General features: G+C 35.9%; 5 protein-coding genes and 1 pseudogene across 8 annotated transcripts; 3 read left to right on the top strand and 3 right to left on the bottom strand.

The window, feature by feature from the left end:
* Positions 1 to 7,124: 7,124 nt before the first annotated feature.
* Positions 7,125 to 8,111, top strand: LOC129884172 (uncharacterized). The gene is made up of 2 exons (XM_055958515.1): positions 7,125 to 7,419; positions 7,570 to 8,111. The coding sequence occupies exons 1-2, from the start codon at positions 7,125 to 7,127 to the stop codon at positions 8,109 to 8,111; spliced, it is 837 nt and encodes a 278-aa protein (XP_055814490.1).
* A 4,256-nt stretch (positions 8,112 to 12,367) lies between these two features.
* On the top strand, positions 12,368 to 16,132 carry LOC129887253 (uncharacterized). Of its 4 annotated transcripts, none has more exons than XM_055962277.1 (9): positions 12,368 to 12,606; positions 13,572 to 13,720; positions 13,993 to 14,165; positions 14,764 to 14,857; positions 15,092 to 15,202; positions 15,288 to 15,377; positions 15,488 to 15,573; positions 15,667 to 15,734; positions 15,814 to 16,132. In XM_055962277.1, the coding sequence occupies exons 1-9, from the start codon at positions 12,408 to 12,410 to the stop codon at positions 15,948 to 15,950; spliced, it is 1,107 nt and encodes a 368-aa protein (XP_055818252.1). In that variant the 5' UTR covers positions 12,368 to 12,407; the 3' UTR covers positions 15,951 to 16,132. The 4 variants fall into 4 exon arrangements, with proteins under 4 accessions (XP_055818252.1, XP_055818253.1, XP_055818254.1 ...); XM_055962278.1 differs by having other exon boundaries at positions 15,670 to 15,734; XM_055962279.1 differs by having other exon boundaries at positions 13,608 to 13,720.
* Positions 16,133 to 38,123: 21,991 nt separating this feature from the next.
* LOC129887254 (protein SRG1) lies at positions 38,124 to 40,561 on the bottom strand. Its single transcript, XM_055962282.1, has 4 exons — positions 39,947 to 40,561; positions 39,616 to 39,863; positions 38,728 to 39,055; positions 38,124 to 38,544 (listed from the first exon to the last, which is right to left on the bottom strand). The coding sequence occupies exons 1-4, from the start codon at positions 40,205 to 40,207 to the stop codon at positions 38,293 to 38,295; spliced, it is 1,089 nt and encodes a 362-aa protein (XP_055818257.1). The 5' UTR covers positions 40,208 to 40,561; the 3' UTR covers positions 38,124 to 38,292.
* Positions 40,562 to 40,947: 386 nt separating this feature from the next.
* LOC129887255 (putative cytochrome c biosynthesis ccmC-like mitochondrial protein) lies at positions 40,948 to 41,685 on the bottom strand (annotated as a pseudogene).
* A 4,148-nt stretch (positions 41,686 to 45,833) lies between these two features.
* LOC129887256 (cysteine-tryptophan domain-containing zinc finger protein 7-like) lies at positions 45,834 to 55,252 on the bottom strand. Its single transcript, XM_055962283.1, has 11 exons — positions 54,683 to 55,252; positions 54,053 to 54,125; positions 53,830 to 53,963; positions 53,314 to 53,712; positions 51,924 to 53,203; positions 51,318 to 51,751; positions 49,377 to 51,226; positions 49,025 to 49,182; positions 48,405 to 48,565; positions 46,921 to 47,075; positions 45,834 to 46,704 (listed from the first exon to the last, which is right to left on the bottom strand). The coding sequence occupies exons 1-11, from the start codon at positions 54,809 to 54,811 to the stop codon at positions 46,489 to 46,491; spliced, it is 4,989 nt and encodes a 1,662-aa protein (XP_055818258.1). The 5' UTR covers positions 54,812 to 55,252; the 3' UTR covers positions 45,834 to 46,488.
* A 9,490-nt stretch (positions 55,253 to 64,742) lies between these two features.
* LOC129884174 (uncharacterized) lies at positions 64,743 to 66,826 on the top strand. Its single transcript, XM_055958516.1, has 3 exons — positions 64,743 to 65,219; positions 65,568 to 65,952; positions 66,426 to 66,826. The coding sequence occupies exons 1-3, from the start codon at positions 64,743 to 64,745 to the stop codon at positions 66,824 to 66,826; spliced, it is 1,263 nt and encodes a 420-aa protein (XP_055814491.1).
* The last annotated feature ends 5,263 nt before the right edge of the window (positions 66,827 to 72,089 follow it).

Raw genomic sequence — 72,089 nt, forward strand, 5'->3', positions numbered from 1 at the left:
ATATATAGTTATGGACTGAAAGGTGTGGTACGACGACATGGTGATAATGTAAGATCATTACTGAGGCGAACTTGGTATGTTGTTGAGTAAGTTAGAAGCCTGTGTTGGGTACACAATAAGGGTAGAAAGGCATAAGGCAGAAGGAGGTATAATTATCATCTGGTATGTGTGCATAACCTAGAAGCAGAGGTACCAACTCTTCAGTCAGTGCCAGGAGTCAATGAATATCCAGATGTATTCCCAGATGAACTCCCAGGTCTTCCTCCAGAATGGGGGATAAAGTTCACTATAGATGTGTTACTAGATACTTAGCCTATATCTATTCCTCCCTACGGAATGGCACCCGTAGAGCTGAAAGAGTTGAAAGAATAAATGCAGGATTTACTAGAAAAGGGCTTCATTAGGCCTAATATATCACCTTGGGGAGCACCAGTACTATTTGTGAAAGAGAAAAATGGGTTGCTGCGGATGTGTATTAATTATAGGCAGCTAAATAAGGTAATAATAAAGAATAGATATCCTCTCCCCAAGATTGATGGTTTATTTGACCAGTTATAGGGTCTAAGTGTTTCTCGAAGATAGACCTGCGGCCAGGCTATCATGAGGTACGGGTAAAGGAAGCAGATATTCTAAAAAAATTGCGTTCAGAACCCGATACGGACATTATGAGTTTAGAGTAATGTCTTTTGGGCTGACTAATGCTCCCGTAGTGTTTATGGACCTAATGAACCGGGTGTTCAAGCTATTCCTAGATCTGTTCGTGATTGTATTTAGGATGATATTCTGGTATATTCCCAATTGGAGAAGGAGCATGTAAATCATTATAGGACGATACTCGGGGTGCTCCAACCCCAGAGGTTGTACGCTAAGTTCTCTGATTATGAATTCTGGTTGACTTTAGTAGCACTCTTGGGCATATCGTTAGAACTGATGATATTCGAGTAGATACACAAAAAATTAAGGCCGTAAAGACTTGGCCTAGACCTACGACACCTACTGAGTTATAGTTTCCTGGGGCTAGCAAGATACTACAAAAAATTCGTAGAGAAGTTTGTTTCTATTTCGGCGCCTTTAACAAAGTTAACTCAAAAGGCGGCTAAGTCCCAATGGACCGATGTTTGTGAACGAAGCTTTCAGTGGCTGAAAGACAAGTTAACTACGACCCCTGTTCTAGCTCTTCCTAAAGGACCAAATGGCTACGTTATTTATCGTGATACTTCCAGCATTGGCCTAGGTTGTGTACTGTTGCAACATGGTAGAGTCATAGCATATACCTCCCGGCAGCTCAAGAAGCACGAAAGGAATTACTCTACTCATGATTCGGAGTTAGAAGCAGTAATTCATGCTTTGAAAATATGGAGACATTATCTGTATGGCGTACATGTTGATATCTATACAGACCACAAAGGTCTCCAATACATCTTCAAGGAAAAGGAATTGAATTTACGGCAAAGAAAGTGGTTAGAGTTGTTGAAAAATTATGATGTTGAAATCCTATACCACCCAAGGAAAGCAAATGTGATAGCAGATGCACTCATTAGTAAGTCTATGGGTAGCTTGGCAGAGGTACAACCAGAACAGAAAAAAAAGGGAAGATAGTCTATGAGATTTGCCAGTAGCTAACCTTGTAGTCGTTTGGCTGACTCAGATAATGGTGAAGTTTCTGTTCGAGAAACTGCTGAATCCTCTATCATAGGAGAAGTAAAGCAACGCCAATACGAGGAACTTGTTCTAGCACAGTACAGGGATGTAACCTTCAAAAGGAAAAGACCCTATTCGAGGTCACACCTGACGGAGTGCTGAGGTATAGAAGCAGGTTATGGGTACCAAAGATTGCAGGGCTATGACAATAGGTTATGGTAGAGGCACACTATGCCGGTTATTCTATTTATCCAGGGTCAACAAAGATGTATCATGACCTCAGATATTTATATTGGTGGGATGGCATAAAAAAGGGTATAGTAGAGTTCGTAGCCCAGTGCCTGAATTGCCAACAGGTCAAGATGGAGCATTAGAAGCCTAGTGAACTATTACAGGAGATGGAAATCCCAACTTGAAAATGGAAAGCAATTAATATGGACTTCATTATAAGCTTACCTCACACCCTACGGAAGTATGATTTTATATGGGTTAGTGTAGATAGGCTGACAAAATCAGCCCATTTCCTTCTAGTTAGGACTACATATTCAACCGAGGACTATGCGAGGTTATATATATTTCACGGGATTCCCATATCTATTATCTCAGACAGAGAAGCTTAATTTACAACTAACTTCTGGAGATCATTCCAAAAGGGATTGGGAACACAAGTGAATCTTAGTACAATATTTCACCCTAAGGATGATGGACAGGCCGAGCGCACTATTCAGACACTAGAAGACATGTTGTGGGCCTGCATTATTGACTTCAGAAGTAGCTGGGGTGATTATTTGTCATTTATCGAGTTTGCCTATAATAATAGCTATCATTCTATCATCCAGATGGCACCGTATGAGGCTTTATATGGCAGGAAGTGTAGGTCACCTATTGGTTGGTTTGACATTGGGGAAAAAAAGCCTAATAGGCCCAGACATGGTTCAGCAAGCTGTGGATAAAGTGAAGTTCATTCAGGAGAAACTATTAGATACCAGAGTCTACAGAAGTCATACGCACATAACTGATGTCGACACTTAGAGTTTGAAGTTGGGGATTGGGTATTCATGAAAGCGTCACCGATGAAAGATGTAATGAGATTCGGCAAGAAAGGAAAACTTGGCCTGAGGTACATGGGCCCTTATCAGGTTGTATGTAGGGTAGGCAAGACTACCTATGAATTGGACCTACCATCTGATTTGGAAGTAGTACATCCAATTTTTCATGTGTCAATGCTCTGCAAATATATAGGCGATCCTCCTAGAATATTTTTCATGGATGAGGTCCACGTGATGGAGGAGTTATCCTATGAGGAGAAACCTATCGCCATCTTGGATCGGCGGATTAGAAGGCTGCGAACTAAGGACATGGCTTCCGTCAAGGTATTGTGGCAAAATAAAAATAGAGAAGAAATGACCTGGGAAGCCAAAAAAGAGATGAAACATAAATATCCGTACTTGTTCCCTATGTCTACGGGTAGTCTAAACTCCTAAATTGATTGTATTGGCTAATAAGAGGCCTATTGATGACAACCATTACAGAGAAGTTGTCATGTGATCCATGTTATCTATGAAGTACTATGTGAGTAGTGATGGTTGGAAATAGGTTTGGAAGGATTTGAAAGGAGTTGAAGGCCAAATAATAAGTCATGGTTGGATCTGTCGGATCTGTCCTTTCTTTCAGATCTGTCCTATCCTGACTTTCTCGCTCTCATTATTCATATTTTTATATTATTTTCGGTATGCGTGGTTCTATCTGACTTTTATCTTATCTCCTTATTTTTCCTCTCTTGTTCTTCTCTCTTAAGCCAAGGGTCTTTCGGAAATAACTGCCCTACCTTTCAAGGTGGGGGTTAGGTCTGCGTACACTCTATCCTCCCTAGACCCTACATGGTGGGATTATACTGGGCATATTTTTATTGTGGTTGGATGTCTTACATCATTAAGCTACTTGAGTACATGTCAAGCTTGAGTAGCAAAGATCACGTAGGTTCTCAAGGCGAGACTAGATTACGAACCTACGAAAAAGAGTAAGTACGTGATGCACCTACTTCGCATGAGTAGGTCAAATCTAAAACCATCTTAATCAATGTGTGTGAATATTAATCAACAACACGCATCAACTCAAACATATATCATTTTGAGTATGGACATAAGCGACTGGATGCTCAACTTTTATTTCAACTGACATACAATAATCATTAAATGATTGAGATGTAAATTCACCAGCATTATCAAGATGAATTGTCTTTATTGCATAATCTGGAAATTGTGCTCTTAATCTTATAATTTGAGCTAACAGTCTCGCAAAAGCCATGTTGCAAGTTGATAATAAGCACACATGTGACCATCTTGTAGATGCATCTATCAAGATCATATAATATTTAAATGGTCCACATGAAGGGTGAATTGGCCCACATATATCACCCTGTATACATTCTAAAACGCAGGAGATTCAATCCCAACCTTAGTTGCTGATGGTTTGATAATCAGTTTTCCTTGGGAACAAGCAACACAAGAGAATTCCTTAGATTGAAGAATTTTCTGATTCTTCAAAGTGTGTCCATGTGAATTCTCAATAATTCTGCGCATCATATTATAACCGGGATGGCCCAACCGGTTATGCCAAATGATAAAATCATTAGAATCAGTAAACTTTTTGTTTACAATGGCATGTGATTCAACAGTACCAATATTTGTATGGTACAACCGAGAAGAAAGTGCAGGTAATTTTTCATGCATAATTTTCTTCTTCATATTTATTGTAGTAATATAAAGGTATTCAATCTTTCCTTCATTTGCAGTCTCAATATGATAGCCATTTTGGCGAATAACCTTGAAACTTAACAAGTTTCTTTGAGACTTACTACAATATAATGCATTATCAATTACCAATATCGTTCCTCCAGGTAGTAATAAAGCTGATTTTCCAGAGCCTTCAATCAATTTTGTACTACCAGATATTGTATTGACATAGGCCTTTTTCATAATCAAATGACAGAAATATTTCTTTTTTTTTAATATCGTATGAGTTGTGGCACTATCCAAAAGGCACATATCTCCATTATTCATTTTGAATCCAATTGAAGACTGAGAAATTTATTTATCTTCATAAAATAAAAATGCATTATAAGAAATAAAATAAGTAACAATATTGCTAGAAAAACATAAGTCCCTTATTTTTCTTAAAAGTTAAATTATGGTAATTTAGAATTTAAAAAATTATATGATTCAATTATGATGAATGTTACAATAATTTAGTTTATGAAATTATATTGTAATAAATTTGTAACACATAAAAATGATTGATAATATGAACCTAACGTACCAAATTATTAGAATAAGAATTAACAAACTGAGGTGTGACACGTTAATAATAAATATAATTTTATATAAATTAATAATTTACTAGTGAATTAGTTTAATGAACTTAGAATTCAAAATATTTATGGCAAAATATACTTATTAACCTTAAATAAATATTATACATAAGTATTAAAAATAAATATAAAATAAATAAAATTATAAAACATTAATATAATATTATTCATCATGTATAGATAATTTGTTTATTGGCAAAAATAATATAATCATTATATAATATTAATCAACAAGAATAAACAATTAGTATAATGACATTAAATAAAGCGAATATTATTTTTTAGTAACAATATGATATTAAGATTAAATAATAGCACACCAATAGTAATTAATTACAACATTGTAAAATAGCATAATGTAATATATTATAAACTAACTAACTTGACAATTGTATAAAGAAAGAATAGCAAGAAAATATATAAACAAAGTATTAATATAGAGAGAGTAGTAGAAATTTTCTTCTTCTTTTTTTTTAAAAAAAAAATACATAAACGTAAAAACACGATAATTCAAAGTGCATAAAAATGACAACATATTGAAAAATATGAAATTAAACATCAATTAAGATCCTTAAAAAAATCTTCAACCTCCAAATGAGTAATATCATTGAGGTCAATCAGAATAAACTTTTTTCTCTCTCTCTCTCTAACCACCGGCGATTGTGAGCACTACAAGCGCCGGTGAAGACATGGCTAGAGCTCGAGGAAGAGGATGCGGAAATGGTAGAGGTAGAGGAAGACCTAAAAAAGTACCGAGTGCAAATGTTGGGTGCTCGGTGGGAGTTCGTGTTCAACTAGATGACACTGGAATGGGCATTCAAACCCCAGATCCAGATAAGAATGCAGTAGAGCAAAGAGTTACACAAAACTCTTCAGGTATGGCTTCGAAGAAATTAGACATGAGTAATACCCCTCAAACACATGTAACAGTAATGCCGGCAAGTCCCAGATCTGAGGGCTCAGCTAATGAAGTACCAGTAGATCCAGCTACAAAAATCCCTAAATCTGGTGAAAATGCAGTAGTAGTAGAGGAACGAACATGGACGAGTCTATTTACCAAAAATCGAGCTGCAGCAAATGGATTATCACTAGATTATATCCCTCCTCAAATGCTGAATGGGAAACCAATAGTCCATCTGGACAAAGATGAGGTAAATCAGGAAATCAAAAAATGGAGCACTGCCTTAATAGCCTATTTCATAGGTGATGTACCGGGTTATAATGCTTTAACAAGATACATTACTCAGTTCTGCTCCAATGTGGCAACACCTCAGCTCTATTACCATGAAGAAGGGTACTATGTGATTAGATTTCGATTGACCGAAGATATGAATGAAATCTTCTACTCAGGGCCTTATACCATTAATAATAGACCTATAATTCTTAAACTATGGACTGTGGATTTTGATTTCAGTAAGGAATTCCCTACAACAATTCCTCTCTGGGTGAAATTTTCAAAACTTCCATTGTGTTGCTGGGGGAAAGGCTCATTGAGTAGAATAGCTAGTGTCATTGGAGTCCCAATATATGCTGATGAATGTACTGCTAAACAAACAAGGATCTCTTATGCTCGAATGTTGATTGAAGTGAATGTTACTCAACCACTGCCTGATAAGATTGCTGTTATGGACCCTCAGGAGAAAGTGTTTGAGCAGGAGGTTCTATATGATTGGAAACCTAAGTTCTGCCCTAAATGCTCAATGGTTGGACATGTATGCCAAACAATGCAACAACAAACCTTTCAACTCCAGAAAAAGCAAGGCACTAGAAAAGTTGAACAAAAATGGAAACCTACAAGTGTGATCAGAGAACCTGCTCCAGAAATAAAAGAAGCTTCAGTGCCGAAACAAGTAGAGGATAAGCCCTCCCAAGGTGCAAAAGGAAAAATGGTTCAGGTGGACACAAATTCAGAGAGAAGAATAACTGAAGTTCCTCAAAGCTCCACCAGCAGAATTCAGAATGGAGAAGTAATATATAGCCCTGAACTGAACTTGACTAATTTCCCACTTTTGGAATCTTGGCCAAAGAAGAATGCATGGGGAAATACTTCCAGAAGGCTCAGTGAATATGATCAAGCACCTCCTGATAAAGGAGAACAACCACACAGTACCTAATGAGTTGGCTCATATGGAATGTAAGAGGACTAAATAAGAGGCATAAGCAGAAGGAACTTAAAATCTATTTATGGAAGAAAGGTATTAAACTAGCTGCTTTAGTGGAAACTAGAGTCAAGATTCACAAAGCACCTAAGACTATTGCAAATATCAATCCTGGATGGCAATCTCTCAATAACTATCAATGTGCTGAGAATGGAAGGATATGGCTAATGTGGGATACAAACCATTATCAAGTTACTCACAGTAGAACTACTGCTCAATCAATCCATTGCATGATCAATAATAGCATTGGTACTGTATCTTGTTTTGCTACTATTATATATGCTTTTAACACAAATGAGAAGAGGAAAGAACTCTGGACAGAATTAGCATAAATTGAACAAGGGATTGATAGACCTTGGATTATAGCTGGAGACTTTAATGCTGTATTGTATCCAAAAGATAGATTACATGGTGCACCAGTATCCTCAGCTGCAACTCAAGCCTTCACCAAGTGTCTTCATGATTTACATCTCAATGAACTACCTTGGAAAGGAGATTACTATACTTGGTCAAATAAACAGATGGGTACTGATAGAATCTATAGCAGAATTGAAAGGATATTTGGCAATTCAGACTGGATGATGCATTGGGGCCATGTGGTTACACAATATGAAGTACCATACATCTCTGATCACTCTCCTATGCTAATCAAAATTGAGGACAACCAGTGGACAGTCAAGCCTCCATTCAGATTCTTCAATATTTGGGCAGATCATAGCAAGTTCATGGAAAAAGTAACAGAAGTATGGCACAAGCAACTAGTACCAGGGAAAATGGCAAATATTTGGGCAAAATTGAAAGCCCTACAGAAGATCTTAAAAACTTTAAACAAGGAGGAATTCCAAAACATCTCCACTAGAATAACTAAAGCTAGACTTGAACTAATCCAAATACAGAAGCAGATTAATCAACAATGCACAGATGAACTTCTTAGCAAATAAAGGCAAGCACTGATGAATATTGAGAAATGGAACCTAGTGGAAGAAAGTGCACTCAGACAAAAATCTAGAGCTAAATGGATAAAGCTTGGAGACAACAATAACAAGTATTTTTCAGCAATGATCAAGGAGAGAACGAATAAGAAAATGATGCTAGAACTCACTTCGCTCAATGGAATAAGCCTCAAAACACCAGCAGCTATTAAGGAGGAAGTCACTCAGTTCTATAAAGCTCTCATGGGATCTAGCAGTACAGAATTACAAGCTGTTGATAAGAAGACTATGAGGAGAGGAGCTACACTCACTTATGAACAAGGAGCTGAACTATGTAGAGAAATTACAGATGAAGAAATCTGGAATGCATTAGCTTCTATTGGGGATGATAAATCACCTGGAGTAGATGGATACAATGCCTATTTTTATAAGAAGACTTGGAGCATCACCAAAGATGAGATACTGATAGCCATCAAAGAGTTCTTTATTTCTGGAAAACTCTATCGACCAGTCAATTGCACTATGGTCACTCTAATCCCAAAAATTGCTAGTCCAATAAATATTAAAGAGTATAGGCCTATAGCTTGCTGCACCATTTTATACAAAATCATTGCTAAAGTGCTAGCTACCAGATTGCAGAAGATTATGACATATATTATCAGTGAAGCACAATCAGGTTTTATTCCAGGAAGGAAACTTGCAGATAACATCATCCTAGCAAATGAGCTTGTTAAAGCTTATTCTAGGAAACACATCTCTCCAAGGTGTATGATCAAAATAGACCTGCAAAAAGCTTATGATTCTGTGGAATGGGCATTCTTGGAATAAATGCTAGAAAATCTCTGCTTCCCTAGGAAATTCATTGACTGGATACTTGAGTGTTTGCACACTGTGAACTATACAATTTTGATAAATGGAGAACCCACTCCTCCTTTTAATGCTGCAAGAGGACTTAGACAGGGGGACCCCATCTCCCCTTATCTATTTGCTATATCTATGGAGTACTTGAGCAGATGCCTAGATGAAGTCAAAGACAATGGAAGATTCAAGTTTCATCCTAAATGTGCAAAATTGAGAATAAAGCATCTATGTTTTGCAGATGACTTACTCTTGTTCTGCAGAGGGGATCAGCACTCAATAGGGACCATATATCAATGTTTCCACAAGTTCTCCCTAGTTTCTGGACTGCAAGCAAATATGAATAAGAGTTCCATTTATTTTGGTGGAATCACTGATCAGATGAAGGAGACCATACTGCATCAGTTCCAGTTTAACTATGGGGAGTTCCCTTTCAAGTATCTTGGTATTCCTTTATCCACTAAAAAGTTATCTCTTATGCAATGGACACCTCTAGTGAATAAAATTGTAGCTCGAATTACCTCCTGGACTGCCAAGAAACTTTCGTATGCAGGAAGAATGCAATTAGTTCAATCAGTTCTCTTTGGAATCCAAGCTCACTGGTCCCAATTATTTATTATACCTACAAAAGTCCTTAAACTCATTGAGGCTTATTGTAGGAGCTTCATATGGTCAGGTACCAACACCATCACAAAGAGAGCACTGATAGCATGGGAGAAGATGTGCTTACCTAAGTCTGCTGGAGGAATGTGGCTCATCAATATACACCTATGGAACCAAGCTGCTATTGCTAAGACCTGCTGGGATCTTGCTCATAAAACTGATAAACTATGGATTAGATGGATCCATTCTTATTATATAAAATCTCATACTGTCTTTAATGTTCATATACCTCAACAGGCTTCATGGATGGTTAGGAAGATACTTGCAGCTAGAGTGATACTAGAACAGATACACACTCAAAGAGACTCACCAACTACTGCAAACTTTTATGTGCATTTGCTGGGTAATAGACCAACAGCCCCCTGGAAAAATATGATGTTTAACAACAGTGCAAGACCAAAGGCTATTGTTACAATGTGGATCATGCTGCAGAATAAACTCCCAACTACAGACAGATTAACCTCCTAGGGAATGGATGTCAACCAACAATGCAAACTCTGTCAACAAGATCTGGAAAATAGAGAGCATCTGTTTACTCAATGTGAATTTACTAGAGCTATTTGGAAGAAACTGCTTAATTGGATTAAATGGCCACTCTTTCACGCTGATACATGGGATATGCATTTGGAATGGACTCTGAAACAATCTAAAGGCAAGTCTCACAATGCACAGCTCTTCAAATTAATATATGCTGAGTGCTCTTATGCAATATGGATGGAAAGAAACCAGAGAACTTTTGAAGAAAAAAGAAGAAACTATGAAGAGATAACTAAGGAAATAGCATATATATGCACTTTGAGAGCTCGTTTGGCGATTAGTACTCGACTACAACAATCTCTCCTCTTCTGAAACTAATTGTAGGTTTGAGGTCTTACTTTGAGTTTTATTTCTTGTTGGATAACAAACTGTGATGTAGTTTGTTATGATTATGTAAATATCTCTTGGTGATTAATAAAAACTATTAGTTACCAAAAAAAATGTCATTGAGATCATTAAAATCGTCATCCTTCAAAGCCAGATTTGATTCAATATTATTATTATGCAAAGGTCTTTCTCAACATTATTTTTGAACGCCAAGTGTGACTCTATCCGAGCATTAAAAGAAGAGGCACCACCTCTATTTGCCTTTCTTTTGAAAGAATTTTGATAAAGCCTTACAAAATGCTCAGGCGTTCGACATTCATTTTTCCAGTGGCCTTTCATGCCACAACGATGACAGTTACTTCTTGAAGGACCATTTTGAGAACTGATATTGTTCTCCCTTTTATGTTGACCACCACCACGATGATTATTATATCGTTTTCTGTCATTGCCACGTCCACGCACATTATTGTGGCCATAATTTTTATTTTGTCTTCTTTCAAACTGGCCATGTGCTTTTACCATATTTGCCTCGGATAATGGAGCAGTTCTAGTGGGACGGGCTTCATGATTTTTCATTAAAAGGGCATTATGTTGCTCAGCCACCAGAAGGCATGAGATCAATTCAGAGTATTTTTTAAAACCCTTTCCACGGTATTGCTGCTGTAATATTATATTAGAGGCATGAAAAATAGTTAGTGTCTTTTCTAACATGTCCTCATCATTTATAGTTTCCCCACATAATTTTAATTGGGAAGTTATTCTAAATACAACAGAATTATACTCAATTACAGTTTTAAAATCTTGAAACCGTAAGTGCATCCACTCATAACGAGCCCTTGGCAATACCGTTGCCCTGAGGTAGTCATACCTCCCTTTTAAGTCTTTCCACAATTCAAGTGGATCTTTCACTGTCAAGTATTCTATTTTCAGGCTTTCATCTAGATGATGACGAAGGAAAATCATAGCTTTTGCTTTATCCTGACTTGATGCTGCGTTTCCTTCGATTATAGCATCACCAAGACCCTTAGAAGGTGGATTTCAGCATCAAGTACCCATGACAAATAATTTTTGCCAGAAATATCAAGTGCCATAAATTCCAAGTTTGACAAGTTTGACAAGTTTGACATGATGAAAATTAATTTGAAAGTAACAAAGACAACTTAAAAATAAATTTCTTTAGTAGATATACCTGATATAGAAATTAATTTTCTGAAAAATTAGAGCTTCGTGCTGATAACGTATTATAAAATTATTGTGGCAAAATATTTTAGAGAAAGTAGGAGGAGAATAGAGGAGCAAAAGATTAAATAACTTCACAATTCAAGAAGTAGAAAATATGAAAAAGAGATAGGAAGATTAAGTTGTTTTTCTTGTTCATTCTATTACAATGTCAAAACATGGCATTTATACGGATGAAAAGAACAATATGAAAATGATGTCTACAAGGTGGGCAATCCATTTTCATAAGGTGGACAATCCACTTTCATAAGGTGGACAATCCACCTTCATAACAAGGAGATAGAAGAAAAATCCTTTTTAGAGAGAAAATAGAGAATTTGGTTAGAGTTGATTGTTTCCAAATACTCTTTATTCTCTATATTTGAAGAGTAAAATACAGAGTGGGTTGGAGATGCCATAAGGATTTTAGTTTCATTGAAACATGAATCCTGAATATGAACCTAAGTTATTTGTATAAAAAATGTATAGAGATTAAATTTGACAAATTTTTAAATATAAAGAACTAAAACCGATAAATGTATTAGCTAAGAGATTAAAACCGATAATTATATAATTAAAAAATTAAATTTGATAAATTTTTGAATAGTTAAAGATTAAATATTGTAAATATAGTTAAATGACCTTTTTTTCTATAAAAGCATCATCTCCATTTTTCTCGCTCTCCACACAAGTTATCCATCCATGGCTACCATAATTGCTGCAACTTCCAAAATTGGAATTCAATGGAATTTCGAAGCTCCAAAGCACCACTTCTTCAACAGTTGTATCAACTTCTCTCTTTCAATTCCCTATAATTCAAGCCCTAATTTCACTTATCACAAGCTATCATCACATACAATGCCGGTCAATTCATTCCGAGTCAACGCTTCCGGTGCTATCGGTATCCTCTCTCTCTCTCTCTCTCTCTCATTCACACCCGAATTATATGCTTTACATTTATAGTTTCGCTGATCAAATATGTGATTTGTATTTTTTGGTTAATTGTATTTTGTTGTATTACAAGTTTAGCCTACATATCTGCTGGTAGAGACAGTCGCCCAAATCCTACAATATGGCCAGATTGTTTGTTAGTTAAGCTGAAGTTTACCAAATGCCTTATCAATGGGTGATTCTACCTGATAGACCAAGTGTTCCCTAACTTGTGCAGAATAGTTTAGGGTGGGTGATATGCAACCTTCTCCTTGCAATTTCTGAGCCTCGAAAATGTCACCAAGGGAACAACTCATACCATTATGGGAAGGGCTCCCTAATTCTACTTTAAAATATCCAGTGAAATTGGATTTATTTGCATATTACTTTTGCAGTTATTAGCTGTCAAAAATCGGAACACTTCATTTGACAAGATTAGTTCTTGGTTGATTGGATCACATCTGGTGGATTATATGAATGTGCTGGGAGGAATTTCCTTGATTGCGCTATTTTCCATATCCAAAGTAACCCACGAATTAACTCCTGTAATTACAATATTGACACACCGCCAATAGTCCTTAGAATGTTTGACACCATTTCATTGATACTTACATAACTTCCAATAATTCAAAATCCATTAAACTATTCAAAAGTTAAAATTTACTGTGCTGTCTCTATTAAGCTAACTCTTCAACCATTACATCAGTATTTTCGTTCACTTTCTATTGTTATCTATCGCAAAAACATATTTCCGTTCACTTTCACAAAGATTACAAAAAGTTCAAAATACATCATAAATCTCCTGTCTAATCTAATAGTGTTAAATTAAATGGGATGGAGGTGTAATTATTAGCAATTGGTGGCGAACTGATGTTTGGAAGAATACATTGTGTTTTACTCTTTAGATATACATCTACCTAAAGTTCAATTGTCAAGTTTCATTTTCTCAGTCTTACTTATTGGTTCCTGAAGATGCTCCAAGTGAAGAAGTGGAGGCTTCTTCTAGGGGGGGCATTGTAGCAAACGACTTGTTAATTATAGGACCTGGAGTTCTTGGGCGTTTAGTGGCTGAAAGATGGAGAGAGGTACATCCTGAACTAATAATCATATGATTTTTTTGAGAAATAGGAATCATCTTACCTCGTAACCTAATTAAAAATATACACGCACGTTTATTTCTTGTTTGTTAAATCTGGTTTATTATGGAAATGTTTGATGTTCATTTTTCTGAAATTGATATTATTTGTATGAGTTTCTGGCTTAACAACTGTGGCAGACTGGTGGATTTCTGCTACGCCTAGTGGGGTATGCATCATAATTGAGACTGCTAAGAGTTTTGGACCATTTCATGTTGCAGGAATACCCAGGCAGTAGGATTTTTGGGCAGACAATGACAACCGATCACCATGATGAACTTATTAAAATGGGAATTAGTCCATCTTCGAGAGAGACCAAGTTTACGTCTAAGTTCCCATATGTTATATACTGTGCTCCTCCATCCCGGACTGAAGACTACCCTGGTGATGTTAGGTAAGCTTGGCAGTTCATGCAATAGCTATCTCCTATCACCTATCTGTGGTGGCATTCTTTTATATCTAGTTTCAAATACTTTGGGGCTCTTTAGGCATGGTGCATGGTGTCTCAGTTCTTCAGGAACAAGAACATCATGATGGGAAATTTCTGTTATTATTTCATTATAGAGAGCACAACTGCTTTTAAACTGTAGTGCAGTAATAAGCAAAATATTGCTTGTTGAGTAAAACCATTGTTGTGTTGTGAAATAGTCCCTCCTTTACTATCGATGTATGATTGTTGCAAGTATCCTGGCTAGTCATTAGCAGTAAATGCTTTAAGTAGCAGGCAGCTGGATGGTAGTAGTGTACGTTTTTAAAATCATGTGTATGGGATGGTCAGACCAGTTTTCTGATTCAGCTCTGCTTAGCTGGCCAATAATGGTTAGCAGCAAATGTAGGTTTAATGATTCCAAACATTGTTATTGTTCGTCAGCATTGTTTTTCTTCAGATTCTCTGTGCTGACTTTGACCATATTGATACTATAATTTGATTTAATACTACAAAACTCAGTGCCACCTTAAATTAATTTCTATTTCACACATCCAATGAGCAGGGACGCTGCATTAAGATGGAGTGGTGAAGGTTCTTTCTTATTTACCTCAAGCTCTGCACCATATGACTGCTCTGATAATGGATCAATAGATGAGGTGTGATATCTTGCATAAACATTATACTGCTGGTAACAGTTTCTTATTCTGATTGATTCCTCTTGAAGGGATTTTTAGCTTTGCTAATTAAAGATACAGGCTTTGGAAACTGGCTTTACTGAAGGAAATTACTGAATTTTAACTCATGAAGTTTCATCCTTGATAGAATTCTTCATGTATTTTAGTAAGGAAGTCTGAGTTTTCGTTAAGCCCTTTTGGTTGTCAAATGTGTAGGATGGTCCCATAGTCCCAATTGGAAGGAGCCCAAGGACTGATATACTTATCAAGGCAGAAAAAGTAGTGCTGGAATTTGGTGGTTGTGTTGTTAGATTGGCGGGTCTTTATATATCCTTGTATACAGATCAAAGATCTAGAGTTCTTTCTATGTAGCCTTTAGATCTTCATTTTTGTTTACCTTAACCACTAACACAAGGAAGACAGAGGTGCACACACTTATTGGTTACATAAAGGAACTGTGGATATTCGATCTGATCACATCCTCAATCTTATCCATTATGAGGTGACTGCACATCCAAGTTTTGTATCATGCTTAGTTTAGAGGTTACCCTTCATTCTTCTTCATGTGTCTACAGTTGTGTCGGTGATATTTTGGCTCTTCTTTTCTTACAGGATGCTGCCTCCTTGTCAGTGACCATCTTGAAGAAGAGGCTCCGCAGTCGGATTCTTTTAGGTTGTGACAACCACCCCTTATCCAGGTCATCTCCAATCTACATGCTTGTTAACTTTTCTGGCTCAAAGTCGAAACTCTCTGACCCATGTTGCCCTTAATTGTTACCTTGTGCCAATAGCAGGCAGGATTTAATGGACTTGGTCAATAAAAGTGGAAAGTTTGAGAAAAAGTTTGAGGGTTTTACTGGTAACTGACTTTTTTTGAATTCCTTTAGCCACTGGTTTAAAGGAATCATGCTACAACAGTCATTTATTCCTTCTTTCAGGAACTATTGGCCCTCTAGGGAAGAAGTTAAACAATTCAAAGACTCGTGCTGAACTAGGATGGGAGCCTAAATATCCAAGCTTCGCTCAGTTCCTTGGAGTTTCAGATGAAACTGCTGCAGGAGCTCTATTCTTTTGAATTATAGAAGAAATGCAGCTGAACTATTTTAGCAGAGTTATCTTTTAATGCGGCATGTATGTTGTGCAGATATTCCGTGTGTAACAGAATTCTGAGTTTTGGTTTGTGTGTACTGTCTCCACTGTGATTTGATGTTAGGAAAGGATGGTTGTCTTTGTCAATTACTACTGAGATGTTTATAATTTTGGATTAAAGGTGACATTCTTGAAATGTTGGTTTTATAGTTAGAAAAATCTAATGGGTAGGAAATGTTACGGTTTTATAGTTAGAAAAATTAAGGGAAGTTTACGCTATTTGCCTATGTCAAAATAAAAATTTCTGACATTTTTGGGAAGTTCATACTGTAAATGGTCTAATTTGGAGCTGATTTAATACCCACCATTGTTGAGCTTGAAGCTCTTGAATCTAAAAACTTTTACTTGAAGATTTGTTGTTTGATTCGAAGTTGGTGTTACAAAATATTTTTTATAGTACCCTCGAAAAGTTTATACTGACAGGAAATTTGTTTGCAGCCAAATTTGCTGATTGCCATTTTGATTAATAAGTTTTTCCAACATTGGGGGAGAAAATCAACAACGAGAAAAAAAAAGGAGGATAAATTGAAATAAATTATCACTATTTTCATTTAGATCTTCGTACAAATCAGTGTGAACAAGAGGTTCAAAAGATAATTTATTTATAAAATATAGTAAATCAAACTCCAAATACATTAACTAACATTTTAAGTTTACTAAACATCATATTCCAACCGTTAATATTTCAATTTGAGCTGATATTCTGACATAATCCAATAGACCTTGTCAGAAGAGATTAGATACTTGAAAGAGATGATGATGAATCTCAATAAGTTATATCTTCACCTATAAGAAAAAGGTGGAAGCGAAATAATGTGATTGTTGACAATGTTTTCATATAAAGTTGCTATTGAAGTAATGCAACAAAACGAGAATCTTGAGCCAAAATTTAATAATAAATATAGATAAAGAAATAATTGGCCAAAATGGATAATTGCAAGCGAAATAGAATTAACTTTACTTAAAAAACGTTAAGTTTTTTGAATCTATAATATGAGCATCTAAAGGTGTAAAGACAGTAGGGTACAAATAGATTAATTTTTTTTTTTTGAAACAAACAAGAAAAGTGAAGTTAAATATAAAGGACTTGTGGTACAAGAATTTTTGCAAAGGTGTAACATTGATTATATGGAAAAACTTTCACGGTGGATGCAATTATTCGACTGTGTATGAAAAACTTGATATGCTGATGAATGTCTGTCTCTACTTATTTGTATGGCTCACTCACTAGACAACAATCTTTTGATGAAGATTTCTAAAAAAATTGAAAGTCTGAAGTAGACAAAAATATTCGAAACACTTGTGCAACTAAATTTCAAAAATCCTTATACGAATTGAAACTATCAGAACGGATATGGTACATTAATCGTTTTAGTAAGATTGAAAGATATAAAAATGATCATATTTACCTTGTTTGTAAGAAGTAGGGGCGTACATGGATCGGGTTGGTTCGGATTTTTTACAAATCAAATCAAATCATTTGTGTTGGGTTATTAAATCTATAAATCAAACCAAACCAATAAAAGTCGGGTTTTTCGATATCAATTTTTTTCGGATTTCTCGGATTTTTCATAGTATCTAATAAAAAACACAAAGCAGTGCTTCTTAAAAAGAGTTTTAGTACAAAATATCAACATATAAGATGGAGGCCAAACATTGTTTGAAGTATTAACTTTATAATATAACTTTATAAGATGAGCTTTTTTTGTATATTATTTAGATGGGTTTCTAAGTCCAAATCTAAATGTAAGAAAGAAAACAAAAATTATGAAAAAATTTTAAAAAATATTTATAAATTACATTTCAATAAATATTTTTATGTATAACATAATTTAAAAGTAGTATATCTATAATCGGGTCGGTTTGAGTTCGGTTTGACTTTTTTTAGTTAAAACCAAACCAACCCTATAATGGTCGGGTTTTTTTTCAAACACCAAACCAAGTCAAACCAAACCACTAGTCGGATTTTTTTTCCGGTTTGATTCGGTTTGTCGGTTTGGTGCGGTTTATCAATTTGCCCTGCACAGCCCTAGTAAGAAGGTATGAATGTCAATTTGTCATAATAACCATTTATGTTGATTATTTATATATTATTGAAAGTTCTAAAAAAAAAATTAAAAAATAGTAGAATATTTGAAGAATGAATTTAAAATAAAAGATTTTAGGTGGCAGAATTTTATGTTGACTTATAGATATTAATAACATTCAAAGAATCAAACATGTCTATCAGTTACATACACACACAAAAAAAATAATATTAAAGCTATTTTACATGAGCACATTTATTGAGCACTCCAATAATTATGAGATCTCTAATTAATGTAAAGGAAAAAGGCTTAAATATGTTATCGAACTTTAAGAAAAAACTTATTTACGCCATCCGTTAAAAAATTGGCTCATTTATGTCAATTTCTGTTTGAGAAAAGGCTCATTCATATTATTATTTGTAAACTAAAAATATTTTTCGTTTTGCAAAACTATTTTGTACACGTGGTCAATTATGATTCATCCACGTCATTAACTAACTTATTTTTTAAAATGGAAAAGGTTCAAATATGTCATTGAACTTTGAGAAAAGGCTCATCTATGTCATCAATTAAAAGTTTGGCTCATCTATGCCATTTCAGTTAACAAATAATGGCACGGATGATCTTTTTCTCAAATGAAAATGACATAAATGAGCCAAACTCTTAACGGATGACATAAATGAGTCTGTTCTCAAGTTCGGTGACATATTTGAACCTTTTCCCCTAATATAAATAAAGATCAATCTAAACTTGAAGAAAATGATGAAAACCTCTTTGACAATGAAACTCCAGATTGGACATAAATACAACCTGCTAATAATATTCGATCATATATACTGTTAGTTTTAACATTTTAATATCAATATTAAGTGGTATTAAATTTGTATAAGTGTCATATGTAATAATTCTCTCTTTAGTGCATAAAAATGGCTTTTATTACCATTTTTAGTTAGTGCAAGACTAAATCATTTCATTATGTATTTTTAACATAATTATCACTAATAAGTGGTGCACTAAATCATAATGATGGCATTCCATTATTTTTTCATCTTTTGAATGATTTCCTCTCCTATAAATAGAGAGGTTTTCTTTGTTTTGAGAAGTAAGAAAACATGGAGTGTATTAAGTTTGTCAAAAAAGAAAGTTCTTATTAGTTGAAAGAGGTGTTCTTTTTGTGGAGCTTTAAACTCAACTCTTGTCCAGAGTTTGTTGAGTTACATTTTGTGATAAGGCTGTTGTATCCTGGAGGGGACAAGTCAAGAGGACTACTGCTGGACCGGTGAAAAGATTTGTTGCAATGGACTTGAATCTCCTTAAAGAGAGCAAGATATCCGCGCCTCAACCAAGAAGAGAATTTATTTCCTTCATTTTATTTTTCAATTGTAATTTATAATCTTGTAATTTCACCAACATATACCTTTACCATGAACCTTATTAGTAAAATTCAATTCCTCTCCAATAAAATACTAAAATGATATCAATATATATATATATATATATATATATATATATATATATTGATTTAACACTATGAATTTATAAGTGGCAACATAAAATATCATACGCAATTTGATAACTTCATATTAAATTATGAACGGATTCAATTCAACCTTGTATTAATGAAACTAATCATCATATTATAAGGTAAAAAGATGCACCCACTAAACATAAAAATAAAATTTTGTATACGTCTCTCTTGTACGCCGTGCACATTTAACATGTTAACTTGTTGAACCGACCATCGTTTAATCATACAAGTAAAAGACAACAAGTGCTACCTATATTAAGTAAAAAGATAGTCATAAATGAGCATTGAAACAAGTGGGGGCAGCAATAAAAATACTTAGAAAAAAAAGAGATACATTCACTTGAGTTGTCGAAATTGTATTTGGTTGAAAATGATTAATTAGTGAAGAAAGCAAAAACGACGGCTCTCTTCACATACCAATACACCAAGCAAAACAATTATTGTCTTCATTCATGACTACTTTTAACTCCTTCATTAATTAACTTAATTATTGAGCAATTTGTAGGCACTTGTCAACTTTTATTAACTTTTGGTTTGTTAATCATGATTAGTAGGGGTCCATTTGATGAGATCATAGGACACTCATGAAATTTGCCCAATAACTAGTGGTTATTAGGGAATGAATTATATTATATAGTTTAGGTTGAAAGATCCACTTCCCTCTAAATTAGGTAATAGAGATTCTTCTTTTTTATTTATTTATTACTATATTAGTTGTGAGTTGTTACGTAGTTTTCTTAAAAAAATATTTTTAAAAAGCATCTTGAAACAGTAAAAAACATAAATGGTAGTGCTTTTAGTTTTTGCAAGAAAACTGAAAAGATTTTTTATTTTAAAATTCTGGAAGAACATTTTCACTTGTTCTTTAGACAAATGTCAATATATATTCGTACAAGAGAAATCAACTTGCACAACCACGAAAGATTATAATGGAATGAGAAGTTTTCATTTATCCCTAATTAAGATTTTGGATTTGAGCTCTAGGAATAGAGTCTTTGGCGGGGAGCACTTTATTTCTAAAATGGGACTTTCGAGGTCAATTCGTCTAATGACCTTGAAGGTCATTTTTGGTATTTTTTTACAAAACGACCATTTTATCCCTTTCAATAATTGCCCCGAGTCATGTTTGATCGGTATTCGACATTGGTTATGTGAAATCTCATAAAAAGTTAAGATTTTGGAAAGCTTTGAGTTTTGACGGCTTAAATTGCTAAATAGTGGTTTTCGATGTCTTTCAGAGTTTCGGACCTCAGAATAGAATTCTGTCGATTCCATCAGCACCGAAATGTGGAAATTGATATAAGAGAGTTGATGGAATCAAATTTGGAGTGGTATCGTGGATTTGAGGTCCTAAGTTGGAATTTGTTGAGCCTTTGATCCTTGAGTTGACTTTGGTCAATATTCAGAGTTCAGATGTTCAGAATGAAATTTCAACGACTCCATTGGATTCGGGGAGAGTTTCAGTTTATTTTTCTGGAGCTCCGAGGGCATTTTGGTCTTTTTGAGTCCTAAACTAGTTTGGTTGCGACTAAATGGATTCTAGGTTAAGGAGACCTCGAATTTGAATTTTAATAATTACATTGAGTCCAGAACATCGAATTTAGCGGGATAACATATATGGTTTATCTACACAGAGTTCTAAACGAATCCTGAGGGTCCATTCAAAAGTTTGAGAAGTAGAAGGATTTTTAATGTTGTGATCTGGTGCCAGGCTTCGCTTTTGCGAAGGGAGGGTCGCGAAAGCGACCTCCACTTTAGCGAAGGCCTATCGATTTTGCAACAAGGGCCATTTAAAAGGGATTCGCAAAAGCGATCCTGTCTCGCTTAAGCGACACCTGAGAGGGGTTTAGTCGGGGTTTCTCTCCATTTCTCCATTGTTGGGACCATAGAGCTTGAAATAGGCAATTTTAAAGTTGTTTTTCGAGACTTGTTGATTGGGTAAGTGTTTTTAACCTAGAATCTTTAATACCCATCGATTGAATTGTGATTTAAACTCCAAAATCGATTTTGGACTTCAAACTTTCGGAATTTTCTCAAGAACTCAAGGTTTTCTTAAATTGGTGATTGAGGACTGTTTTTAACTCCATTTTTTAAAATAGTTTTCACTAATGAATTTCAAATACTTTGAAGAACATTTTCATATAATTTTTTTTAGATATGAGTCTCATTTTCGGAATTGAATTTTTGAGCCATTTTGACTATTTTCCTGATTTTTGTGTTTTTGGGTGTCGTTAGTTCCGAATTTTGATTTTAAATTATTATTTGATTAGATTGTGGTGATTTGGACAGTATTCGAAAGGGGAAGGCTCAAGTGTTTGATTGATCGAGTATTGATTAAGGCAAGTGAACTTCTAAACCTCCGTAAATCTTGTAGAACTTTCAAAAAAAATTCGTACATGTGTTGGTGAGTAATGAGAATGAGGTATGGGACATTTATCATGTGAAATAACCTAAATGAAAGAACGGGGTAAATAAAAAATCAATATGTGCTATGATTATGATCGAAAACATGAAGTTGTTGACCTTAAAATTGATGTGATTCGATGAAATGCTATGATAGCCCTAATGTGATTGTGAACTTAATGAAATTGTCATTTTCTCGTTATTGATAGTGGGAATTGTCTTGAAGTACTTGCTCACCGGTTGAGCCTAATTATGTGATAAAAGAGTAATAAAATGGAGACTTTGATGACTTATATTGATGTAAATGTTGATATTGATGTACTATTGGCATTGTGATGTGAATTGTCTTGATATGAATTGTGTTGTTGTTGTTGACACCATTATATTCTCATTATTTATGTGAACATGATTATTTGAATTGGTTCTAGAACACTGTGATTAGTTTCGATTGATGATTATGCCGATGAAAAATGGTTCTGGCAAGTGATGCTTATGCTGATGAAAAATGATTCCAGCGAGTGATGATTATGTCGATGGGAAATGGTTCCGGCGATGTCGATGGGAAATGGTTTCGGCGATTGATATTATGCCGATGAAAAATAGTTCCGACGAATATATGGATATTGTGCACCCCCTCGGGTTCCGTTCTGAGTTACAACATATGTGTATCATTAGGCCAGACATGTATATCTTTACTTGACATCACATTGCATTACATTACATATGATCTGCCATCGTGAAGTCGTGTATATATCCCTTGTTTTCTCTGTGGTGACATACTTGATATTGATTTATTTAGTGAAGCTGATAAGCTATTATTGATCTACATGCCATATAAATTGTATACTCTAGACTGAGCTGATTTCTGTGCAGGCTTGTAGTTAAGGAGGTTCGATTGGGATGAAAGAAATTCTAGTTATCTATTAGATTTACCTTGTTTTATTAGTTGGTTTATTGAGTACCGTATTGTTTGATACTCACTCCTTGCTATCTACACTTATGTAGGTTCTAAGCCCGGATCGTGATTATGTATTCCTTTCTTCGTATCCGAGGCTTCGAGGAGACTTGAGAGGTAGCTGATTGATGCTGGCGATCTCCCTTGTCTCTTTCACTATGTTTTATTCTATTTGAGAAACAAAGACATTAATACTTTTACTTATCTTTCATTTCTGTTATATTTAGATGCTTGTACATGCGAAAACTAGTATTTGGGAGTTATTAAAGTTGATTAAGCCTTTCGCTTTTGGTATATTCATCCTATTTAAATTCCTTCTGCATTATTTTCTGTAGTTGATTGGGTTTAGGTTATCTTATTCCGATGGGATAGGACAAGTTCCATCATACCCGAATTTAGATCGTGATAAAATTGTATCATAGCCCCAAGTTCATAGGTCTCATGTGTACAAGCTAAGTCTAAATAGAGTCTCGAGGATCGACACGAAGACATCTCTACTTATCTTCGAGAGACTATGAGGGCTGTTGGGAAACTTTCTTTATTCGTTTTTTCTTATCATACGTGGTTATTATCGCTAGTACTAAGGATCACGAATAGTTTTAGAAGATGCCAAGGACCACAGCTATAACTAGTGGTAGAAGGATGGAGGCAGTCCATGAGGCTAATGTTGGGATTCCAGTTAGGAGCAGAGGTAGGGGCCAAGCTAGAGGCTATGTCCATGGAGCAGCATCAGGCAGAGGTCATGCACGAGGAGTGGCACCAGTCAAACGCCGTGCTAGAGAGGCTTCTTCTGAGCCACAGATTAATGCTAGAGAGGACCAAGTTCCTCCAGAGCTTTCTATTGCACCGGTGCTTCATCCCACTCTGATGTGAGTGTTAGGTGCACTTGAAAGCGTTACATAGAGTGTGTGTGTGATAAGTACACCTGAGGGTTCTCAAACTAGATCAGGGGCTCAGATCCCAGAGCAGCGTCATGTTTTAATTATTTAGGATTAGGTGGGTCATCCACCACTGGTTCCTGCACTAGCTGCTGGTGCACGAGTTGCTCTTGAGGTAGTTCTGAAAGTGGACAACTAGGAGTGTTACAAAAAGTTTCAGAAGATAAAACTACCCCAATTTCAAAGTGGTAGGAGTGAGGATGCACATAAGCTCTTGAGTTTGTACTACAAGATGCTCAAGGCAGTGAAGATAGTTGACACCCGTGGTGTTCGTTTTATTGTACTCCAGCTTCGTGGGTCATCCAGAGAGTGGTGGAGGATATTTATGAGGTCTAGACCAGTGGGATCCCCTCTGGTAGAGTTGGATGTGTTTGCCAATGCTTTTGAGGATCACTTTATTCCATAAAGTGTGCGTGAGCAGAGAAAATTGAGGTTTGAGGGTTTGACCTAAGGTAACATGTCCGTTGCTGAGTATGAGGCATGATTTTGCCAACTATCTCGATATGCCACGACTTTGATTCTGGATGAGGCGGAGAGAGTCCACAAGTTTATGAGGGGACTAATCTTCTTCATTAGATCGTATGTGTTCAAATCAGTCCGTGAGAGGACTTTCTTTCAGTCCATAGTGAGCACCACCAAAGAGGCAGAGTTGATGGTAGAGAGGAGTTTGGGGACCCCAAGAGGGACCATACTAGGTCATTTTTTCGGCTACTCTTCTGGACGCAGAGGTTAACATAGGGGTGGTAGATCATTCCAACTTTAGAGACATCTTCATGCCTCTATGCCAGCAACTGAGGGTGGACAAGTATCTCGAGGGTCCTACAGTTTTAGCCGGGGTGGCCATGGTATTTTATCTGGTTTATTGCAGCAGCTCTCCATTCTGAGATCTTGTTATAGTTGTGGGGATATAGGTCATTTGATGCGATAGTGCCCTTTGTAGACTCATTCAGGGCCCCATCGTACCTATTCAGCTGCTCTAGAGAGAGATCCAGCGCCTCCGGCTAGAGGTCGAGGCAAGGGTCCGACAAGTAGAGGCGTTAAGGCCTTCAGTAGTGGTGTTGTGGTTCAGTAAAAAGGTAGAGGTATGGTGCAGATTGGTGGCGACAAGGGAGCTCAGTGTTATGCCTTTTCGGGGAGACCTGAGGCTGAGGCTTCTGGCACAGTTTTCACAGGTATCGTCCTAGTTTATCATCGACTTGCATCTATGTTATTTGATCCAGGATCTATATTCTCCTATGTGTCTTCCTATTTTGCATCTGAATTTGATTTTACATGTGATCGTATGTTTGTGCCTATTCATGTTTCCACACCTATGGGTAAGCCTTTAGTGGTGGATCGAGTGTATCAATCCTATCTTATTTCCTTGTCTGGGTATAATACTTGGGTAGACATGATTATTCTGGGGATGGTAGATTTTGATGTTATATTGGGTATGGATTGGCTTTCTCCCTATCGTGCAATTCTTGATTGTTATGCTAAAATTGTTACCTTATCGATACCTGTGTCCCGAGGATCAAGTAGAAAGGTACTAGTAGTTCTTACCCTAATGAGGTCATGTCTTATATCCTTACACAGAGGTTGATTGATAGAGGGTGATATCTTATTTGGCCTTCATTAGGGATACTAGCGTTGACTCACCTCCTATGGAGTCTATTTCCGTGGATAAGAAATTTGTTGATGTATTTCCTTCTGATCTTCCTAGTATTACTCCGGATAGGGACATTGACTTTGGTATTGATTTATAGCCGGGAACTAAGCCCATTTCTATTCCACCATATCGCATGGCTCCGGTTGAGTTGAAGGAGTTGAAGGAACAATTGCATGACTTATTGAGTAAATGGTTTATTCGCCCTAGTGTGTCACCTTGGGGTGCACCAGTCTTATTTGTGAAGAAGAAAAATAGGTCCATGAGGATGTGTATTAATTATAGACAATTGAATAAGGTGACTTTCAAGAACAAGTATTCTCTGACCCATATCGATGATTTGTTTGATCAGCTTCAAGGAACGACTTTGTTTTATAAGATTGATTTGAATTCTGGTTATCATTAGCTAAAGATTATGGCATTGGATATTCCTAAGATAACTTTTTGGACCCGTTATGGCCATTATGAGTTATTGGTTATGTCATTTGGGTTGAAAAATGCCACAATATAGTTCATGGAGTTGTGAACGAGGTGTTTTGCCCGTATTTAGAGTTATTTGTGACTATTTTTATTGATGATATCTTGGTGTATTCAAAGACTGAGGAGGAACATATTTTTCATTTGAGGTCGGTGCTTCAAAAATTGAGAGAGCAGTTATTATATGCAAAGTTCTCCAAGTGTGAATTTTGGTTTGTTTCTGTAGCATTTTTAGGACACGTGGTGTCTAAGGAGGGTATTAGAGTAGATCTGGCCAAGATTAAGGCAATTAGAGGCTAGACGAGGCCTAGCTCCCTTACCAAGATTTGGAGTTTTGTAGGGTTGGCTGGTTACTACAGACGCTTCATGTAAGGTTCTATTATTGCAGCTCTTTTGACTAGACTGACTCAGAAAGTTATAGATTTTTATTGGTCTGATAAGTGTAAGGAGAGCTTTCAAAATCTCAAGACTCTATTGACTTCGGCTCGTATTTTGACTCTACCCGAGGAGGGTATGGACTTCATCTTATATTGTGTTGCTTTAGGAGTTGGTTTAGGTGGGGTGTTTATGCAAAAAGGGAAGATGGTTGCCTATACTTCAAGACAGTTGAAGGTTCATGAGAAGAACTACCCTACTCATGATTTGGAGTTAGCGGCAGTGGTGTTTGTATTGAAGTTGTAGCGTCATTACTTGTATGGTGTACATTGTGAGGTATTCACCGATCACTGGAGTCTTCAACACATTTTCAGTCAGTGGGATCTGAACTTGAGGTAGTATGGATAGTTTGAGATGCTGCAGGATTTGAACCAACACTACTGGTGGTATGGGATGAAGAGGGACATTGCAGAGTTTGTGTCCAAGTGTTTAACCTATCAACAAGTCAAGTGTGAGCACCAGCGGCCCAGAGGTGTGACTTAAAGAATGTCCATTCCTACTTGAAAATGGGAGCAGATCACCATGGACTTTATTGTGGGTTTACCTACCATTGTGGGTGGTTATGATTTATTTGGGTGGTTGTTGAAAGACTGACCAAGTTTGCTCATTTCATCCCAGTTCGAGTGAAGTATACGGTAGATAATCCAGCCTAGTTGCAAATCAGTCAGATTCTTCATCTTCATGGGGTGCCTATATCTATTGTCTCTGATTGGGACTAGTTGTTTACTTCACATTTTTGGAGGGAATTACATCATGGTTTAGGTACTAGGTTGGATATAAGTACATTTTTTTACCCACAAAGTGATGGCTAGTCCGAGCGGACGATTCAGGTGTTGAGGACATGCTTCGAGCTTGTGTTATTGATTTCGGTGCTAGGTGGGATCAGTATTTTCCTTAGCAGAGTTTTCCTAGAACAACAGTTATCACTCTAGTATTTAGATGGACCCATTTGAGGCGTTGTATGGTAGGCGATTCAGATCTCTTATTGGTTGGTTTGACTCAGTTAAGAAGGACTCTTTAGACACGGACTTGCTTATAGATGTCATGGAGCAAGTTCGTATGATAGGGTAGACTCTTGACAGCCCAAAGTAGGCAGAAGATTTATGTAAATCAGAGAGTTTGACCCTTGGAGTTCATGAAGGGTAGTTATGTTTGGCTCCAAGTGTCGCCCATGAAGGGAGTGATGCGGTTTGGAAAGAAGGGCAAGCTCAACCTTCGGTTTATTCGCCTATTTGAGATTTTGAGGCGAATTGGAGATGTGGCTTACATATTGGCCTTTCTACCTATCTTGTAATCGGTACATCCTATTTTTCATATTTCCATGCTCCGAAAGTATATTTTGGACGAATCCCATATAATTTCCCTTGATTCTTGAGAGTTGGGTCCAGATTTGGCATTTGAGAAGAAGCCCATAACTATTCTGGATAGACAAGCCCGTAAGCTTAGAAATAAGGAGATTACTTCAGTGGAGGTAGGCACCGTTCAGTCGGAGAGGCGACGTGGGAGTCGGTGGATGACATGTGGACTCGATATCCCAGCCTTTCGAAGTTCTAAGTAATTTCCTTTACTTTATGTTCGGGGATGAACATGATTTTTAGTGGAGGATAATATAATGACCCTGAAGGTCATTTTTTGTAATTTTTATAAAAATAACTATTTTACCCTTTTCAGTAGTTACCCCGAGTCATATTCGATCGGTATTCGATGTTGGTTCTGTGAAATACCTTGAAAAGTTTAAGATTTTTGGAAAGTTTTGAGTTTTGAAGGCTTAAGCTGCCAAATAGTGATTTTCAGTTTCTTTTGGAGATTCAGGTCTCGGAATGGAATTTCATAGATTCCATCAACTTAGGATTGTGGAAATTGTTCTAGGAGAGTTGACGGAATCTAATTTGGAGTGTTATCGTGGATTTGAGGTCCTAAGCTGGAATTTGTTGAGTTTTTGATCCTAGAATTGACTTTGATCAACATTCGAAGTTCGAATGCTCAAAATAGAATTATGTCGACTTTTTTGGATTTGGAAGATAATTTTTGGCCTAGGAAGAGTTTTAGTATATTTTTTCAAAACTCCGAGGCCATTTTGCTCTTTTTAAGTCCTAAACTAGTTTGGTTGTGACTAAGATTTTGGATCAAGAATACCTCAAATTCATATTCTGACAGTTCCATTGAGTCCAAAACATTAAATTTAGGTGCACGGGGTTCTGAACAAATTTCGAGAGTCCATTCGAAATTTTGAGAAATGGAAGGATTTTTTAATGTTGTGATTTGGTGCCAGGCTTGGCTTTTGCGCGACCTCCGCTTTAGTGAAGGCCTATCTCGCGACAAGGTCCACTTAAGCAGGGCTCGCAAAAGCGAAGCCCACAAAAGCGACCCGGGTCACGCCTGAGAGGGGTTTAGTCGGGGTTTCTCCCCATTTCTCCATTGTTTGGACCCTAGAGCTTGGGATAAACGATTTTGAAGTGTTTTTTAGAGACTTTTTTATTGGATAGGTGTTTTTAACCTAGAATCTTCAATACCCATCGATTAAATTGTGATTTCAACTCTGAATTCTTGATTTTGGACTTCAAACTTTGGAAATTTTCTCAAAAACTCAAGGTTTTCTTAATTGGTGATTGAGAACTGTTTTAACTCTGTTTTTGAAATAGTTTTTACTAATGGATTCCAAATACTTTGAGGAACATTATCATATAAAAACTTTCAAATATGAGTCATTTTCGAAATCAAATTTTTGAGCCGTTTTGACTTATTTTTTTGAATTTCATGTTTTTGGGTGTCGTTAGTTCTGGATTTTGATTGTAAATCATTATTTGATTAGATTGTGGTGATTTGGAAACTATTCAAAAGGGGAAGACTCAAGTGTTTGATTCATCGAGTATGATTAAGCCAAGTAAATTTCTAAACCTCCGTAAATCTTGTAGAAATTTCAATTTTTTCCCATACGTGTAGTGGTGAGTAATGGAAACAATGTTTTAAAAAACATTTTCGGGGCGAGCCCCGGGGCGGGGCGTATCAAAAATACTCCAGGGCTCAAATTAAAGGTGTAGATTCATAGGGTGTAAGTCTTAGAATTTGGGGCATAAGCCTTGGACATAAAAACGTAAGTCTTGGGCGTAAAAATGTACGCCCTAGATGCTAATTATTTTTTTTGGTTTTTAATTCATTTTTGGTTTAGATCATTTTTTTTACTGGTGTAATGATATTTATATTTTATGCTATCATGTTTTTTCAAATTGTAGTGATTTATTTTAAAATATATAAATAAATTCGTATAGAAAATGACATTCTATAAATATTTTTTTAGATAATCGTGTCTAAATTTAATGGGATAGATCTTTCATAGCACTATGTTTGTGAAACAACTTTATTCATTTTTTTGTCATTACTCTTACATTTTTTTTTATCTTTCTTCTTCTTTAAAATATATAAACAATAATCAGTGCAAACATTAATTGAAGGTGAGAAGAACTAGTAAATGTGAAGATGAATGATAATTTTATCTTAAAGATTATTTTGGCTATTATTATTTTTTTGTGATGTTAGTTGTTACATTTCTCAAATAGTAATTATAATACTTTTTTCTATATTATTAATTATGAATACCTTTCTTAAATAATAATTATGATATATATTTTTTCTATATTATTGGTTATTTATTAAAATTTATTTGTAAAATCATTGAAAGTTTTACTTTTGCTTATTTTTTAAGTAATAAAATTATAAAATTGAATATACTTGAGATGTACGCTTCGTCGATCCATGGGGTTTATGCCCCATGTATCCGGGCTTACGCCTCACCCCATTCTTCATAAAACGTCTCGTCTTACGCCCCTATCTTTTAAAACACTGAATGAGAATGAGGTATGGGACATTTATCATTGAAATAAACTTAATGAAAGAATGGGGTAAATAAAAAGGCAATATGTGCTATGATTCTGATCGGAAACGTGAAGTTCTTGACCTTGAAATTGATGAAATGCTATGATAGCCCTAATGTGATTGTGAACTTAATGAAATTGTCATTTTCTCATTATTGATAGTGAAAATTTTCTTGAAGTACTTGTTCACTGATTGATCCTAATTATGTGATAAAGGGGTAATAAAACAGAGACTTCAATGACTTATATTGATGTGAATGATGTAAATGCTAGTGTTGATGTACTATTGACATTATGACGTGGAATGTCTTGATATGAATTGCTTTGTGGTTGTGAACACCATTATATTCTCATTATTTGTGTGAACATTCTTATTTGCATTGGTTCTGGAACACTATGATGAGATCCGATTGATGATTATGTCGATGAAAAATAATTTCGGGGAGTGATGATTATGTCGATGGGAAATGGTTCCAACGAGTGATGGTTATATCGATGGAAAATGGTTTCAGTGAGTGATGATTATGCCGATGGAAAATGGTTCCGGCAATTAATGATTATGCTGATGGAAAATGATTCCTGTAGATACATGGACCTTATGCGTCCCCCATGGGTTCTGATATGAGTTACAGTGGATGTGTATCATTAGGACAGACGTGCATCGCTTTATTTGACATCACATTCATTGCACTACATCTGATCTGTCATCGTGAAGTCATGTATATATTCATTATTGTCTTTGTGGTTGACAAACTTGATATTGATGAGATTTATTTGGTGATGCTGATGAGCTATTGTTGATCTACATGCCATATAAACTGTGTACTCTAGACTGAGCTGATTTTTGTGCAGATTTATAGTGGAGAAGGTTCGGTTGGGATGAAACAAGTTCTAGTGCTCTATTAGATTTACCTTGTTTTATGTCACAATTCGAAACCGGGTGTGATGGCACTCATATCAATCCACCGAGATAAGTCAGCCTAATACCCAACGGAAAGTAAATGTGGAAGTAATTGAGATAAAGCAAGGTTTAACTTAGTCAAAAACAAATAAATAATCTCAAAATCTTCCAAGACTGGTTGTCACGTGTACAAGCCACTAATACATTACTGAAGTACGAAAGAGAATATAGTTATAATGTCTTTGTCTCTAGAATAGGACTAAAACATATTAAAGAGTAAGAGGTGTCTGCTAGATAGATGTAACAGCTACCTCAACACTCGGAATGATAGCCTCGAAAATAGTAGAAAATACTAAGAGATCAAACAGGTTCGGGCTCACAACCTACATAAGTGTAGAAGCAAGGGGTGAGTACCAAACAACACGGTACTCAGCAAGTTGACAACTAAAACTAAGCAAAGCTCAATAGATACAAGTATTTCTATCCTCCCAACCGAACCTCTTTAACTACAACCTGCATAAAACCAGACCAACTCTACACTTGTACAATAATAACAGTAATACAGTCCACGAATACTCATTAATAGTCTCATCAATGAATCATATCAAGTCAAGTTCAGCATATACAGAGCAATAAAGGGGTAAACACAAATTCACAAATATCAACAAAATGCGATGCAATGCAATGAGATGATGCATGTCTGTCCTATCGGTACACATCCGCTGAATTACAGTTCGGAACCCATGGGGGACATTTCTGTCCATGGAACCTTCCACGGAGCGTGTGGCCCATCCCCTCAATATATATATCTTGCCACAGAGCATGTGGCCCAACCCCTTTGTTTCATAATACCTGTCACGGATCGTATGGCCCGACCCCTTTGTTTCATAATACCTACCACGGAGCGTGTGGTCCGACCCCTTTTGTTTCATATTATTTTCAGTTTCAACACAATATGTCAGAACCAATGCAATCAATTCATGTTCATATAATTCATGATAATAATATGACAACAACAATAATTTTTCCTATCTCACATCAACCTAGTCATTTCACATGTCCAAAATAAACTCATAATCACAATATATTAATTTCACCAATACATGTCATTAGATCACCATTTTATACCCCTCATATCCATTTTTAAGGTCAATCATACAGTCAATAACTCAATCCAATTCTCAGTACTCTTCAGTACATATAATACGGAAATACAAGCATCTACAAGCTTAAACTGAGGTTTAAAAATTCACTTGCCTCAATTAATCAAGCAATCACTCCGGGACTTGAGCCCTCCCTTTTTGTTGGGCCTCCAAATCAACGTAATCTAGTCAAATAAATAATCACAATAAGATTTTCAAAACTAACAGCACCCTTATTACCATATGTCTAGCCTAGACCCAAAAATTTAAGCAAATCTATAAACACGTTCCTAATCTTGATGCCACTTAACATGTCAACTCTCATATTTACTGAATTTCGAAACTAGGGTTAAACCTCAATTAAATTGAATAATCACTTTAAAACTTGAGCCTTGCGTAACACCTTCTAACGATTAAAATCTGTTCAAATATATAATTTTCATAAGAATACGAATTCAATGACACCCATATTGCTATATTTATTTTTGGATCAAAAATTAGGTCAAAAAGTCATCTCGAGTCATTGAAGTCAAATCTGGAAAAAAAAAATCGATTATGTTCACTCATGATAAAATAAACTCACATGTCAAATTTCAGCTAAAACGGATCGTTATTCAACCCCTAAATCAAGATTTTATGTGAAGAACCCTAGGGTCATATTTTCTTATTTTAGCATTATTTCTCCACTAATATACCCTAAAAATATGTTCATAATCGCATAAAAATTTAATGAAAAGGATGAGAATAATTACCTTGACACTTTGGAATGAAAATCCCTATTTTTCTCTTCTCCTTTATTTTTCTTTTCCCCTTTCTTTTCTTTCTTCCTCCGTATTTTTTTTCCGTTTCCGTTCGCTTTTCTCATTTTCTTGTTTATATCTGATGGCTTAATGCCATCAGATTTTTTTTGTATATATATATATATAAAAAAAAATCTTTTCTTTATTATTTTTTTTTCCTTTTTCAAACTAATTATATATTAAAATTTACAAACTCTACTAACATACTTTAATAAATATAAGAAAAGTGGTATAAGATATTAAATAAATTAACACTTTAGCCCACCAATTAAATTAATTCTCTAAAATTATCCCTCAACTAATTAACCAAAGTTACCGAAAGATTCAAAATTTTCAACTTAAATTTACGAAAAGGGTCTTCTATGAAAGGAGGAGGACTCATTCTCAAAATTACCTAACGGGTCATTACATTTTATTAGTTAGCTTACTGATTATCGTGTTGTTTGATACTCACTCCTTGTTATCTACACTTGTGTAGGTTCCGAGTTCGAACCATGATTCTATATTCCTTTCTTCTTATCTGAGGCTTCAAGGAGACTTGAGAGGTAGCTGATTGATGCTGGCGATCTCCCTTGTCCCTTTTAGTATGCTTTGTTCTATTTGAGAAACAAAGACATTGAGACTTATACTTATCTTTCATTTTCGTTGTATTTAGAAGCTTGTACATGTGACAACCAATCTTTGAGAGTTATTAAAGTTGATTAAGCCTTCCACTTTCGGTATATATATCCTATTTAAATTGTTTTCGCATTATTTTTCGTAATTGATTGGGTTTAGGCTGACTTGTTTCGATGAGATTGGACAAGTGTCATCACACCCAGATTCGGATCGTGATAATTCAGATTAGTTTCATCCCGAAATGAACGCCCAACACCAAAAATAAAATAAAAAAGATCTAACCCTACACTATCCTATTCGCAAAAGGAAAATCTATTCTATTTTTGCTGAAATAGAAAAGACGTACTTTTTATTAATTTTTATTTTGAAGTTCAACTAATTTCGAACTTAGATCGAAAAATTTCCATCGAATTTTAACGTACATAAATTCTATCCGACTTAGACGATCGAATTGATTCTTTCACTTTGTCGAACTCAAAATGGAGGCTCTCTTTACCAAGAGGAGAAGATAAGGTCTTTTGGCAATAGAAGACACATTACTAATTGATTCTTTGACATATTGCTAATTGATTCTTTGTCCATTTTGAGTTTAAATTCTAAACCGGCATGACGATGTTGAATGCTTCTGATCATTAGAATACGAAGAAGAGGAAATACAAAAGTTATTTATGATATGCTTGAGTGGATTATTTTCAAAATCTATTTTCATTTTTTTTTATCTAGTGAATTATTCTATTTACTTTTTTCTACTTTCTTGCTTGCAGCCTTCTATTCTTTCAGTTTCAACTAAGTTCTCTTGAGGCTTTCTTCAAAGACTGACTTTATTAACGCTTTCTCAAAAGGCTGGCTTCATTTTTTGGTGACAAAGCTCTTTCCATATTTTTGTAACAAAAGAAACAAAATACTACTTAAAAGTGAATTGGAGAGTAGTTGGGGTCATCAAGTCACCGACAAGAATTGTGATGGAGTGGTATGCATTCCTTCATCCTTAATTGGAGGTCATGAATTCTAATCTTCTTGAGTATGGAATCACCTTTATTAGAGAGCGTTTTATCTTCCCAGTGTAAGACTTTTAAATGCGAATTTGCATTTAATCAAACTTCAATGTGATATCGAACATTGAGTGAAAATATAAAAAAAATATCATCAAAGTCATAGAGTTTAATTAAGCATGGGTTCCAACCATTGTGGGGGGGTCCCCTTTAGCCTCTCTGATGTAATTTTAGTGTAGTCAATTGTCCGTCCAATACTTATGCTTGAGATGTGGGGGTCCCCAAATCAAATCAAATACGAAAAGAAAAAGATGTGTTGAAATTTTTATCTCCCAAAATTAGAAAAGTGTAATGAAAGACAATGATAGTATAAATATGGACAAAAGGTATTAAGTTCAAATTCCCCCTTTTCTTTTTTCATAAATAAATTGATCATGAATAATGGTAAATATTGGTAAGTTCATAATTAAACTAATAAACTAAAATCTTTATTAAACACCAAATATTGGAGCTGATAATTCATCATGGATACGAAGCAAACTGAAATTAAAAAAAAAAAACATATATTGATTAGTTATATTAAGCATAAAGCTTATGTTAAAGACACATATCATACTAAAATGTACATCGTGCGAGTAAGTATTATCTAATAGATTATTTTCAAGATGAATGTTACATTCAAAAGAGTCAACGAAGTCTTACGAATATATGTTTGGTTTAGATTCCTTGTGAAGATTTCGTTATCTTTGGTGTGGATATAGCAAGATTTTTCTTCTTCTTCTTTTCTTTATTTGGAATGAACTTGCTAGATATGTTGTGGCTAAATTGTACCAAGCCTAACTAACTTGCTTTATTCTGCGTACTTCTTAGACCATATCCTAGAATTTCTCTCTTCTTCCTAAATCCTAAATATATGTGAATTCCACCCCACCCCCCCCCCCCCCCTCCCCCAAAAAAAACGGAGGAGGAGAAATTACGTGAAATGATAAATATTTAATGATTATTATGTACTTAAGTTACAGTTTGGATTAATTATTAAAGGTAACTACAATTTAATCAATTTTGTTATTTGATTTTGTATAATTCAGTTTTTAATTGTATAAATTCAGAATTTGTATGTGCTTACCATAGCTATTTGTATACGATTTGTTGATACATTTGATTTGTATAAATTATGAATAATTTATAACTGTATAGATTCAGAATTTGTATATAATTATCCTGTTTGTATATGATTTGTTGATACATTTGATTTGTATAAGTTCTGAAAAATTCTTAAATAAATACAGAATTTGTATGTACTTACTCTATTTGTATATTGACAAGCGAAATATACAAACAGAGTTATGAAAAATTCATAAATGTATAAATACAGAATTTGTATGTACTTACTCTATTTGTATATTGGCAAATAAAATATACAAATAAAAATACACATAGCAAACGAAATTATAGTTATGAAGCGTAATTAGATAAATTATAGCTCGAGAGCATAATTAAAATACTTATTTTAGCGAAATTTTCTATATAAAAAAAAACCTTAGATTTTCACCTTGTTTCTCTCTCCACTAGTTAGTATCTAATTGCACCAGTAATATCATATTTATAAGGTATGATATTAACAGGAAAATGTTTGCATAATAATAACTAGACACCTTGCTAATTCCTACAGCCAACTGTTTGAACATAGGATTGACCAAAATCTCATGGACAACTTGTATATTAGTGCCTAGTGGGATCTTTAATCTTCCTCCACTAGTCATAGAGACAAGTTTCTGACATTTTTTTTCCCTTAAACAATGGGAAACCAATGGTTTTGTCTATTGATTTTAAGTGATTCTATTGAAAATCATGGGGCGGTGGTTCCTTCCTCTCATAATTCTGCAATGCTTCTTTCCTAATTAATAGGAATCTTTGTAGGCAGAATAGTGAGAAAGTGACATTGAAGCTCTCCCACATATATTGACTCTAGAGAGTATTCCCTCCATTACTAAATACTTATCATCCTTACTATAAAAGGGATGGTTTATAATACTTGTCATTTTTAGAAAATCAAAACATAATTAGTTATTTATTTTTACCTTTATCCTTACTTTAAAAAAAATGGAGAGATATTAATATGATGCGAAAGAGGAAAAGTTTAAATAGAGAGGAGTAATAAATAATGACAATTTAATCAAATTATCAATAACTAATGTTTTTCTCAAAAGGTGTCCAAAACAAAACAGGGAGGAAAATATTTTATTTATAAACTCAAGAATTCTTGAATCTTACTATAAGTTCTCTCAATTTCTGTATTTTTTATATGTTTTTATGTGTTTTTGTGTATATTGAAAATAACCTAACAACATCTCTATTTATAATAATAAGAAATCAAATTAAACTAGGACTAGAAAATTTATTCCTATATAAACTAGGACAAACAAATCATAACTAGACATGACTTAAATAAATAGCAAATAACAAAATCTTAAACAACTTAGGATTCCCGCTCCAACTTTGAATTATTATTCCAACAAAATATGACAATTATTCCCTCTGTCCATCTTTAGTTGTTCACTATATTAAAAATAATTATCCAACAATACTTGTTTAGTTTGAAAAATCAAGAGATAATTTATCCTTTTATGTTTATCTTACCCTTTCTATTAAATACTCCCTATGTTCCATTCTACTTGTCAAGTTTTGAGTTGGCACAACTATTAAGAAAGCAACGATTGGTATAGTGAGTTTACCATTTTACCCTTATTAATTAATAGAGTTTTAAACATATTTACTCACTATATTTTTCAAAGACATTAACTCAATGTTAATAAATTGAGAGTTATAATAGGAAAAAAAATTATCCGTTCTTAATTTGTCAAAATTAACAAGTAAAAAGGAAAATCTTTTACAAGTAAATAGGAATGGAGGAAGTACTATTCAATATCTACTCCCTCCGTCTATATTTACTTGTCCACTATACTATTTTGGGATGTCCAACAATACTTGTCCAGTTTTTAAAACCAATGAATTTACTATGATATATCTATTTTACCTTTGTTATTAAATACTATTCATTTTTCAATATTTAGATAACTTGTATTTAATAAGAATGATTTGGTAAAATTAATTTTATCATTTACTATTTTTTAATTCCTATGTCAAATCAATAATGGACAATTATGTTGAACAAAAGGAGTATTATATTTTCCAAAGCATTAAATTTAATATAGTTATAGGATAATATTACTTTTATTATTAATTATTTTTTAAGATGCGTGTTAAGCTGAAAACTATTGTTGGAGTATTTAAGAAGGAAAGGACTAGTTCTTCATGAAAAGCAATAAAAGGAAGAAAAAAAGACAAAACGACTAGAGGGCACAATTTTCAAACATAAGACCCCACTTTGCTTCCATTATATAGTAGGAGTAAAGTAGGTTACACAAAGAGAACTTTCCATATTAACAGTACATAAACTGCCCACTGAATTTACAAAGACATTATTATTATGTCAATAGTCTACATCTCAAGTTAATAGGGTATCTCTATGGGATTAGTTGTTATAGATTTTGGCAAACTCAAGAGTTTTCTTGCCTTGAAGCTTGTTTGTAACATAGTGCATGCTGTACTCTCCATGATTGTACCTTTTATACTTGCAAGGGTTTTTTTCATCAACCAATTCTGGCAGTGGTCCCAACTCAATTTCATAACTTGGTGCATAAAATGTCACAATGGATAATCTATCCTTTTCTTGATTTGTCACTGCTCTGTGCTCCACACTTTTGTATTTCCCATTAGTTAGAACCTGTTTTAAAAACCAACATTAGACAAATCCAAACTTACAAGATTTGGCGAACAAATACAAAAGGTCAAAGGCTTTATTATTCAGTAGTCATCGCATCACACATTTAGAAATATAACCTATAAGCACAATATACACAAAGAGGTATTAAAAATAATCCAAGAATTGAAAAAGAGAAATGCACACCTCAATGGTATCACCAATGTTGATAACAAGTGCATTTGGAATTGGCTGGACAGGTACCCACACATTGTCTTTAAGTATTTGTAGGCCAACTGAGCTGCATTTACCCTGTTGCAACACTGTCAGTGCACTTCCATCTGAGTGAGGACTTAGTCCCAAAACAAGGTCTGGTCTAGGACATGCTGGATAGTAGTTCATCCTCACTGCTTGTACAGCTACTCCAAACATGTCTTCAAAAATATCCTCATTCAGTCCAAGACCCATTGCTATGTACTTTAACAAATTCTTGCATAGTTTCCTTATCTCTCTTGAGTATATATCTACTGTTTCACTGCAAAAAGAGCGAAAATTGAGCATCCATCCAAGGGTGTGACTTAGAAAGTGGGGTGAAAATAATGTACATATCAGGATTCAAATTCCAATAGATGCACACAGTGGCGGAGCCAGGATTTTGACTAAGAGGGTTCAAAACCTGAAGGAGTAGATACACGAATTAGTCAAAGGGGATTCAACATCTACTATATATATATATACATAAAAAATTATTTTAACCATGTATAAATAGTATAATTTTCGATCGGTATAATTTTCCATCGAAAAAGATTCAGATGAACCCCTAACTACAAAGTGGCTCCGCCACCGGATGCACACAGTGCTAGATGATTTCCTAAGCCTTTATTTCAGAGTTACTCAGTATTTGTGGGGGTGAGAGTATACAATCAGGCATGCACAAATTGACCAGACACCACCATACCAAAAAAAGAACAAGAAAAATGAACTTTTCTTGTTTAAACTAGTAGTCAATCTAAGGTGGTCCCTACAAATTTACACTAGCTTATCCAACAGTAGTATTTTTCAACACTTCCTCTGTAGCTGAGGTTTAAGCTTTACCTGAAATCAAGTGGCTTTGTTGGCCAGAGTTTTGGGTTCCTAATGAAATGGGGTTCCACACCAAGAGCAAACATGTTACACCAGTCAAGTTTTTGATCTTCTGAGAAGACAAAAGCCTGACCATAACCTTGAACTGTTCCAGGAGCCATTGGATATTTCTGTTTCTCCTCTAAAGGTAGCATGAAGAACTCCATAGCTATTTTCTCCATCTTTTCAAGCAAGTCCAAGTCAATCCCATGGTTAATAACCTATAAACAATGATTAAAAATCAAAATTAGAAGCCCATAGTATTTTGTAATCACTATATAAGTTGTAAACACAAGTTACATGCCTGAAAGAATCCCCACTCTTCACAGGAAGTAGAAAGCTTCATGATTTCATTATGGAAATCCTGGCTATTCAAGATTTTGGACAAATCAACAACAGGAATGTTAAGGTTACAGGAAGATGGAGTAGTAACTGTGGCAAGTTTTGGTCTTTCTATCATGTCTCTTACAAATCTTTCAGGAATAGAAGATGGTTTAATCTTTTTCAGTTCTTGGACATCATCAATATGACCAACTTTAACAGGAAAACTTGGCACTGGAGCCATTTTCTAACAGTACAACTTTGTTTTGGGGGAAAATGGAGTCTTTTTTCTAATGGGGTTGGAGAGGAAGGGGGGTACAGGATACTAGCCAATATTGTGGAAGTCTATGCTTTGTTAGGCATACAATACAGAAACATGTCAAGTACTTATAGAGGGTAAAGAGTGACACAACTTGATGCATCTCTATATTATTGTGTGGGTCCTTAACTGATGCACTTTAAAAAATTCAGAGTCATGCAAGTTCTATAAATGTTCACATACAAATCTATAATTGCTTGCATTTCCATCCAATCACCAACCACCAATATGGATCATAACATCAGCATCTTGAGTTCTGAATACAATTCTTTCCTAATATAAGAGTGATTTTTGTCTTTTCTTTCCTTTTAGCTACTTTTTTGGTTAATATGTCTGGAGAAAAATTGAAAAGCATTTTAGTTTCATAGATTTAAGCAAAAGAATTTCACTCTCCTATTAAAGTTGCATTAAGGGTGAATCAAACAGAAAAACTTAATAAAAGGATTCAAACAAACAAGAAAATATTTGTTTGTCAAAGATTCTTTTTTTTTTTTTCTGTTTAACCATTCGATATCTGAAGTTCACCAGCTCGACTAATCTGAATACATGTTTGGTAGGCCGTAGAATGTTCTCTACCAAAAGGTTTTCCATTCTTCAGGCTCAAATTCGACATCTCTGGTCAAGGAATCTCAACAATCTATAGACCTAGATACATTCTAAAAAAAAAAAAAAACTTGTTGTGGAGGACTAACCAATTATGAATAGATCTTATTACATGTATGAACATATGCTTGTCCATATGGTGGGTCTATTTGATAGGAAAGAGAACATCCCTTTTCCAAGACATTTGTCCTTGGGTAGACATCGAAGAGGGGGTGAAAAGAGTCTACTTACCTTCACATTATTTTGGAAAAGGGAGAGTTAGCAAAGTTAGACAAGATTGGAATGGGCATAGGAACGTGTATTAATCTACCAAATGGGCTAACACTTCCAGGTTGATGCAATGTATTCGAAGAGCTAACGAAGACCTGAATATTAGTATATCAATCGGCCTAGCACGAGGCAATTCAACAAAAAGTTTTTAAAAACACGGTGCACCTACATAAATAAGGAACACGATGACTATATAGGCTGAACGAGCATCCCACACCCAAAAGGTGCCCAACATAGGTTTTCCGTGAAATCCCCGGTAACTAAGGAAAAACAATGTAGAAGAGCGCCTATTTTTGCACCAGTTCCCGAAGAGCAAAGAAAAGGGAGAGATATAAGCAAGGATACTCATCCGAGCCACAGGAACATGTAAATACAAAATTCACACATTGCTGAAAATCCAATGGTGTTACCTGAAGACTTAAATGAATAGTCATCATTGTTAGGAATAACTAAGATCCAATGAAAATTTGCCTGTAGCCTATGGTCTTTAACATCAAAAAAGAAGGTTGTAACAACGAAAAAACGACATGTAAGAATTCGGTTTAGCTAATGGAATAAGAAAGACATGGATCTGTATTCAATATGCAATCAAAGAATTTCTTCCCAAACAGAGAAGAATTCCTCTTGCGTTCTTTTTGCTCCGCTCGTGCATGGTATTCAGCCAGCCGGTCTCACAATCAGGAAGGCTTATACTATTTTGCTCAGGATTGGTCGTTATGTGTCACTACCTCCGACCTCTCACACATTCAATTAGTTGAGGTTGTCACTGTGATGCTATAGGGTAAGGTCTAGAGGGTCTTATTGTCTAGCCAGTGGTACTCCACATCTTTAAGCAGAATTCAGTTTCACCGGATCCATGTTGAAAACAGCGAGACAGTCGTTACACCATTCAGTTCATGTCAAGACAAATTAGGCTCCACAACTCCAAAAATACTCCTCAGTCCTGATCCCCACTTTCCTCCATATTCCCCACCACTCCAAAAGAAAAAGAAATGTGCTTGGCTGCAAAAGATATAAGTTTAAAAGCTGCAACTATTGAAGGATTAAAGGGGAAGGAACTGAAACCTATAATTGGTGGTATTCCATAATAGTACACTATGGCTGTCTGTAAAGACTTTTAAGAGTGACCAACTTTGATGCATCTCTGATGCTATTGTGTGGGACCCTGTATTTTTAGAAATGTTCACATACAAATGCATAATTGATTGCCTTTCCATCCAATCAGCATCCTGAGTTCTGAATACAACACTTTCCTAATAGAAGAGTTGTTTTTGTCTTTTCTTTCCTTTTTTGCTACTTTTTTTAAGTTTCTTTGGGAAAATTGAATAGTATATTAGTTTCAATGATCAAAGAAAAATATTTCCACTCCTCTGTTAAGCTGCATTAAAAGGTGAACTCAAACTAGAGAAACAGAGAAAATTAAGAAAAGGATTCAAACAAACAAGATTAAGATTTACTTGTCTAAAGATAAAATTTTTAAGTTTAACTCGCCAAAGTTCACCGACTTGACTAATCTGAATTCACGTTGAGTAACCTACTAGGGAGTATCTATGCGGAGGGATATGAACCATCCTATCCAGACTCTCGATGATTGGGGAAAGAATTGACTAAGTCACAAACGTCAAGACAAAAAAGTTCGGCTCCACAACACCAAAAATATCCCTTATCCCTTCCTATCCCACTCCAAAAGAAGAAGAAGAAAAGTGCTTGGCTGCAAAAGAAATCAGTTTGGCAGCTGTCAAAGGGGTAAAGAACTGAAACTGGATGTAATTGTTGGTACTTGTAAGAGTTGCCAGCTTTGATGCTTAATCCTAATCCTAGGCAAAATGAGTTTCTTTAATTCAGGAAGAAATCTATAATTGGTTAATCCTAGTCCCCACTTGTCTCACTCAAAAAGGAAAAAAAGACAAAATTGGTCATTACCTCTACATCTATTGATGGGAGGCAGGCGGCAGAAACTGGAATTGAATGTAATAGTACTGGTAGGGGCCATACTGTGGTTACAAGTTGATGTCTCCCATTTGTGCAGACCAAATCTAGTGACTTTTAAACCATACCAAATTTTGCCATTAAACTACTATTACCATTGTGGGAGGACAAATGCCCTTCTTTTTTCTGTATCCATTTGAACAAAAAAAGCCCAATCTCAAAGGTAAAGGTATCGTTTTAACTATGATAAGAGTGTAGGGTAAGTGGAGGGGTGGGGTGGGAACTGGCTTTTTGGAAAGGAGGAAGAAAGAAGAGAAGAAAAGGTGGGTAACATTGGATTGAAAGATACGTTTGACCAAATTGAGTTGACGAGTTTCTTCCTTTCAGACAAAGCATGATATTCTTTACATTTTCTTCCATACTACACTTTTTTAACCCAATTAGGAAAAACAACAGTTCTTGATTTGAGAAACTATTCTTTGTTCATTTGGTCTTTGATGACTAGGAGACCAAAAAGAAAGGCCAGGGGGAGAGGGGCTTGATTTGGGGTTCACTTCATAGTGATCAAGTGTTTTACAAGTTCCAGAATTCCAAACGTGAGAATTGTGCCTACTCTGCTTTCGAGCACTTAAAAAGTTCATATTAAGCAGGCCAATTAAAAATATAGCATTGACAGGAAAAAGAAAAGGGATTATCAGAATCTAAAAAAAACAATTCTTACATGTTACAGCCAAAACACAATGTTGAATTCCTGATGTTAATCGAATTACAAACGTTTAGCAACGTGCAAAAGCTACAATTGCAAAACTAGAACTAAAATCAAGCAGTCCAACACATGCTACAAGTTAACATCCAGTTGTGACCCAACTTTGATCTGGATGTCGCATTTCCATAATGGGGATGTCGAATTGTCTATGACATGTGATCAATGGATGAAACAGCTGCTTCTTCAAGAAGAAAAAGAAGGGCTTCTACAGACTGGCCCCAGCCATCACAAAGCCACATAGTGTTGTCCTAACACTAAAATAAGCAGATACGCGATGAATTCCCACAGTAGTTTTGTTGTCCTCGCCTTGTCATGCAAAGAGCAGCATAACAAGATCTCACTTGTTCCAGCATGACTCAGTTGACATGTACCAGTCATAAAAGTGACATCTCCTTTAAACACAGCAGATAAGTTGACAAGAATCCTCCTCTCCTAAATTTGAGACTCTGCACCAGGTCATCTCCAGTAAGCCCAAGCAAACTCTAATGCAAAGAAGCTGCCTTCTATTGGTTCCTCAAATATAAAATCAGCTGGGAGAATATCCTCCGTTACTCATAATGTAGTACATACCTGTGGCAGTAAATCAGCAGTTTCCTGTCCACCTTACAGTTTATATCCCCTCCACAGTATCTTTCACTATCTTGGACACTGTAATATGATGACTACATCAACAGGAAGTGAACAGAAATCATCCTATTTCTATTACCGTATCTGCTCAATACTACTACATGCCACAGAATTCACTTCAAAAAGGATTCTCCAAAACCATTTCACAAGCAAAGCCATGTTTATAGTCATGCAGATTCCCAGTGCACAGACACTTAAAAGGCCAACCTCAACGTCCCCTTTTACAAAGTAAATATTTGAGGTTATAACTATTGCCATTCCAACTACCTTTGGAGCTTCCTTATCTTTCCACCACATAACCGGGCATTACAACAAAGACATCATAGAAAAAACAGTTACACAGATAAATATAATTATATCAGCGCTTGAGCATAATTTTATTAGTACTTCAGCAAAATATGCCTAACCATCAACTCTTTCATAGAAGGTTATCGGTAGTAAACACCAAAATTCTCTCATCCTTTCAAATGGAAAATCAAAACTAGATCAAATCCAAAAACAAAAGTTACCGAGGAGAGATTGATATATATAACAAAACTAACATCCGTAACTTCTGTCCTCAAATGCTAAAAACAGTTTTGACTAGGCATATTGATCTGTTCTAATTTTGTTGCATCAAGAATAATTAGACAAGGAACAAGAGTGAGTTATTAAGCCCACTAAACATCTCAATACACAATTATCGAGTCAGAAATATAGCTACGAGTACCTGAATAAGATAATGATGCATTTGATGTAAACCTTCTGGAAAAAGACTCTTCTAAAAAATAATGCATCTATGGTCAGTCATTGGTGAAGCAAGCTTTTGCTGGCACGCAACACAGATTCAATTATTTATTGTTATCTAAGCATGCTACAAACTTAAAACACAACATCTAGTGAAAAGAGTAAAGGACCACAGATAATAGCCTTACCTGGCATGCCTTTCCGGAACACAAGGAGCAACCAGGGTTTGACTGTCTCAGGAGGAACATATTTCCCAATTCGTTTTTTGTACTAAACCGATTTCCTGTTGCAATTTCCCTACAATAAGATCAGTTGAAAATTCAGCCAGGAAACATGGAAGGAAACTCAAGTCTAATCTTCATATAAATCCAAATAAAGGAAAGGTAATATGGCACAACTTACAGCAAAACTTCAAGTTCTTCTGCAGCACGTTCTTTTAAGATCAACAGATCTAACAGATACCAAGCTGTCAAAAAAACATGACCCACACACCCAACCTTCTTGGCTCATTTAGAAAAGAGATCAACAGCTGATAAGATGATTACAGGCATGTGGACTTAAGTGATTAACTCCATGTTATCCATTCCTTTATTTAACATACCAAAAGATGCAATTCTGTAGCGATCTCTCCCTCTTTTTTTGGCAGATTCTTTAGCAATATGCCAAGTACATAAAACAAATTTGTGAGCCAAATTCAGTGAGTTTTTTCGTATATTTTCACCAGATTAAAAAAAAATTAAGAAAAAAGAGTAAGAAGAAATAATGGCGGATAACATAGTAATTCCACTAAATTCCTCCACCAAAATTGTGCCTTATGTTCCATTAGGAAAAATGAAGCTATATATGGCAACCCAAGGATCCAAGTCCTCTAGTAAAAGATGAAAAATTGGGACTACATTGGAACTCATGTCTACTTAGATATGTCACCTAATGCTCTCAATATCCGTACTCCTATTTTTCTCTATTCCCAACCGAAAGAACCTAATATTCAAAATTGGATCTCAAGTGAACTCCAAATCTTATCCTTGAAGAGTAGAAACTTTATACACCTCGTCGCCAACCTGTAAATTTTAAGGTTGAGCATCTGTGCCCTTATCATATACCAAAAAGTTGAATTCTCAAAATTTCATGAAATAGCAAATCAATCCCACTTTGTACACATGTACAGGAATATAACACACTTAACAGCATGCCTCTTCACCAAATTGCAACGCAGGTCCTCACTTCCTTCCCATATCCAAGGGCCTGCTTGTAAATGGAGAACCACATTAATTACATGGTTGATTTAACCTCTACTGCCACCAAAACCATTATGGTTAATTGCCTGGATAGCTTGATTCACCAAACGTATTAGCTCCTCTACATCCTGGAAACTGAAGTCAATAACCCGCTTAACGGAAAAGAAAGCGTCTTTATTGTCTGCCTCTTCAACGTTTGTAGCAGATGCAAAAGCATTTTGTGCTTTTCTAGATGCCTCCATTGCAGAATTTACATCCTTTGTCTGCAAAATTTTACGTCATTTTAATCGCTTAACCTACAGAAATGGGTAGCTAACACAAAGACAATATACGAACTTAAAAAGAAGGAAGAAATCCCTCGACTCCTCCAGTATTCAGTAGTCATTTGACGTACAATAAAAGGAAAACAAACCCTTAAATATCCGACAAAAGTGTGAACTAGTACAAATATGTCTGAAATCATAAACCAGTCAACTTACAAAGTCAAGCAGACGAACAAGACTAGGACGGTTTCGAGGAGCAATAACATGATTTCCAGTATGAGAACCACTGCATCTTGATAAAGCAGTCTTCTCTGCCACTGTTTGATTGTTTGTGTTATCAACATCAGATGCGGAAGATGAAGGAGATTCACCTGAATAAAAAGTGTGAGCTAAACATGATGCAACTGCATAGCATCGAGAATATCTGAAGCAGAATCACATTATACACACAAAAAAGCTAAAAGATATCCAAATTCAAGTGGAAATTTATGTGAATGAGATTCACCTGAATAAAAGTATGGACTAACATGATGCAACAACTACACATTATCAAGAATTATTGACCAGAATCACATTATAATCACATATATTCTAAAGCATATTCTAGCAAGCAGGAAAATCATGCGAAAGCTAACAGTCCTCCATTAAAACAAAGCTAGACTACTATAAACAATGAATCAAGACTCCAGAAACATAGATATGTTAATCAAGGCGACAAATAATAGCTAAAGACACTCTATTCATACAATTATAACATCGTTAGACTTCAATTTTCCCGTCACTTTTAAATTCCCTCCCCGGGGGAGGGGGGGGCATGTCTCCTTTCTCCTTTTGATTATTCCTGCAGCTTCCAAATTTTGTGGCTAAGCTTTCTTTGCATATCAGTTTTCTTAATCACAATAAAGCCCACTGCCAAGCACAACCAAAATAACTAAAATAGGACAAACCCCAAGATCTCATGCTCGAAGACTTCATTATACAACAGAATTTTCAATCAATAAGATTTCTTCAAAAAATTCAAATATCCATTGCCCCCTCCCTTCTCAACACCTATGAGGTGTCTCACTTACACATACGCATCTCTTTATGCATAGTGCATCTGCATGAATCAAGACCTGTTCTTTAAGACCGAGAAATCCACTATTTTCATCTTCAGAATTTGGTGGATGGGGCCTACCCCTCTATCCTTTTCTACTTAAATATCAGATTTGGTTCACCAACTAAGATAACACATGACGTGTGTCTACCACACATCCGCGATGTACTACCTCTGCCACTAAACAAAGCCTTGGGGCATGTGAGAATCAAGAAGGTTAAATTAGGATGTCTGATTTTCCACACTTTGGAATTGTTTACAGCTGAAAATAATTGGAAAAATATAAAGGTTGAATTACAAAATCAGCATGCCTATCAAACTTTTTATGCTTTTGGTCCAGATCTCTCGTGGCTAAAGTGATGAAAATATACATCAATATAAGTTTTCAGGGAAGAGAGGGGGATGGCACGTTCCATATATGCCTAATGGCGTTTCTTTGAATGTGGGATATAAAAAAAAAAAAAAAAAAGAAGACTACTAAGAGTATCATTGTATTTCTTCCTTTTTAGGTGAGGCTTCGTGATATGATTATGCTAACTGCTGCCAATTTGATGGTGGCAAGACAAGAAACTCTAAAGTTCAGTACTTCATGACAATAACATACCTGGAGGGGGAACTTGCAAATTTGCTGGTAGATCATGCCAAATTCTACTTGAACTCATACTTTTGCAGTATACCACCCTCATGTATGCAACCTCCATACACTTATAGGCCAAAGCAGCAGTGGCAGTTTCATCATGCTTCTCGTACTCCAGTGCACAAGTTCTGCAACATTATGAGTATATATTACATAACCAGAGAAAAGAGCAGTCATCAAACAAGAAGTAATTAGATAGTTGTAACTAATCAGACTTGCTTAACCATATATGGAAAAATTTACACAGAATATTCAACTTTATCTTCAATAAATCAGTTTCTATGCAGAAAAGAGTCATGCCAATATCTAATAAGGATATTCAGCAGCACTCCACAGGAAATCAATTAATCACAATAAAAAGAAGTTCATTAATCAACAGAAGTTTCTGCCAAGTAACAACTTGGTAAGGCGGAGGTTCTTTACAAAAAGGGTACGGCCTTGAGCCAAACAGTAAACCAAGAGATAAACCATCAGTTAAAGATTTGAGGAGCTACAAGTTCGGAAATTTTCCCAATAGAGAAAAGGTTAAATAAGTGCTTACAAAAAGGAATATTTAACGGATCTGTACAATTTGAAGTTATACTTACTCGCAAAGTTTGGCTGCGATACTATAGATTTGTATTTGATTAATCTCCCCGGATTTGCTACTTTCCCCATTTGAGCTTTCTAAAAGTGAAGCACCCTGAAGATACTCTAATGCCGCTTGGAAATAACCATGATTGTATTCAGCATGAAATCCAGAGTTCTACAAATAGCTTCAACAATTAGGAAAAACTAATATATACACTGCGTACATACGTAAACAAGGAGAATGGCTCCTTATTTCTTCAGTATAAACTCAACTAGATAAAGAAGCAGAGAAGAAATTAGCTTTAGGAGATAGATCAGTAACAAGTTATTGTTGAGATTAAATATAAGTTGAAAAGAGATTAGTAGAACCTTAAGACGATCAGCAACACCTCTAAGTTCTTCAGCTTTCGTCAAGACAATAGAAGCAGTCTGACTGGAGGACTCTCTTTTTAAGGGGGTTGAAGCATTGGGTTCCTGCACCGCACAATGATCAGGCTCCAAACGGCCCATGCTGTTGTGACTCGCATTTTGACACACACCAATGCCAGGATCTTTTAGCATAGTTGAGACTCTGGCACTTACAGAAGTATTAGCCATTCCTACATCTTTAAAACTTCCTTTCTGTGAACCTGAAGCAGGTTTGCTCTTAATAACTGATGTGCCTAATTTATCTTCAGCATGTGCACCAACTTGTGACCTTAGGTCCCTGGATTCTGTCTGAGTTGATCTACCATTCGTTGCAATTCGAGCATCAATTTCCTGATGAGGTTTCTGTTTTGTAAGAACTTTTCCTTCCAAGTCGCATACACTATTCAACTTTGTAGTTGACCCAACACCATCATGCTTCAATCGGTGCTCTCTCCTGTTGTCACTACAATGTGTGGGATCTTTCTTGCTTACTTTCTGATTGTTTTTGAAAGATTTAGTACCAGAGTCAAGATTATTTTGGTCAATCTTTGAATTCAGGACCTCCTTGCTGCCCAGCTGATCAGGTATGTCCTCTTCTACCCTTGGAATATTAAAACCAGCATTCCAGTCTTTCTCCTTAAATTGCAAAGGAGGATCTTTGGCAGATTTATGTTCGTTACGCACAGAAACATGTTTCTTGCTCATTCTACCCTTGCCATCAGAGCAATATGCAGCATGCTTTTCAGTCATGTAGGGGCTACATTGCTCCAGAACATCAACATTATTATTACCCGTATGGCTATTTCCGAACTCAGAAGAATGTATAACACATGATTCAATTTTTTCCCTTCCCCAAAAATCTAGCACAGAATTTTCATAAACCTCCGGATGAGGAACACCTGGTCTTTTCCCCTTCATCAAGATCCTAGATTTATCACTCTCAAAATCGCCATCCCTATCCAAATATTTCCTTGGACTTTCAACGTCATCCAATTTAGCATCATCTTTCCCTGAACTCTCCATTCTTGCAGGTGAAGCCTTGCTCGTAACAAACATCCTCATGGGAGATGAGGAAACTGACCCTACAGGAGAGCCTTTCACTTGGTGATTCGCTCTATGTTTCCGGGAATCAGAAACTTTTGACGAGCTTGAAGTGGCAGCCATTGATAACTGTTCAGATCCCAAGTCCTTTTTCAAGGAATCAATATCTTCCATCGTCAACCTGGACTGAACCTTCACTCGATACTTCTTTGTCTGATGTTCTCTCTCTACACTTCTATCTATAGGAAAATCCCTGGTCCCTGGTAGAACAATTCTTGTTGCACCTCTTGCTCTTGATGATTTCTCTTCACCCTTGCTTGTACTGGGCTCCTTGTTTTCAGAATGAAACACCTTGGGTTTCGTCTGTTTTCTGAAACCACTCTCACCTCTAACCTCGCCCACAATTGCATTGCCATCACTGTCACCTAAGAGATTACCATTACTTTGTGAATTCATTAAGTAGTCTTGATCCCTCAATTTTCTTTTCTTTACAGAAATTTCTCTTCCAATTTTAGTTTTTACGTCACTCGAGTCACTATCCCTTGAATCCTGGACTCGGTTGCCATGCTTCTTTTCCAATATTCGTAACCTTTCTGTCAGCCCAGGCTTTGTCTCCTTCAAATTACCACATTCCTGGTAGTCCTGGGTACCCGTCACAATTTCCCTAGTTGCCACAAAAGCTTGGTCACTTTTGAATTTTAAGTTTTTCAGATCCCTGTGATCATATTGATCGGACTCCCTTTTGGATTTCTTCTTTGGATTTTCATCACCTGAATATGTTATAAGCAGAAGCAAGTTAAAAATATATACAAAGGTATGACAGGCAGGGAAGAAATGCTAGCCTGAAGATGAATGCTATACCATTAGCCATACGCTCCTTCTGTTTGTTCAGATGTTTGCCAAGGACATCAGACGACTTAACTAGGATTTGTCCATTGGATTTGCTAATTGAATTTGATTCAGCAACAGGCTGGTTCACATTCTTCAAACTTCTGCTTTTGACCAGCTCTTGCTGCAAGTTTGAGTTTGTGGTCAACATTGGACCATGATTGCTGCTTGTGTTTGGTGTTTCTCTTAATTTAGGTTTCTTCTTTCCTCCATTAGCCATGTAATCAAAACCCACATTCTGACTGTTACCACCGAGCCCATGCATATCAGCTGAAATTACTCCAGACACACTTCTACCAGCATGATTTTGAAGGGTATTTAGGTTATCAGGAAGGGGCATTTGGTACAAGGCATGCAGAGCTCTTGTCGTCTCCTCCTCACTAATGTCGCAACGGTTCATTCCAGGCCTACAAAAATTAAGTTTGATTTGTTATCACCAAATTAGAACAATACAGAATCTATTTACAAAGATGGATAACAAGGCAGAATATTTGAGCATGCATACACCAATAAAAGAGAGCTAAGACTTTGAATACACCACGAAAAGAGACTAAAATCCGAAAACTGCTGAAAACTTACAGCCAGTATAACATACTGCACATCCACCTCTCAGGCAGTTGCTCGGGTTTTGTACCATATGGAAGAAGACGCCACTTCTCACATTTATCACAGGCAACCCAATCTTCTTCGATAACGACAGGAGCAACTGGTGGCTCAGGTCCAGACGTCAGCTCCTTCGCACCCTGTATGCCCATGGCGGAAGGATCCTTCATAGGGGTCGCACATGCCACATGACTATCAGCTTTTTTGCTTGGGACCTGTTTTGATTTAGAAGAAGATGAATGTTGTCCTTTGAGTGCCTCCAGTTTAGATTTCTTCAACTTATCACCGGGAGGTCTAGCCATCCGATTTGTGGGTTTTTCCAACTGTGCATCAAATACATGAGCCACCCGTACATCCTTCATAGAACTCTTCTTGTTCTTGAGGGTAGTAGAAACACCTCTTACCTCTGCCACATCTGCAGCTGGCTTCAAACCTGGTTGATGTTCTGTTAATTTCTTTTTGCCTTCAGATAATTGCTTCTCTGTGTGAGGTATCCGTGGTTGGTCAAGTTTATGGCTTGCAGCTTTCATAACAGCTTTCTTTCTCAGAGAGACAGCCCCACTGGAATCCCTCTCACTCTCAGATATATCAGAATCCACTCTAAATGAAGGAACTGATCTGCTGCATTTGCTCCTGCCACCTTCCTTGCTATCAAAAGAAGCATTTTTCTGAAAGCTTTCTAACTGGAGTTCCACTGATCTACTTCTTACTTCCTGGCGATCATATTTGTCACCACTTAGGTCAGATAAAGATTCCAACGAGTCATCCTTATCCAAATCACTACCAAACAATTGATCTTTAAGTCTATTGATCTCCCTTTTCTTCATAGGAACTTCCTTCTCTGAGTCTTTTATAGCTTCAGGTGCACCACCAGAACCTTTCACTAATTCACGAGTATCGCAAACTAAATCAGGCACGACTTTCTGATTAAGATCATTTGAGAAGCAATGCCTGTTTTTCAAGCTCTCAATTCCCCTTTTTTTCTGAAACAAGGGCATCGTGTCATTTCTGACCTCTGAATTCAGCTCCTCGACATATTCACTTCTACCAACTGATTTACTTTTCTTCCTGATCAAGACATCTTCCAGCTTGGAAGTTGAACTATTGGCAGACATGACAGATTGAGGGTTAGTATCCTTTACAGCAGCCACATGCTCATTCTCTGAGAAAAGTTTTTCATTTCTTGACAAAGTCAATAACTTCTCATGGAGAGGTGAAAGCAGCGCACTTCCAGGAACTGGGAAAGAAGTCATAGTCTGTTACAAAGGGGGGGAAACAGAAAATTAAAATAGCACCAGATACTATTCTCTTTTTTGTTGTTGTGTGAAAAAAAGAGGGACTTTTATGTATCAGTAAACTGGCTTACTTGAAGGATGCTGGCTGGAGAATCACTGGGAATTTCTTGAAACTTGGACAACATCTCACCACTCTCAGAAGGACTATTTTCCATTGATGAAGAGGGAGAGATAAGCCCAAGACTAGTGTGTAAAGCAGTACTCTTCTGAGCTGTCTTATCAGAACCTACTCTAATCCGAAGTTTGAGTGGTCTATGATCAGTTGGATTAAGTGACTTAATCATAAAAACTTCATGTTTTGCAGGGAACTTATGAGATTCTTGAGCAGACAAGCATGAATCTTGTCTTGTGGAATCATCCCCACGAGGGACCCTTGAATCATGCAAAGTATGACCACCGCGAGAAGCAGCTGTACCATTCTTCTGAGTTGAAGGAGGATCAGACACAGACGTTGAGTTCTGAGGAGGTCCCTGAACAGAAATGCAACCACCAAACAGAAGTTAAACTAAATTTTCCAGGCTAATAAAAGGTATGGACAAAATGTTATTCCTTCTAAGTATTCAACTAAAGTCAAACTTCTAAAAGACCTCAGAGGCCAAATGGCTGGGGGATCTTGATGTGCCTTGATTTTGAGATATCTGTGGAGTTCTTGGCTGAGGTAGAATTGAAGGGGAGCGTTGATAAGTTGGTAAAAACGAACCATAACCACCAAATTTTGCCCCTGCCAAAAGTAAAAGAAATTTAATCAGCTATTCTAGAGATTTACAACTGTTATCTATGATCAATAGGACTGGTTACCAGCCTACTTACCCAAATTCTCAGCAGAAACACCTCCTTCAAAATCTTTCTGAAAATGACCCAAGACACTTTGAAGCTTCTCATCCTTTCAAACAGAAAGCAACCAGTTGTACCATCATTGTTTTGTAAAATCAATGGCAATAATGTAACATACACTTTAACCACAGCATTGCAGTCTGAAAGAGAATCTCTTGTTCTTTTTCTTTTCTTATTTTTACACACTTCACTAAGCAGAAATGGTCCAAAATTCACCAGTATAACTTGAAAGCAACATTTCTAGCAGTGTCCCAATGATATTCATTTTTTCAAGTTCAGTTCCCAAACCATAAAAGTTCCTTTTTCTAAGCCAAACATAATTATTTGCCCAATTCAGTACATTCTTTACAGAATCACAGAACCGTCTATAATGAATTTGAATTAGTAAAAACCTAATCTTTTACCCAGAACATTGATAATGAAACCAGTATTTAACTATAAAAAAACGCATTGATAATGAAACCAGTATTTAACTATAAAAAAATGCAACTATATTAAGCATTTCATGAACTGATTCCCAAAAACAGCAGGGTTTTGACGAGACAAAAGAATTGTAAGATTTTGTAAGTGAATTTAACAAATAGGAGAAACAAAAAGAACTCTTACAATGTAAGAGAGTGCTATGTCAGGGTCAATGCTTGTATCATCATCATCCTTGTTGTAATAATAACATGCTTCCCCTTCCTCAAGGTCATGTTCTTCCATCATCTGAACCCTACTATTTCCCCAACTCATAAATAGAACCTAACCCCAAATTCCCAACCTTTTAACACAAAACCCTAACCCTAGCCCCCTTTTACCACATATCCTAAAATCCAACATATCACTCACAATTCAAAAATCCAACTTCGACCCATTAAATTACTCACAGAACCCAGAAAAACCCAGAAAGTAATTGCAGAGTTACCTATCCAACCTTCAAAATCAATAACTACCATTGAACTTCTTGATCATCTAGGTATATTCCTAGTTGTTTATCAAAAATTGGCCCAGAAAAACAGTTTAAAATTAATTTTTAAAAAGCCAAAGATGGATATTAGAAGAATCAAATGTGTTGACAAACCCAGCGAACGAGCGATCGAATTGATTCTCAATGTGAAGTTCTTCTGTTGTTGATACCAAAGGGTATAGAGAAAGAAAGAAAGGTTTTTTTTTCTTTTATATTTTATTTCCTTTTTAGGTCCAATTTCTCTAATTTTTCCGTCTTAATTATTCTATTTAAGTTTTTTTTCTTCTATATTTTATTTCCTTTTTAGGTCCATTTCTCTAATTTTTCCGTCTTAATTTTTTTTATTTTTCACTCCAAAAATTATTCTCTGACCAAGTAGTGAAATTTCGGAAATTTAAAATGTGAGGGAAATAAGATTGAAATGATCGAATTGGCCAAACCACACTGTGAGTGCAAAATACAGCAAGGTGTCCAGAATCTACTACTACCAATGTAAAATGTTTTTGCTAGGTTAATATATTGAATTTTATTTTATTCAATTCAATATAAAAGCAAAACATTTCAATGAAAAAAATATGTTTTATAATAAGAAATATTATATTTTGATCAAAAACGAAACAAAATGCTAACCAAACACAAAAGAACCTCACTTCCACATTAGTGTAGATTTGGAGTAAAAACTTTAGCTCGGAATATAAGATCTGATTTATTTACACTTAATTAATGTATTGATTAATTTTAATTAGTAAGTTTATTTATTTTTAGATTTGAATCTTGTATAAAAATATATTTTATAAGATGATGATCCGTATATATATATATATATATATATATATATATGAATAATGAAAATGCCCTGAAGTTGTCCAAATAAATTGAATACATACTCCAACTAATTGCCTGATCGCTAGATATAAGAGAAAATAATGTATGTATTAGTTTTGTTATTATTAGTCTCTTGTTTGGTATAATTTTTCAACTTATGTATATGTATAACTAATCCAGGTATTAATTATACATTATGAGTCTGTTTGAATGGGCTTAAAAAAAGGATCATTTATGTATGAAGTGCTTTTAGAACTTTGAAATACTGTATTTCTATAAATAAGCAGTGGGGTGTTTGGATAAAAGTGCTTAAATGAGGAAAATGATGTGAATTTTAGGGTTAAAAGAATAAAAAGGGTAGTTTGGGAATTTAGTTAAAATATAAGGGATATAAAAGTAATTTCTATGGTCAAAGAAAATGACTTTAAGCACTTAGGAAAAAAAAGTTAGGAATCCTAGCTTTTCATTTTTGACTGACTTTAAGAACTTTATGGCTTAAAGTTAACATTAGGCAAACACATTCAAAAGTTAAAAAGGGGTTTTAAGTTGGTTTTGATTTTGTCCAACTTAAAGCCCATCCAAATGGGCTCTATATTTGGTATTATCATATGTATAACTAACATATGGACAAATCATAGTATTATCAATACAAAAGGATTTTAAATACAAGCATAAGGATGGTTAAAGACACAACTGCTCTTGAAAGTGTACAAAGCTAGAGAATGTGGAGGGTATTTTTATAAATAAATATTTTTTAAAAATTTATGCAATGCATATTATTTTTAATACTTTCATAAACTCTTGAACAAAGAGGGAGAAAAAGACATTGTGTTGGAAAATTTGGAGTACTCCGAGAGTTGTCATAATTTTGGGTATTGTAGGCGTATAAATGTGGAGGAGGTTAATGGTACTACCCTTCGGATGCATAGTGAAGGGCAATCAGGCCAGATGAGATCCCGATGAAATTTTAAAAGAGCATAGATAGGCAAGTTTGGAGTGGCTAGTTGGGTTGTTTAATGTTATTTTTAAGACGTCCAATATATCCACACAAAAAATTAAAGGTGGAGTACAATGATTTTGATGTACAAGAACAAGAGTGACAATCAAAATTGCAACAACTATAGGGGTATCAAGTTATTAAACCACATATGCAAGTTTGAGAGAGAGTGGTAGAGATAAGAGTGTGGACGTGTCTATTTTCAAGAATGAGTTTAGACTCATGTCCAACTTCAGAAACCATTCATCTTGTCAAGAGACTAGTAGAGCAGTATAATCGGGGTTCGTTGTTTACTTCGCACTTTTGAAGGGCATTCCAGCATGGCTTGGGTACTAGACTGGATATAAGTATAACTTTTCACCCATAGACCAATGGTCAGTCCGAGCGGATGATTCAGGTGTTGGAGAACATGCTTCGAGTTGTGTTATTGGTTTTGGGTGCTAGGTGGGATCAACATTTGTTTACCTACAACAACAGTTATCACTCCAGTATTTGAATGTCTCCATGCGAGGCGTTGTATGGTAGGCAGTATCAATCTTCTATTGGTTGGTTTGATTCATCTAAGATGGACTTTTTAGGCATAGACTTGCTTAGGGATGCCATGAAACAGGTTTGTATGATTAAGGGAAGGCTCTTGACAGCCCAGAGTAGGCGGAAGAGTTATGCAGATCGGAGAGTTCGACTCTTGGAGTTCATGGAGGGCTATTATGTTTGGCTCTAAGCGTCTCCCATGAAGGGCGCAATGCATTTCGAGAAGAAGGGCTAGCTCAGCCTCGGTTCATTGACACATTTGAGATTTTGGGATGAGTTAGAGATTTGGCTTATAAATTGGCCTTTCCACTTAACTTATCAGCGGTACATCTTCTTTTCCATGTTTTCATACTCTGAAAGTATATCCCAGACGAGTTTCATGTGATTTTTCTTGATTCCGTAAAGTTGGGTCTAGATTTGACATTTAAAAAGAAGCCCATGGCTATTCGGGATAGACATGTCTAAAAGTTTAGAACCAGGGAGATTACTTCAGTGAAGGTGCAATGGAGGCATCGTTCAATCGAAGAGGCAACTTGGGAGTCGAATGATGACATGCGCGCTAGATATCCCTAGTTTTTTAGGTTTCAGGTACTTTTCTTTACTTTATGTTCAAAGGCGAACGTGATTTGTAGTGGTAGATAATGTAATGACCGTAAAGGTTATTTTTTATAATTTTCATAAAATAACCATTTTACCCCTCTCCGTAGTTTCTCTGATTCATGTTTGATTGGTATTCAATGTTGGTTTTGTGAAATCCCTTGAAAAGTTAAGATTTTTGGAAAACTTTAAGTTTTGAAGGCTTAAGTTGTCAAATAGTGGGTTTTTAGTGTTTTTCAGAGTTTCGAGTCTTCCAATGAAATTTCGTCAATTTCCTCAGCTTTGAAATATGGAATTAGGTCTAGGAGAGTTGATAGAATTGGATTTGAAGTGGTATCATGGATTTGAGGTCCTAATTTGAAATTTATGATATTTTGATCCTAGACTTTACTTTGGTCAATATTAGGAGTTCAATACTCGGAATAAAATTCCAATGAATTCGTTGAATTTGGGGGATGCTTTTAGGCCTAGAAATAATTTCAGTGTATTTTTCGGAAGTTCCAAGGGAGTTTTGATCTTTTTGAGTCCTAAACGAATTTGGTTGCGACTAAATGGATTTCGGGTTAAGGGAGACCTCGAATTTGAATTTTGACAGTGCCATTGATTTTTGTGCATGAGGTTCCGAATAAATCTCGAGAGTCCATTCGGAGAGTTCTAAAATTGCATAATGTTGTGTTGTGGTGCCTTCACTATTGCTAAGGGGGGATGTCTCTTTCTCAACCTTCGCTTTAGTTAAGGGGGTAATTTTTTGCGGGTATCGCGATAGCAACCTTGTTGTCGCTTTAGTGACCCTGTGTCGCTTTAGTGACACCTAGGAAGGGTTTAGCTGGTGTTTTACCCCATTCCTCCATTGTTGGGACCCTAGAGCTAGGATAGGCAATTTTTAAAGTAATTTTTCAATGCTTGTTGATTGGGTAAGTGTTTTTAACCAAGAATGTTAAATACCCATCGATTATATTGTGATTTTAACTCCAAATTATTGATTTTGGACTTCAAATTTAGGGAATTTTCTCAAGAACTCAAAGTTTCTTAAAATGGTGATTAAGAATTATTTTGGACTCTATTTTTTAAATAATTTTCGCTAATGAGTTCCAAATGCTTTAAAGAACATTTTTATATTAAAAAATTCAGATTTGAGTCTCATTTTTGGAATCGGATTTTAAAGTTGGTTTGACTTTTTTGCCCAAATTTTATAATTTTAGTGTCATTAGTTTCAGATTTTGATTGTGAATCATTGTTTGATTAAATTGTGGTAATTTGGACACTATTTAGAAAGGTAAGGCTCAAGTGTGTGATTGATCGAGTATCGATTAAGACAAATGAACTTCCAAAATCCATTATCTTTTGTTTGTGTGTTAGAGAGTAATGAGAATGAGTTATAGGACTTTAATTATGTGAATTATGCTTAGTGAATGATCGGGGTTAATAAAAAGGCAATGTGTACTATGATTGTGATCGAAAATGTGAACTCTTTGACTTGAAATTGATGTGAATTCGATGAAATTCTATGATAGCCTTATTGTGATTGTGAACTTAATGAAATTATCATTTGCTCATTATTGATAGTGGAAATTGGCTTAAAGTACTTGTTCGATTTACCCTAATCATGTGGTAAAAGGGAAATAAGACGGAGACTTGGATGACTTATAATGATGTGAGTGATGTAAATGTTGGTGTTGATGTACTATTGATATTTGTGATGTGAATTATAATGATATGAATTGCGTTGTGGCCGTGGACATTATCACATTCTTATTATTTGTGTGAACATACTTATTTGCATTGGTTTTAGTACACTATGATGAGACTCAATTGATGATTATGCCGATGGAAAATGGTTTCGGCAATTGATGATCATACCAATGGGAAATGGCTCTGACGATTGATGATTATGCCGATGGGAAATGGTTTCAGCGATGCCAATGAGAAATGGTTCCGATGGATCTTGTGCATCCCCTATGGGTTTTAATTTGAGCTACATCGGATGTGTATTATTAGGGAAGACATGCATCACTTTACGTGGTATCACATTGCATTGCATTATATCTTATCTATCATTGTGAAGTGTGTATATATTCATTGTTGTCTCTGTGGTTGTCATACTTGATGTTAATGTGACTAATTTGGTGTTGCTAATGAGTTGTTGTTGATCTACATGTCATATGAATTGTGTACTCTAGATTGGGCTATTTTTTGTGCAGGTTTGTAGTTGAGGAGGTTCGGTTATGATGAAGGGAGTTCTAGTGTTCTATTATATTTACCTTATTTTCTTAGTTGGCTCGCTTAGTAGTGCATTGTTTGGTACTCACTCCTTGCTACCTACACTTGTGTAGGTTTCGAGCTCGGACCGTGATTCTGTATTTCTTTTTCCTTATCCAAGGCTTCAATGAGACTTAAGAGATAGCTGATTGATGCTGGTGAACTCCCTCGTCTCTTTTACTTATGCTTTTGTTCTATTTTCAGAAACAAAAATATTGAGACTTGTACTTATTTTTCATTTATGTTTTATTTAGTGGTTTGTGCATGTGAGAACCAGTCTTTGGGGTTATTATAGTTGATTAAGTCTTTCACTTTTGTATATCTATTCTATTTACATTGCTTCCATAATATTTTCCATAGTTGATTGGGTTTAGACTGACTTGTTTCGATGGAATTGGACAAATGCCACCACACCCGAATTTGAATAGTGACAAAAAAAATTGTTACTGCTGGAAGGAGCATCAGGCATTTGAATAGACAAAACCAACAACTAATCACGAATCTCACCATCTATATTCTCTAAATTTGTCACACATCGCAGCATACCCAAATAAGTTGAGTACCACCATAGGGTACATAACAAGTCTGATTGACAACCTCTTAGGTGAAGGAACAAGACTATCATGGCTAAATCTATACTATATTAAAAGCATAAAGATCTTTTATAATATTGTTTGAACTTTTTGTCCTTCATTAAATGATTGTTTTAGATAAAATCTTCTTTTTACTATTTTTCTTCAATTATTATACCATTATTTTAATGATAATGAATATTGACTATAATAAATATAATAAAAACTAAATTGAGAATATTTTCTTAGTATGATTAAATTCGAAAAATCATTTTTCATCTAAAATGGATTTGATCCAAAAAACAAAAAGTCAAAAAAAAACTTTCAAAATAATAGGCATAAAGGTTTTTTAAAAAATTCCCAAAAAATAGGTAAAAATAAGGTCCAAAAATAGGCAAAAAACATACAAAAAAGGTACAAAATAATACTAATAATAAAAAAGTCCAAAAAAATAGTCCCAAAAATAGGCAAAAGTTTTACAACCAGATCAAAATGCTCATATTGGTGTTACAAATCCAACAAAGTATCTAGGTTGTTTTCAAACTTCCCCAAAAAGTTCAAATTCGAAAAGTCGTCAAGACGACCAAAAGTGGGAAGAACACTGTGCTGCAGATGATGAAGTAGACTTGCCTCAGGACAAGGCTCAACAACTGGACTTGTCTCTCAATCTACAAATGATGATCACAATCAGGAGCATATAAGAAATGAGTTGAATATAGGACACAAGGCTGCAGGAAGTGATCACAGCTTTTAGAACTTCAGATTATCTGTACAAAGAGCAACAGGTAAGTCTTTTAACTTGACTAATCATAATACTCATGATATTATTCATAATAACTCTGTGTTGCAGCATATAAAAGTGGATAATATTCATGATTGTGTTGAGCTAAACATGGTTAAAGGTGGTATAAATGATCAACCCTCAAGTACTCAAACAGCTGCTGCAGAGATAAATAAGAAAAAGGATAAGGGCCAAGTTCAAGAAGACTATGCTACTGCCCAGCAACGGTCTCATAATCAAGCCAAACATACTCCCTGCATTCCCAATAACCAACCTTTGGTAGTCTCTAACAATTTTGAACCTGTGAAAGCCAAGTCTGGTAGAATTGATCATATTAGAACCCAAGTAAATACAACCAACCTAACTGTCCCTAAGCCTATTAATCATGTGATACCTCAGGCCTGGGCTACTGCTAACATTAGAAACAAGCCTAGCCACACAAATCCTAACTTGACCCTTCCTAACCCTGTCATCCCCCACACTTTAGCTACCATGTTGAGAACCCAAGAGGCAATGAAAGCTGATGATATTGATATTACTCCTCCTAAAATCACAATAAAATAGGGATATCCTGCTGTGGTGTTTACAAAAGAAGACTTTATGGTGAATCTAGCCACTGACTATAAGTATACTCTAGTTGGCAAATTCACCAATATCATGCCCAAAATGAAAATCATCAGAAATGAATTCATCCTTCAAACAGAACTTAGAGGAGGAGTGAAACTTACTCACTTTAACTCTAGACACCTTTACATAGACTTGGACAATGAGTATGATCACTCTACTGTATGGTTCAAAGGAAAAATGTATATAAATGGGCAACTTATGAGACTCCAACTATGGACTCCCACTTTCAAGCCTGAAGAAGAAACCCCTCTGGTCCCTATATGGGCTATATTACCTGAGCTACCATGGCACTCCTATAGGCTTAAAGTGGTAACCCCTTTACTATCCCCAATTGGAAAGGTCTTTTTCTTAGACTTGGCCACTTACAAGAAAACAAGGGGTAGTGTAGCCAAAGTCAAAATCCAAATTGATTTAACCAAACAAAGACCCTAGCACATTTGGATGGGCTTTGATGAAGATGAAAATAGAGATGGCAGGTGGCAATCCATTCAATATGAGGGAGTGCCAGACTACTGTCCCTACTGCAAGCATCAAGGTCACACATTACATGTTTGTACTGTTAAAAAAAGAGATGAGGATAATAAGAAAAAAAATGATCAAGAAGAGGAGGTCAGGAACACAGACAAGATCATCACTGATAAGAGAAAGGCTCTGCAACATGCTTTTGATCAACAAAAGGAAACACAGCACCAAGAAGACCAACACATTAAGGAACCACAAAACACTAACAGGGCTGAAGCTGGAAAAGGAAATCAAGAGAATACATGGTGGCAAATTCAAAGGAGAAGAGGTAAGAAAGATGAAAAACACCAACAACATCAAACACAATAGCATAAAACACAAGTATACTGGTCAAAAGGAGAAAGTTCAGTACCTCACCAACATAATAGCAGCAGCAGCAATAATAGAAGAAACCAACAGCAGTCAGGTATGTATAATAACCCCAAAATTAATAATTGTAATGTCCAAACTTGTAATGTTGAATTTGGAGTCCAGAGCCAACCCCCCCTTCCCTAAAAAATAGTATATCCCACTTCCCATAATCACATTCAGTAAGGTGGAACTAGCAGACCTGCAGATAAGGAAAAAGATCAAAATATTGATGATAGAGTGAAACCAAGTTCAGAGTTGAATATTGTGGAATGCAACAATATCAACAGCACAGGTATTGACTTAATATTCCCACACCCCCATGGCCCCCCTAATAATTTAAATGTGTTAAACAATTTTATTATTCTGGCTGAAGAAGTATGTAGGGTTGAGGAAGGGGAAATACAAGAGAAAATCACTAACATGCAGGAAGGGGCTAAGAGGGGGAGGGAATCTCTGATGGTTGACCCTAGGAAAGACTATAAAACCCCTGCAACCAATCCTTCAAATGCTAGCAGGTCAAGGATACAAGAACAACAAATTGATACCCAAAAAGAAGATGAGCTCAGAAGGAACAATCCCAATGTTACAGTACAAGGTAAGGTGGCTAATATTCAAGCCAATAAGGGTCAAAGGCAACAAACTGAGGTGCAGGCTACTGAATCAAATATGGGAGAGGATTAAACTCCTAATATCAGTAAAACAAACCACAATACACATTCTCAGATCCTCAACAACAAGGCCACATTCTCTCTTAGCAAGAAGAAAAGGGATGCCATTAAAAAGAAACTTATCCAGGAGAAGCAATCAAGGCAACCAAGTGTGAATCTTAACCAGAGAACCATATCAGATGTTTTGGAAGAGGAGTACACAACAACTGATCATGCCACACCTCTGTAAATTTATGATGTAACCAATGAGAGGCAGGTGCTTAGTAAAGAAGACAGTTCAGAAGACTTGTCTGATGAATATAGGGTCACTCATTCTGAAGATAAGGAAGACCCTGACCAGTGGGAGGATGAACAACAAGAAAACCAACTAGAGGCATTCAAATCTACAATGACAGCTCTAGTACAGAAGAAAAGTCAGCAAGATAAGAAGAAGAATGATCCACCCTCTAAAAGTAAGCAAACAAAGAAGAAGACTAAACAAAGCACCATCAGTAGTTCTGATAATGTTGCTTTCATAAGCAACATCAATACTAGGTCCAAAGCTCAAAAACCTTGATGATTAGTACAATTTGCTAGAATGCAAGGAGTATTGATACTTAGGGGGGCCTTGACAGGCTACAAAGGCTGAAAGATTTCCATAAGCTGTCTATTATAGCAGTGTTGGAACCATTCTCCAACAAATCTCAAATTTAGTTTCACAGAATTCTGCTAGGAATGGATAATGTTATGTCCAACTCCAACATCAAAATATGGTTATTCTGGAATAAAGACATTGTATGCAACATTATTGACCAGGATGAACAGCAAATGACTTGTGACATTACTCATGTGGCTTGTCCTAACAGCTACCTCATTACCTTTGTATATGCAAAATGCAAGGACTATATGAGAAGAGACTTATGGGATAAGATGCTGCAATTTTCTAGTAAAGGGAAACCTTAGTGCACCATTGGAGACTTCAATGTTATTATAGATGTTGAACAAAAGATGGGGGGCCAACCATACAATATGAATAAGAGCTTTGACTTTATTAGTGTGATAGAAGCCTGTGGACTCACTGATTTGGGGTTCTGTGGGCAGAAGTTCACCAGGTGCAACAATAGAGACAAAGATGCTAGGATTTGGAAAAGACTTGACAGGGCCATGGTTAATGATTCATGGTTAGAAATCATGCCTGTAACAACTGTTAGTCATTTGGCTTCTACAGGATCTGACCACTGTCCTCTACTACTTGAAGGTGTGGCAAGACAGGGTAATGCTACCAAGTACTTCAAATTCTTACACTGCTGGACAGACAATGTGAACTTCCTTAGCACTATAAAAACATGCTGGGATAATTCTGTGGAAGGTAATCCAATGAGAAGTTTCCAACAAAAACTGAAAAGAGTTTCTAATACTCTCAGTAAATGGTCAAGAAATGAGTTTGGGGACCTCTTTGCTTCAGTTAAAGAATATGAAGAGCAGGTGAGACAAGCTGAAGAGAAGATAATCAGTGATAATACTGAAGAAAATAGGTCCAAGCTACATCAAATCAATGCTCAATACATCAGATATCTGAAGATAGAGAAGTCTATCTTAAAGAAGAAAACTCAAATACAGTGGTTCAAAGATGGAGATGCCAACACCAGCTATTTTCATGCTATTATTAGAGGAAGAAGAAGAAAAGTTTTCATCCATCAGATTAGTGATGAACATGGCAACCCCATTCAAGGTGAGGACAATATTGCAAGGGCAGCCACTGCACATTTTGAAAAAATATTCACTAGTGAAGAGAGATAAATCAGGGAAGATGTTCTTCAATATATTCCAAAGATGGTTACAGAGGAGCAGAATGAGGGCCTACAATCTTTACCTACTATGGAGGAATTGAAGAAAGTGGTATTCTCCATGAGCTCTACATCAGCTGCTGGACCAGATGGAATGAATGGGAAATTATATCAATCATGTTGGGATATCATCTGTGAAGACTTACTGCGATTAGTTCAGTACTTTTTCAATGAACATGGTCTTCCCAAGTTCATTTCTCATGCATGCCTAGCTCTACTGCCAAAGAATGAGCATTCTAACAGTCTCTCAGATTACAGACCTATTTCTCTTAGCAACTACACTAACAAGATTATTTCTAAGTTGCTAAGTCTCAGAATTACCCCAATTCTGCCTCAACTAATCTCAGAAAACCAATCTGGTTTTGTTAAAGGCAGGAGAATTTTTTAAAATATAATGTTGGCTCAAGAAATCATCCACAACATCAAGAAACCAAAGGCTGGGGATAATATAGTTATCAAATTGGATATGGCCAAGGCCTATGATAGGGTCTCTTGGTCATTCATATGTATGGTCATGAGGAGGATGGGGTTTGGAGAAATGTTGATTGATATGGTTTGGAGGATTATGTCAAACAACTGGTATTCGGTCATTATTAATAGTGCAAGGCATGATTTCTTCCACTCTACAAGAGGCCTCAAGCAAGGAGATCTTTTATCCCCGACATTATTCATCATTGGCGCTGAAATACTATCTAGATTGCTCAACAATCTTCACCATCATTATCTATATACAGGGTTCCACATGGAAAGAAGAGGACCCCAAGTAAATCACTTGAGTTTTGCAGATGATGTGACAGTAACTTCTCACTATCATTGATCAACAAAACTCTCGAATTGTATGAAGCCACTTCAGGACAGCTTATCAACAAAGATAAGAGTCAGCTCATGATGCCATTGAATACTCCAGCAGATATAGTGGAAAGGGTCAGCATGATCACAGGATACAAATGCACTAATGGACCTATCACTTACTTGGGCTATCCACTTTATATTGGACGCCAAAGGATCATATATTTCACTAATATGGTTGCTAAAGTTCTAAACAGAATCAGGGGCTGGCAGACTAAGATGTTGAGCTATGAAGGTAGAGTCACAATGGTGAAATCAGTGCTGCAATCCATTCCTATACACCTGGTGTCAGCTATCAGCCCAACCAAGACCACTATGAACCAGATCAAAAGGCTCATTGCTGATTTCTTTTGGGGATGGAACACTGAAAGAAGAAAATACCACTGGGCCACATAGGATACTCTTAGTTATCCTTATGAGGAAGGTGGTATAGCTACTAAAAACTTAGAGGAAGTGTGTTTATCTTTCCAATACAAATAGTGGTGGACATTCAGATCAAAGAAGATTCTGTGGGGGGAATTCCTGAAAGCAAAGTACTGTCAAAGGGCTCATCCAGTTATTAAAAAATGGGGCACAGGGCAGTCCCTCATGTGGAAGCATATGATGATCAACAAAAAGGATATAGAACCTCATATACAGTGGTGGATCAAGTCTGGAACAAGCAGTTTTTGGTAGGATGATTGGCTAGGGGTAGGTCCCTTAGCTTACCAAAAGAAAAGCCTCCCTAGATTGAATAACACTACTGTCTCAGAATTCATGGAGAATGGAGGATGGAATGAAGAGAAGGTAAGAAAACATGCACCCCCTCAGCTAGTGAGCAGAATTCTCAGCACTCCCATCAACTACATTCAAAATATGCAGGATCAAGCCTACTGGAAGCCTAATTCTCATGGTAATTTCACTTGTTCATCAGCCTAGGAGTTGGTAAGAAAGAAAAAGACAAGATCACTCACTAACAGCAACATATGGCACAATAGTATTCCTTTCAAGGCCTCTTTTCTACTGTGGAGAGCTTTCAGACTTAAGCTCCCTATAAATGACAGAATTATAGCCTTTGGACAGGAACCTGTTGCATGCTCTTGTTGCTATAGAGCAGGTCTTGATGATATAGACCATATCTTTGTATCAGGTTACTTTGCACAACACATATGGAAACACTTCTCAGGATCATGGGGTCTTCAACACAACATCACACCATTAAAAAACCTATTAATGAGGTGGTGGCTAATCAAATACAACAGTGATCTGCACAAGTTAGTACTGCAAGCCATACCTATTTTTGTGTGTTGGAATCTATAGAAGAATAGATGTGCATGCAAGTATGAAGGCAAGAAGTCTAATGCAACTAGAGTAACCTTCTCAGTAACCAAAGATCTATATATGCTTATATCTACTGTGTATCCATATATTGATTTGCCAAGTAAGTGGGCAGACTTGGTTACCATGGTGGAAAAAAGCCAACAGGAATTGAGAGTAACCAAGGTATGCTAGACTAAAACACAGCCTACAATGGTCAAGTTAAACACAGATGGGAGTGCCCTTAACAATCCGGGGAAGATAGGGGCATGGGGCATTCTTAGGGACCATAATGGAGTGTTGATATATGTCTTTGCCTCTCCTCTAGGCTTTGGGTCTAATAGCCAAGCTGAAGTACAAGCAACTCTTATTGGTATTCAATGGTGTCTTCAACATAGCTACAGTAGGGTAGCCCTTGAAGTAGACTCTGAGCTATTGATCAAGTGGCTCAAACAAGAGATGAAACCACCATGGAATATTCACACCTATCTCACTGAGCTGTACGTATTGATTAGCAAGATGGAAAGCTTCCATTGCAGACATATCTTTAGGGAAGCTAATTTCCCTGCAGATACACTCTCAAAAGAAAGCCACATGAATGACCATACACAACACTACTACAGTTTTCAACAACTTCTAAGAGAGACCAAGGGATACTACAAAATGGACAAAGCTGGCATGGCTAGCTTTAGGAGAACAAAGATGAAGAAGATCCACTAACCATCTTGAAGGACATCACTAATCATGCTCTAGTGTTAGTTTCCATTCAAGTAGATTTGTTCATACTTTGTAATAATAGCTGATATATATAATGATATTCAGGACCATTGTAAAAGGGAGAGTCTCCCTAGTGTACTGCTTTCCTAGAATAATTACCATACCACTAGAGATAAGGGATAGAGTAGCTATCTTCTCTTCTCTTGGCCTTTTGTTTATGCATGTAGCTGCAGACATGGAAAATGTCAACCAGCAATACAACAACATACAAGAGTCCACAACAATAACTGTCCAAACCAGTAACACAACATCCACCACATGGAACCCCATTCTACAGCCATCATAAAGGAAACTCTGGTTCTATTTTTGTTTTCTGTTGTGTGTCTCCTTGTGCAGGTTTTATGCTAATTTGAGCCTTGGGTTGGAGTTGCAGCAGCGGAGTTTGAAATTCTTACACCAACATCTCAACAACATCACTTGCATATGCCATATTACAGTAGTAGGAGTTAATGCAGCTGATCAACAGCAGCAACAACTCCACAGCAGCATCAGAGGCAAGCAGAAAACAGCATACCTCAACACTAGTTGTTCTTGATCTGCAAAGGCTGTTGTTGGAAGTGCAGGAACATACAGAGCAGCAATACACCAACACACACTTTAGCAACAGTCAGCAAAAGCTCAATAATATACATCATGCAATATCAAAATGGTCCCACATGTTACAATATGATAGCATATACAGCAACTATATACCCCAAGAAGTTACAACCCAAACAGATAATTGAAGACGTTAGTCGAGCGATCTTGAAAAAGTTAACTGACTTAAGACTCATCAAATGGTATACTTCCATATGTCACCAAATCTGCAGCACCATGCACTAACATTGTATGAAGCACTCGCATCTCATGGATAAGCTCGGTATGAAAAAGATTAAGAAGGCGAAGATGAAATGAACGATCTTGACCCATGGAAAGTGGAAGTTTCATATACTTGTTCTTCAATTTAGCTATTAAATGTAACTTAGTTGAATAGGATTAGTATAGGTTTCTTTCTTGTATTGACATAGAAGGGGAGAGTCTTCCTCATTTACGTTTTTCTTAGTCGCATTATATCGAGAGGAGTCCTCTCATAGGTTTATCGCTTTTCATCTAGAAATGGGGATGAGGTGGCCGAAATTCATAGGTCGGCCGACTCATGAACCATCTTAAGTTCGGAGGTAAGGTTTATGTCCTCCTCCGTGTATTTTCATTTTATTTTATTTATGTTAAGGCTTGGGGGTGCTGCTCAACCCCTGGCTGTGCACGAGAGGTGGGAGCCTCGTGTAGGATCTCTTCCGAATAAAATAAAATATAAAAACAAAACTAACACCTGAATTTTCAAGTTTCTAGGACACTTATAAATCAATTAATTTCACCTTTTATATGACAATTTTACAATTCCATTTAAAGAGCCTTAAAGGATGCAATTAATTTTACCTTTTATATAATTATTTATTTAAAGGATGTAATTCCTACAATTCTATTTAACATGCCTTTCTTTTCTAATTTCTATTACTTTTAAATTATTTGTACACACTAGTAAACTCTGCTGCGCTTCGTGCGATCTTTTTTGACCTTATTAAAAATAATAAGCTGATTTTTATTTTTACTTCAAAATTTTTCTTTAATAAAAAGTCAAAATATTTTTTGTTACTATGTAAATAATAGCCGATTGAATAGTAAGGCTTTTGTCACGACCTAGGGCCTAGATGTGACACGACAATTAGAATTCCCGAGGTAATTTCAACCAAGCCTCTTAGCATATCATAAACATACATAAGGTAAGAAATAAGCGAAAACTCATAAAAGTCTAAGAAGACATAGCATAACCAGAGTGAATCAAGACAACATAGACTACAAACACATTTATCCAACATGCCTCTACATGACTACATAGGTGAGGACTAGGACATGTTCCTAGCTCACCCTCAAAGAAAGAGATAACATGACATATGATAGTCTCAAAACATCATCAAAGTCTAGAAATGACAATAAAAGAAAGAATGACTCGGCTTGCCCTCGAAGCATGACGACTCACCACATAATCTTCAAATGAATCACCGACTAGCCATAAGAATAAGATGGAGAGGCTGTCCCTACATTGTGATATAATGTAGGCAATAAAGTATGTGTTAGTATGTTTAAATGTACTAAGTATGTAGGTAATGCAATACATAAGAAAACCATATTGTGCAACGACAATTTCAAATATCATGATAGAAGAGGTAGTAAAATCATAAGTAAAGATAAGAAGGGTCAATGCAAAATAAAACATAAGAGTATCATATAAAAGTAAAGAGAGGATTAGTCATTTAGAATATTTTATGGACCATACATATGCGGGAGATAACCGTAATTGATATTAAGACTATGCGAGCTATAACATGGAATTCCGATGTATTGCCCCATCAAAAAAAAGCCCAATATATCTTGCCAGGACATAAAAGCATTATCATCATTAGATCGGGTACTCGCCTCTAATCCTTGAGATTGGGTACTCGCCTCTAATTTCTTTTCCTACGGTGGCACATTGTTTATGGGACATGGGTAATCGCTACTAGTCCACTCGGTGCTACGTACAACTCCCAATGGAATATCATTCATAACATACGTATATCATAAGAGTAGCTCCTTCGTCATCCTTTTTTACTTTTCATGAGTCATTCAAAGACCGTGATAATCATTCACAAAATTTGTTCATAAGAGTAGCTCATTACCATGTGATTTATGTAATGTGGGTGTAACCCTTCCTTTATTACGAATCTTTTTTCATAAAAGTATCATTAGGGTTTTAAGTCACCCTATCATTAGCTTGCTTGAAACATCATTCAAAATATTTCATGAGTCATTCATAAGCATCATTGAAAATTCCTTAAAATTCATTATCATGACTTATACTTGAAAATAAGGTGAAAACATGAATATATGATCATCTGACTTGAAAATCATGAAATTGACTTGAAAACATGCATGGTCATATACTTTATATCAACTCATACATAATTCATGAAAATAATATTAATTGAATGTATAATTGTAAATACCATAATCCATATCATGAACCCTAAAGATCAATGTAGGAAATTCATTGAAAAACTCTTCAATTTTATGCAATAACCATTAATTTATATTGACATAGAATCATAGTCATAATTAGAAATCATAATTCATGTAATTGAAATAGAGATCATAAAAACCCATGAAAAATATATACTTGACTTTAACAAAAAGATGAGAATTTGATGGGCTTCATGAGTGAAAGGTACCCTTGGATGAATTACCCACATACCTTAAATAAGAAGACCAAAGAAAATTGAAGAAACTTAGACTTTTAATGGAGAGCTTGAGAGAATTCCTTGGAGATCTTCAATGGAGTCTTTGAGAGCTTTCGTAGATAGAGCATTATTTGAATAGGAGAATTGTAGTAGAATGAATGAAATTAGGGGTTTAGGTTAGTTTATAGAGCCGAATTAGGTCCTAAAAATATTAATTAATTCACTAATAGTTAGGTAAATGTCTAAAGTGTCCCTACTTAAACACTGAATTCGAACATAAAAATCCACCCCAAGTCCGTGACGTGGACTTGTTCCCTGACCGGCCAATTTTG

This window comes from Solanum dulcamara, chromosome 4 (genome assembly GCF_947179165.1).
Source record: "Solanum dulcamara chromosome 4, daSolDulc1.2, whole genome shotgun sequence".
NCBI lineage: Eukaryota > Viridiplantae > Streptophyta > Magnoliopsida > Solanales > Solanaceae > Solanum > Solanum dulcamara.

What these genes read in the sequence shown, in the direction of transcription:
- LOC129887253 (XM_055962277.1), top strand. Translation starts at nt 12,408, where the DNA reads ATGGCTACCATAATTGCTGCAACTTCCAAAATTGGAATTCAATGGAAT. An exon ending in TGGCTGAAAGATGGAGAGAG is followed by an intron (nt 13,721 to 13,992) that starts GTACATCCTGAA and finishes TTCATGTTGCAG; the next exon opens with GAATACCCAGGCAGTAGGAT. An exon ending in TTAGATTGGCGGGTCTTTAT is followed by an intron (nt 15,203 to 15,287) that starts ATATCCTTGTAT and finishes AACCACTAACAC; the next exon opens with AAGGAAGACAGAGGTGCACA.
- LOC129884174 (XM_055958516.1), top strand. Translation starts at nt 64,743, where the DNA reads ATGGGGGGCCAACCATACAATATGAATAAGAGCTTTGACTTTATTAGT. An exon ending in TTAAAGAATATGAAGAGCAG is followed by an intron (nt 65,220 to 65,567) that starts GTGAGACAAGCT and finishes TATATTCCAAAG; the next exon opens with ATGGTTACAGAGGAGCAGAA. An exon ending in CCAATCTGGTTTTGTTAAAG is followed by an intron (nt 65,953 to 66,425) that starts GCAGGAGAATTT and finishes AATTGTATGAAG; the next exon opens with CCACTTCAGGACAGCTTATC.
- LOC129884172 (XM_055958515.1), top strand. Translation starts at nt 7,125, where the DNA reads ATGAGTTGGCTCATATGGAATGTAAGAGGACTAAATAAGAGGCATAAG. An exon ending in CATGATCAATAATAGCATTG is followed by an intron (nt 7,420 to 7,569) that starts GTACTGTATCTT and finishes TGTATCCAAAAG; the next exon opens with ATAGATTACATGGTGCACCA.
- LOC129887256 (XM_055962283.1), bottom strand. Translation starts at nt 54,811, where the DNA reads ATGAGTTGGGGAAATAGTAGGGTTCAGATGATGGAAGAACATGACCTT. An exon ending in TGCAGTATGTTATACTGGCT is followed by an intron (nt 51,752 to 51,923) that starts GTAAGTTTTCAG and finishes TAATTTTTGTAG; the next exon opens with GCCTGGAATGAACCGTTGCG. An exon ending in GAAGGAGCGTATGGCTAATG is followed by an intron (nt 51,227 to 51,317) that starts GTATAGCATTCA and finishes TAACATATTCAG; the next exon opens with GTGATGAAAATCCAAAGAAG.
- LOC129887254 (XM_055962282.1), bottom strand. Translation starts at nt 40,207, where the DNA reads ATGGCTCCAGTGCCAAGTTTTCCTGTTAAAGTTGGTCATATTGATGAT. An exon ending in ACAAAGCCACTTGATTTCAG is followed by an intron (nt 39,056 to 39,615) that starts GTAAAGCTTAAA and finishes CTCTTTTTGCAG; the next exon opens with TGAAACAGTAGATATATACT. An exon ending in ACATTGGTGATACCATTGAG is followed by an intron (nt 38,545 to 38,727) that starts GTGTGCATTTCT and finishes TTTTTAAAACAG; the next exon opens with GTTCTAACTAATGGGAAATA.